Source organism: Anabrus simplex, chromosome 2, assembly GCF_040414725.1.
Source record: "Anabrus simplex isolate iqAnaSimp1 chromosome 2, ASM4041472v1, whole genome shotgun sequence".
Classification (NCBI taxonomy): Eukaryota; Metazoa; Arthropoda; class Insecta; order Orthoptera; family Tettigoniidae; genus Anabrus; species Anabrus simplex.
In genome coordinates, this window is record NC_090266.1 from 118,094,688 (window position 1) to 118,166,776 (window position 72,089).

Below are 72,089 nucleotides of genomic sequence, written 5' to 3' on the forward strand. Positions count from 1 at the left end.
TGCCATCCTTGAGGGCCCGGGTTAGGTTCCCAGTACTGTCAGAAATTTAAGATCGGCATGAGGATTATTATGTTGTTAGAGAGGTATATGCGGCACAACTCCATTTGTTATGCGTCTGGAAGGTGTCGCTTCACCATAGGACGAAAACATGAATTTAGATTTAGAGCGTCTTATTAACTTAAATCACTGAAAATAAATATTCGCCCAGGTACTTAGAACCAAACAGTAATTTATCTCCGTTTTGTTTAACATGTATTCAACTATGTCATCCTAAAACGTAACCTTCAGCGTGATCGCACATCTACCGACACGGGTCTCTCACATCTACATAATGCCAACCGACTGTTTCGAGATTCTATCCTGCTACCTTCCACCGTATAGTGTGATAGCTGCAGTCGCTTAGGTGTGACCAGTTGTAACCTTTTTGTTGATAATAATAAATAAAATCATGAATAAAAATATATAAATAAAATTACTCAAGAACTTAATAAAATTAATAAGCATAATTAACCGAAATGTCCGTAGTATGGGCGCCAGAGTTCACCAGAATGGATCCCTCGAATTTTGATAGAGCATGATAAACTTTATATCCCAGGGCGTGTACATAATGCTGCGTACTGGTACATCTGCTGCAGGCCTTGCCTAACCTCCTGAAAACGACTAATTAGGTAGGAACTGCACCTAGGTTCATCAATAACACTGGTTCTAAAATAGCTAACTATATTCTGAACAAATTCCGTGCATGAGCACCTCATCAGCATACAACATTATACATATAATACACACGTAAAATATTGCTGGAAGACTCCATATTTACAACAACAATAATGAAAATCGTGGGAAAACGAAAGCGAGAACTAAGCTACCATTTGTAGATAGTTCGATGGACAATGTACATGTATGAAGAAATCACACAGATACTGTACCTTGTACTACTGTGTTCACATATTTTAACACTTGTTGTAAAGATATATACACACGTCTGTCGATCCTCAACATAAATTATGGAAAGTCTGAGATAGCTTTCACCAACATATAATGCTATGCCGCCACAAGTGCTACAATACTTAATGCGCAAGCATACTCCACAATCAGTCACTTTCCACGAACATAACAAGACTACGCTCCACGAACGTTTCAAGTCCCGTCCATTGCAGTCGTGTCACTCCAGTACCGTGTATCAGCACTACTTCCTTCTCGTACAGTGCGTCAGTTGTAGTTCTCTTATACAGTGTCACTGGTTGTAGTTATCTTCCTTCTCGTTCCTTTACAATCACCTCGGTTGCCGCCGTATGATCAATCTTTATAGACATCAACATCCCCCTCCTCTCAGATGATACGTCTGGATTGGTGCTTGCCAGCCAATCATGAGTGAACCTCTTGTCAAGACCTTGCTCCCAAGAGATAAACAAACTCTGGGGTTTGCCTCGGATGAGTCAACGAACTTCCCTAATACAACAACAAGCTCATCTCATCAGGGTGGGATATATACATGACTCACGGAATATCCCGACACAAGTACATCACAACAAACACTGGGGTAGCCACATGACTCAACCAAATTACCAGAGTTATTAAAGCCATGTTTTCCCACTCGTGCAAAACAAATTACTCATACCTACATATGTGGATATCTTCCAGCTTACCAATATAAATGGCAAAATATACAAATGAAAAACTGATGATAATAATAATAATAATAATAATAATAATAATAATAATAATAATAATAATAATAATAATAATAATAATAAATCGAATACAGACAATAATATCTCTAACTTGTACATCTAATTCGGGGGTGTGATATATGTGCTATCACCAGGGCCCGGATATTTTAAAAATGCATATGCGCATATGCAAATGCATATTTTGAACGTTACCGCATATTTTGAGCGTTAGTGCATATACGGACATATTTTTCTCTTATGTGTGCTCGATTATCTAAGATTTCTGAACGAAATGAAAAAATTAATGAACTCTGTATGTTGTACATCCTTTGGCAACATGAAAAGCCTTCCTTGATCAAGGAAAAAGCTTTCAATGTCGCAATATAAGCAGTTAGACGGATAAAGACACTTTTTATAATAGCTATTTCCTTCTTTCTGACATTACTCTTTCCTTCTCCTTACAGTAGCCTCCCGAGACTTGCTTAAACAACTGCGTTCATCTGTTAACTTGCTCTTCGTCTGCTGCAGCGTTTCACCTGATAAAACTGTAAAAATGCCAAAATTTTGCCAGAAGAATGTTCCGAGCTGTCAGAGCCAGTGTTCAAGTATTGCCCATTTACGTCCGTCGACGTAGAACGATCATTTTCAGCGTATAAATTAATTCTGACCGACAACAGAAAGTTATTGACTCCTGAAAACATTGAAAAACTGTTCGAACTTACTGATATGCATCATTTTGCAAGGAATTAAATATGTTTATCAATTTGACACTGAGTTAAAATTAAATAACGCATCTGGTAATTGTATTTTATTTTATTTTTAGTGCATATTTTCGTGCATATTTAGAACATTTTTAGTGCATATGAGCATGCATATTTTCGGAGTTTTTATTGCATATGAATCCGGGCCCTAGCTATCACACAGTATCTAGTATTCGGGAGATAGAGGTTTCGAACCCCACTGTCGGCAGTCCAGAAGACGGTTTTGCGTTGTTTCCCATGTTCACATCAGCGAATGATGGGATTGTGCCTTTATTAAGGCCACGGCAGCTTCCTTCTCACTCCTAGCCCTTTCCTGTCTTATCGTCGGCATAAGACCTATCTGTGTCGATGCTACGTAAAGCAACGTATAAGAAAAGCTACATTCCACATTACTATTATTGGTATTGTTATTATTAATTCTAATGCGTGAGAAAAATGTTCGCAGGAAAATTCTAAGGATGCACGTGATGTAATAGATTCTGACAAGTATTAGCAGATTGTTCTGTCCAAGAGGAACGTCTGCCTTAATTTTTAGTTCATTTATATACTTGACCCGTTGACAGAAAAGACTACCAGTATATTTGACACGTTATGGACTAGAAAGTATAAACTTACACAAAAGACGTAGCTGATTTCAACATTTTCAAGTTTGTGAGCGAGACGTTTACAAGTGGGAACACAACGTTCTATTAAACTAGAGTTATGTTCTGGTTGGAATGAACTTTATTATGTCACTATGTCACGTAGTTTAAGTTCTAAGAAATGTTGTCAGATATTTCATTTTTAAATTCCAACATTAAACTCTAGGAGGGCACGTGAACTTTATTTCGCACGTTTATCGTCAGGCACCAGGCTCTTCATGTCACGCTGCACTGTATTACCAAATACCACACATTGAAAGGTGATTTGCACGTAGGTGTTCAACAGATAAGGCAATCAAGAATTTCACAGGGCAATTGTTCAGAGTTTTATTACAATTCCACACGAAATGAGAACAAACGTATTACTGCGCCCTCTCACAACTGAATATAATATCAGCTATACCATCAAAAGCCGAGCAAGTGCTGCACGGTTTGAGTCCCGTAGCTATCGGCTTGCATTCAGGAGACAGTGGGTTCGAACCCTACTGCCGGTAGCCCTGAAGACGCTTTTCTGTGGTTTCCCATTTTCACACAAAACTGTACAGTAATTAAGACCATGGTCGCTTCCTTCCCACTCCTAGCCCTTTCCTATCCCATAGTCACCAAAAGACCTATCTATTTCGGTGTGACGTAAAGCAAATTGTAAATTAAAAATAATAATATAACATCCAAACATCAGTTGTCTGACGGAAATATGGTCAGACGCTGAGATGCGTCATCGTTATATAATTACATTTTCCATTTCTCTACTTCTTCTTCTTCTTAATCTCTTTATCCTAAAGGGGCGGTTTTTTTCCCTCGAACTCAGCGAGGGATCCCACTTCTACCGCCTCAAGGGCAGTGTCCTGGAACTTCAGACTTTGGGTCGGGGGATACAACTGGGGAGAATGACCAGTACCTCGCCCAGGCGGTCTCACATGCTATGCTGAAAGGGGCTTTGTGGAGGGATGGGAAGATTGGATAGGACAGGCAAGGAAGAGGGAAGGAAGCGGCTGTGGCCTTAAGTTAGGTACCATCCCGGCATTTGCCTGGAGGAGAAGTGGGGAAACCACGGAAAACCACTTCAAGGATGGCTGAGGTGAGAATCTAACCCACCTCTACTCAGTTGACCTCCCGAGGCTGAGTGGACCCCGTTCCAACCCTCGTACCACTTTCCAAATTTCGTGGCTGACCCGGGAATCGAACCCGGATCTCCGGGGGTGGCAGCTAATCACGCTAACCACTACACCACAGAGGTGGAATCCTCTACCTGTAGACAGTTCAAAATGAAAAATATCGGAGAATTGTGGTTCTGACATGGTTATAACTGTGTTTCATTTTACATATTCGTAGTAATATTATGTAGTTTTACATATTAAATGATGAATGTAACATTTTTGTACATATCTAGGTAATTAACCAAAAAAAATTAAACTTGTGTCAACTGTCAACTCGTTATTATTATTATTATTATTATTATTATTATTATTATTATTATTATTATTATGTCCGACTCGTTGGCTGAATGGTCAGCGTACTGGCCTTCGGTTCAGAGGGTCCCGGGTTCGATTCCCGGCCGGGTCGGGGATTTTAACCTTCATTGGTTAATTCCAATGGCCCGGGGGCTGGGTGTTTGTGCTGTCCCCAACATCCCTGCAACTCACACACCACACATAACACTATCCTCCACCACAATAACACGCAGTTACCTACACATGGCAGATGCCGCCCACCCTCGTCGGAGGGTCTGCCTTACAAGGGCTGCACTCGGCTAGAAATAGCCACACGAAATTATTTATTATTATTATTATTATTATTATTATTATTATAGTGTTATTTCACAGTATTCGAAGACGCCGAGGTCTCGGAATTTTGTCCCGCAATAGTTATTTTACGTGCCAGTAAATCTACCGACACGAGGCTGGCGTATTTAAGCACCTTCTAATACCACCGGATTGAGCCAGGATCGAACCGGCCAAGTTGGGGTCAGCAGATCAGTGCCTCAATCTTCTGTGACACTCACCTGGGCAGGCGCTCCATGGCTAAATGATTAGCTTGCTGGCCTTTGGTCACAGGGGTCCCGGGTTCGATTCCCAACAGGGTCGTAAATTATAACCTTAATTGGTTAATTTCACTGGCACGGGGACTGGGTGTAGTATATATGTCGTCTTCTTCATCATTTCATCCTCCTCACGACGCGCAGGTTGCCGCAGGTCGCCTACGGGTATCAAATCAAAAAGACCTGCAACTGGCGAGCCGAACTTGTCCTCGGACACTCCCGGCACTAAAAGCCATACGCCATTTCATTTCATTACCTAGGCAGGCGAATTTCATCTCATACAGATTATACGAGGGCTACTTTTTCCAACCTCCGATCGATTGCCAAATTCAAACCACAGTGAGAATCCAATGAAGCATTTGCAGTGTCTCTAGTACGCCTGCCGACCGCGTCACGTCGGACTTGTCAGTTCTGAGAACGCAGTGAGCACGTAAACATGCCTATGACAATAGCGTCTCCCGCCAAATGTGAAGTGCGTCTGTCATTCCATTTCTTCACGCTGAGACGAAATGTTCGTATTCAAGACGACAAACTGGGACAAATATTCCTTTATAGGAAGAGGATCAAGGGATTGGAATAATTTACCAAGGGAAATGTTCAATAAACACATCCTTTGAAATTATTTAAGAAAGTACTACATTAACAACGGTTAGGGCAACTCCCACCTGAGCGACTACATTAAATGCAGATCAGTGGTGACTAACTGATTGATTGATTGATTGATTGATTGATTGATTGATTGATTGATTGATTGATTGATTGATTGATTGATTGATTGATTGATTGATTGATTGATTGATTGATTGATTGATTGATTGATTGATTGATTGATTGATTGATTGATTGATTGATTGATTGATTGATTGATTGATTTCTACCAAAAAAAATTACTGCATCATTTTGTCGGTATAAAAAGCAACTACCCAGAAGGCGACTTTATTATATTAGAAACCTGACTTTAATCTGTAATTGATTATTTTGATTGAGCGACAATTTCATCAAGATATAGGCCCACGACGTAGCTCACCGAGCGAGTTGACTATGCGGTGCAAGTGTGTAGCTGTTAACTTGCATTACGGAAATGGGACTTTGAACCAGTCAGCAGCCCTGAAGATGGTTTTCCGTGGTTTCCCATTTTCACACCAGGCAAATTTTGGGGATATAGGCCTAACTTATTTGGGGCCACGGTCGCTTCCTTCCCAGACCTATGCCTGTCCTATCACATCGTCGCTATAAGACTTCTCTGGATAGGTGTGATGTAAACCAAATAAGAGATAATAATAATAATAATAATAATAATAATAATAATAATAATAATAATAATAATAATAATAAATAATTAATATTAAATTTTTGGTATTATATTATATTATATTATATTATATTATATTATATTATATTATATTATATTATATTATATTATGTTTTTTATTATTATTATTATTATTATTATTATTATTATTATTATTATTAATCCTGGAATTCTGTGGAACGCAGAGGTGTAAGAATTTGCGGCGTGATTGGGTGGACTGAGAAAAGGTCAAACCTTAATTTAAAACTTTAAAATTTGAAAGGTGTTTCCCTTTTTTAATTTCAGATTTTAAATTTTGTTGAACAATAATACATAATCAGGTACAGTAAAGAGATGAGTTAGGTAGCTCAAACGTTACACTATTACCATGAGCACTACTGCTCCAATCAATTACAAGTAAGGATACTGGGCTTCAAAATTTACAACATTAGAAAGAGCGTCTTTGCTGCACACGATCACGTAGGAGACTACTCTCCAAAATTTACAAGATTCAAGCCTCTCAAAGGCACAGTTTAACTTTTACGTTAGGTAAAAATACAACCAGATTCCACTGTCTTACTCGCTCGACAGTCTACATTACGTTTAAATAGGAAATGTAATTTAATTTTTAATTTGATTTCGTGTGGCTATTTCTAGCCGGGTGCAGCCCTCGTAAGGCAGACCCTCCGATGAGGGTGGGCGGCACCTGCAATGTGCAGGTAACTGCGTGTTATTGTAGTGGAGGACAGTGTTATGTGTGCTGTGTGAGTTGCAGGGATGTTGGGGACAGCACAAACACCCAGCCCCCGAGCCACTGGAATTAACCAATGAAAGTTAAAATCCCCGATCCGACCAGGAATCGAATCCGGGACCCTCTGAACCGAAATTCAGTACGCTGACCATTCAGCCAACGATTCGGACAAACTCGCGTCCTCATCTCACTTAGCAAGATATGGCTGTGGCTAATAGGCAGATATTGTTACATGTGAGATGGATAGGTCAAAATAAAATTTGTGGAATAAATTAGAGGTGATTTCCTTGGCATTATCGGAGACTATACATTGACAAGGACCAAAAGATGCCCAAATAGTATTAAGGCAGGAAATGATAGACTGAGCGGTGGCCAGCTTAGTCAGAAATAGCTGTGGAAACCTGGTGAAAACATCTGCACACACAAGGAGCTATTTGTTCCCGTTCCCCTTCGATTGAGGGAAGGGTCCGACGTAACCTCTGTATAAGCGTTCCATAGGGCGAGATGCTTGGTGAGATGACAATAACCCTAGCTTAGTGGACAAGGTGGGCTTACTAAGCAAGCAAGGTTTACAAGCTTTAACCATTTCCCTCATTTCGCCGTCCATACTCTTCCAGATGAACATTTCTCTAATTTTTTCTCTAGTTTTGAAGATGCCTATATGTCCCCCTAATGGGGTTTCATGGTAGTAGTTGAAGATCATAGGCACAAGAACAGCTTGAACTACAACATTCATCTTTTGATCATGCCCCGAAGGGCAACACAGAACTCCATTCCTCAGAAAATGAGGGACAACATGTTCCCCAGAAGAAGGGGTTTCCATAATAGGAGCCAGCACTGGATCATCCAGTTGATATTTTTCAGTGTCACGGAATAACATAGGGGCATCAGTCAAAATAGCACTAACACAGGAAGATATGAAAATAGAAGGAGGAGAACTTTCTTCCGACTCAGTGGAATCTGCCTCACCAGAAAACACGCGGCATAACCCATCTGCGACCACATTCTCAGATCCTCGAATGTGTCACACATCAAGTTGAAATGTCGAGATACGGATGGCCCAACGGGGCGATACATCCTGTACGACGGGGCCTAGCCAAAATCCAACTTAGAGCCTGATTGTCGGTTTCCAATTCGAATTTAACATGTTCAAGATACAGGAGGAATTTTTCCAAGGCGAACATCACCGCCAGTCCTTCTAACACCTAAATGGAGTACATGGCTTCTTGAGCCGATAACGTCCTAGAAGCTTAGGCAAATGGCCGCCTTCCGAGTTCAGTTTCTTGGAGAAGGACAGCAGCGACTGCAGATGATGAGGCGTCTGTCTGAACGATGAACTTAGAGAAATCGGACTTAACTAAGAATGGGGCCTTACAGAGAGCTAACTTAAGTGCTCCGAATGCAGCTTGCTGCGATAGGTCCCATTCGAACTTGACACGTTTCCTGCGAGGTAGGTTTAGAGGCGCCCCTATTAGCAAAGTTGGGAATAAATTTCCTGAAAAATTCACCGTGCCAATGAATCTAGCAATTCATTTAACATCTTTAGGAGGCTTGAAGTCACTGATTACGTGCGTTCTGGAATGGTCGATTGAAACTCTGTCGGGTGACACAAGTCCTAAGAAGGACATAAAAGACTTAGCAAAAGCTACCTTAGATAACTTTACAGTTAACCCGGCCTTACGAAGGCGATTTAGGATTTCCTTAAGATGATTTAAGTGTTCTTCGAAGGTTTTAGGGAAAATCACGACATCGTCAAGGTAATGGTAAAGATATTCGATGTTGATGTCGTAGAAGACCCTATCTAGCAGTCTAGCAAGAAGAGCCGCGCCCGTGGGGAGCACGAATGGCACGCGGTTTTATTCGTACAAGTTTCAATCTGTATCGAAAGCAGTCAGATGTTTCGATTCTTCCGCCAGAGGTATCTGGTTATACGCTTGGGTACATTCTAGGATGGTAAAGAACTTAGCCTTACGATACCAACAGAAACATTAATGCAAATCAGGAAGGGGCACTGATTGCAAAACGACCTTACGGTTTAACGCCATGTAATCAATGACAGGCCTGAAACCACCTTGGGGTTTCGCTACATGAAAATGGGCGATGAATACTCCGACTTTTCAGGTCGAATAATGCCATTCTCTAATATTTGATCAATGATCTCCTTAAGAGCTTTCATTTTAGGTGGAGACAGCCTATATGGGGGAAATCTTACAGGGATCGAATCTGTTACCTCCATCTTATATTCAAATAGGTCAGTAACACCAAAGTTTTCCGACAATACATCGGGAAAGGACTGACATAACTTACGGATACTCTCAGCCTGATCCTCAGGAAGATGTTTATGGTCTAACGACATCTCACTCTCGGTAGGCGAAATTGACGAAGATGAAGCAGAATTACACTTTAAAAGAGGAGTACGTAAATTACTTTCAAACTTTTCAAACTTGAATGCACAAGACTTGCTCTGAAGATCGAGTTCGAGACCTGAGTGCGACATGAAATCTGCCCCTAATATCACAGGGCAGGACAAATGTTTGGCAACAACTTAAATTTCCAAGTAAATTTAGAAATGCTAACTTTAACATGAATAAATCCTAAAATTTCTTAGGGTGAAGAATTCACCGTAAAACATTTAACAGAAAATAAACAATAATCGGGAAATTTAAAACAAACGCAATTTAGAATACCACTCCTCAGAAAAAATGGAGCTAACACTTCTTGAGTCTAACAGAGTCGTGACTGGTTCGTTATTTATCTCAATTTTGAGGAAGGGCACAAATTCTGAGGTCTCAGAGGCGATTTTTTTTGCTAAGGGCTTTACGTCGCACCGACACAGATAGGTCTTATGGCGACGATGGGATAGGAAAGGCCTAGGAGTTGGAAGGAAGCGGCCGTGGCCTTAATTAAGGTACAGCCCCAGCATTTGCCTGTTGTGAAAATGGGAAACCACGGAAAACCATCTTCAGGGCTGCCGATAGTGGGATTCGAACCTACTATCTCCCGGATGCAAGCTCACAGCCGCGTGCCTCTACGCGCACGGCCAACTCGCCCGGTAGAGGCGATTTTAAGACATTCCCTTTGGCCTTCAAAAGATAAATTACAGGGTGTTTCCTCCTCAGAGAGTTCGGTGCCCGACTTGATCTCGGCTGAACCTCGAGAAGATGGAGTTGGTGACTCAGCCGTGCGCGCTAAGCTCTTCTTATCGTCTAAGTTAGTGGAGGCAGCACCAGAAATAGAGCAGGAAGGTGTGCTGTTAGGTGAAGTACAGTTTTCAGCAAGATGTGTTAATTATCCACACCTAAAACATCCCTGCTCCTTTCTTAGTTCCATTAGATTTCACAAAGGGGCACTTACTTCGAAGGTGGTCGGATGACCCACACGCATAACACTTGCGGGGAGAGAACGTTCGGCGAGGTGGTGGTCGAGAACTCTTAGCTGATGGAGGAGGCTCACTAGAGACTCTTAAAGTGCCTGCGTACCTAACTCCTTCCGCGGGCACTGCCATAGCCTCAAGTTCAGAAAATGTTTGAGGTCGCGAAGCGAAACACAAATAAGGCCTATAGGCTGGAGAAATCCCTTCGACAATTGTCTGTACAGTCTGACCTTCTGAGTAATGAAGGACGAACACTCTTGTATAAAACGTGATATCTTGAATGAAGTCTGCTAAATTCTCTTCGAGCCTTTGGACTAGGAAACAGTGATTTTGTATCAACGAGGACATAGCTCTTGCGCGGATGAATTGGCTAAGAGATGGGCATGGAAAACGTATAAAGAACTTTTATCAGCTATTGCCCTTTTGTCAGAGAGGACGTCAACAGAGTATGGGTAAATAATTTGAAAAGTCTGAGAATGAGAAAGAGAAAACACTAAAGCATGATCCTGAAATTCTACGAGAAACCTTAGGAAGGTAATTGCCTCATTAGTCGAGTTTAGTGAAAAATTAGAAATTGCCTTAAGCAACATGGCTAAGGGGTGAGGCAAGCTACTGAAACCTGGTGAAATAATCGGTGACGGTATTGGAGGGTGAGGGGGTTCAAAAGCAGCATTACTGATGATGAAGTGTGGAAGTAGTAGTGGATGATTTACTTGTTCAGGTGGGGCAGAAGTTTGTTGTTGTGGATTAACAGATTCCCTACTTTCAGAAGACTTAGTAGGGTCCTCATCAGTTTGAACGTTGTCTGGTGGAAGATAGTAACCCTTAGCACTAGCGGCTCCAGATAACAATTGATTAACCTTATTTGATAAATCCAAAATGTGTCCCACAACAGTGTTCGCTATATACCAACACCACCTAGACATAAGGCCTGAGCATAAAACCAAGATGGCTTACAACAGAGGCAATCATCATAATGTCACTTTGGCATCTTAACATATGTTTTAATTGATCTGGCTACTTACCAGCCAAAATAATAACTCCAAACCCTCACTCTTCCATATACAAGTAACTTACACCTTCAAAAACCTATTTCTGAAAAAAAACGGGGATAGTTGATACACAAGGTTTCTAAAAAATGCTGAAACTCAAGTGAGGTTCAGGAATTAAGGGAATGGCAGAATACCGAAATTCATAATAAATGTTTTATTTCGTCCCCCACCCACAAAAAAGAATTGAAAGCAACAACACCCTTATTTACATAAATGCAAATTTGCATGAAATTCAGTTCTGTTGACAAATCACAGGTTTCTTCCTCGTCAACACATTCTTTGACATGGAGCTTTTTTTTCTTACAATAATTATTCAAAAGAATGTTTGTTGAAGTCCATACCAGTTTTGTACAAACACATTCTGATGTATGTCTGTTATTACACATATCTGGCTCCCACAAAAGTTCTTTATTATTAATAACTTTCATTGTAGTCTTACATGCAACCTCCCTATGATCATTTACTAAAAGAAACTCTGTTTCAAAATCCGTACATAATTTGGTTACCACTAGATAATTATGTATTATTACATTGATAACAAACATTTCAGGGAACAAAAGCCTACCCCTACTCTTATTTCTAATTATATTATATGCTTCATCATCAGCATCAATGAAGTCCTCAGTAACAAGAATTCCTTTACAATATTCACATTTCAAATATTCTAAGACAATATATAAACAATATCCTGCTAAATAGACTAAAACTGGCATGTCATTGTTACAGTTTTCAATATCCTGTAAACTTACATGTACATCTATGCTCTTACACAATGAATTATCAAAACAAAAAAGGCAGAGGATTCAGGAGGCATCTCAGTGAACTCATCTACTTCAATCTCCCCAAATGCATTTGATCTTACCTTTAGAGTCAGAGATGACAGTAACCTTAACTTCTTTTCAACTTCAAACAACACCGGGCGAGTTGGCCGTGCGCGTAGAGGCGCGCGGCTGTGAGCTTGCATCCGGGAGAGTGTAGGTTCGAATCCCACTATCGGCAGCCCTGAAGATGGTTTCCCGTAGTTTCCCATTTTCACACCAGGCAAATGCTGGGGCTGTACCTTAATTAAGGCCACGGCCGCTTCCTTCCAACTCCTAGGCCTTTCCTATCCCATCGTCGCCATAAGACCTATCTGTGTCGGTGCGACGTAAAGCCCCTAGCAAAAAAAACTTCAAACAACTGCCTCACAGATATATTATACTATTATGATATATTATTATATCAAACACAAAGAAAAGTGGTCTGCTGTCATCAGCAGGATGCAGATAAGCACATTTCAGTTCATTTTGAGGTCAAAATAATTGCATGCATCCCTGTTTCCTCTAATCCTAAAATGACTTTTCTTAGTACACTATGCAAATATTCTCCAGTAAAATTTTGCAGGTAATATGTGAGCTACTTCCTTAAAATCAGACAACAAACTAGAAACCATAAAACAATAAGCGCCTGTTGCTAACTGCTCATCATTGAATGCTTTTCCAACAACATTACCACCTTTATAGTCCATGAATGGTTTAACATGAATTTCATCTATCATAAGCACATTGCCAGAAAATTTGTCCCTTATGTACTTCAGGAAATTGTTATCATGCTGTTCTATTCTAGGATCTACTTTTAAAGAAGAAGAAAGCCTCCTGATGGTACATGGATGAAGGAGATACAATAAATTGAGATGTCTGAGGTATGCATAGCAATGGGGTGAAATGGACTGAAATGTTGAAGATAAAATCAGAATGGAAAGGCTATGACTGCTCCTCTCGTGTGACCAAAGTGCAATCTGTTCAATTATGAATCCAAATGGTCCTTTTAGTCTCGGTTCTAACATGCTGACTTGTTTCAAAAGGTATGCTGCTAAACCTAAAATATCATTAGTGCTGTTTACACTGTGAACCTCAGAACTTAACGTGTCAACTTTCAAGAAGCACTGAAATTTAATCCAGGTCCTTTACAGACTGTGGGAAATGAAAGTTACCAATACTGTCTAATTTGATGTTCTTATAGTATACACTTAAATCCAAAGTTTCATTGATAACTATAGAACTAATTATTTTAGGTTCAGGGTTCAACACAATTTTAGCTATTACTATATTTACACCTTTGTGAAGTATGTCCCAAGATTCACCTACGTTAAAATTATTTAACTTGTCTTTCCGGTCAGCGAAATTAGAAAATGTTATTCTCTTCTTGTGTAAATTATATTCTACTTCACTCTCCTCGATTGCTGTCTGGATATTTTCATTTTCTCTTCTTCGTCACTTCTCTTCAGGACCTTCTCGACACGTTACTCAAATACGCTGGGCAATTTGGTAAAAGTGAAGGAACAGCACTGGGGATAAGTTGTGAACCCTTCAGTGGTAGAGTTATAAGCTGTCCATCCTCACAGTGAAACTCTGTATGTTTCCTTATTTCGGACGCATTAAAATGTAATTCACAAACCTGCAATTAGACAATCAATTAACCTAACCTGAACGCATTTCACCATGCATGTTGGAGGTTAGATCCCGTCTAACTTAACAGCCATTATTTTAGGTATCTTATACTACCATATCTTGATTATATGAACACAATATGAAAAAAAAACATTTGAGAATAAAAATGCATAACCTAGTGTCTAGTTACTTACCACTGAATACTTCGTTGGAACGAAATTCTCGCTTTTTACTGCACATATCCATTCCCTTTTTAGATCTTCACCTTTTGGAAATCTAAAAATCTGTACTTTGCTAATAGCACTGTAGTTTCCCCTACAATTAGGCACATAACATTTGTAGACCATTATTGTATTTTGTAAGAGAAAGTTAAGGATCACTTTCACAAGGCATTGCCTCAAAATTCCGTCATTTTCCTTTTAATCTCGACACCATGCACAGCCCTTATATCTAGGTGGTGTTGGCTATACTAGCATGATCGTAATTCAGTTTCAGAGAAATTACGTCCATAGCCCTATTATAGAAATGGAACAATCTATCTTGAACACGCTTAAGTTATTTTCCAGAAGGTTCACCTAATTCAAAAAAGCTTAAAACAGAGGCAAGCTCAGCAGTATTGGCTGTGATGGTGAACAGAGCCGCATCAATTTCCTAATCCCCATACACCGGAATACAGATGGGAAACTCTGAAGATTCTCTATGTTTAGCTTCGTCTATCGCAACCGTGCCACCAGATTGGACTTTTCCAATTAAAGGTTCATAATTAATTCTTCCTTGCGCAGATACCACGGTACAAGGACTTCCCTAGGACCAGACATAATGAAGGAAAAGTTCACAAAACTTGGAAAATTCCGTAAACAGAAAGATTTTTGAGTTCAGTTTCAAATTCTATGAAAAGCCATCAAAAGGGGCTTTATCCAGACCCATTCAACCATGCTCTGCTACCACTTGTTCCGGGAATTATGTGGAACGCAGAGGTGTAAGAAGGTGCCGACGTGAATGGGTAGATTGAGTAAAAATCAAACCTTAATTTAAAACTCTAAAATTTGAAATTTTGTTTTTTCCCATTTTAATTTCAGACTTTGTGAAACAATAACACATAATCAGGTACAATAAAGAGATGAGTTAGGTAGCTCAAACGTTACACTATTACCAAGAGCACTACTGCTCAAACGAAATACAAGTAAGGATACGAGGCTCCAAAATTTACAAGATTCAAGCCTCTCAAAGGCACAGTTTAACTTTTACCTTAGGTAAAAGTGCAACCAGATTCCACTGTCTTACTCCCTCGACAGTCTACATTACATTTAAATAGGAAATTAAATAAGAATAGTTAACAAAGTCAATAAGTGCCCATTCTACCTGGCCTCAGTGAAAAAGAAATGGTTAAAGTTATTGGCCGGAAATCAAAATGTTAGGAGGCGAACACTTACACTTTGAAATTCACTACAAAATTCTTAAAACCCTATGTGTGCTTACGGCCCGAAGTTACAGAGGCTAACCCTGTACTACGGAGGTGACTAGATGGAGAGACAATTTTAAATTACAAATGGAAGGGATAAATGTTAAAGTTTACAAAACCATAGTCACCTCAATACCAAGTTGAAGGGGAATAAAAGAGGGTTCACACTCTTTATTCCCTAAGTTAGACTAAGGTCTTTAGACATAGAAAGATAGAATTTTACATTACGAAAGAATTTGAGACCTTCCCCTGAATTCAGCATTCTGAGGCTATTACATGATTAAAAGGTGTCTGTTATTACCTTGAGCTGGTGGGCCTTCCGGAGATGGGCCAGGCTAGCCCCCTGCCTCCTCTACGAACGCACTCACTTATTGACTTGACTGGGACGATCGAAAAGACAACATGCCACGGAAGATCCCAGCTTTTATAGCGGAGAGGAAGGTTCCAGAATTCTCCTGACCGATGCCCTGTACACACCCACAATTTGATTGGTTGATTTAATAAATGTACAAAATTCATTTTTGGTCGAAAATTTAGAAGAAAAAGAAGAAGAAGACGGAAGGGATAGCAGTGCTAGTAACCCAGGAATACAAAAAAGTATGTACAACATTTCAGTTCTGGAAACCTCGAAATTACAAATTTCTTCGAAAATGAATTGTTCATCTTCCCGCCAGAGGGGCACACAAGTAGACAGTAGAAACATCTAACGATAAACGTTCGAACTTCTTGTGCTAGACAGTTCACTGTATGCATTGCAGATGGCCTTCTAAAAGGCGCACACTTTAAATGAACGGGGTTGGTGTACCTCCGGTACAATTATTATTATTATTATTATTATTATTATTATTATTATTATTATTATTATTATTATTATTATTATTATTATTATGAAGCGCTAACAGTGAAGCGTTCCATTTCACTACATTAGTTTGCCCGTAATTACTATTATTAACGCCGTCTGCTATGCTTATAACGCTTTCGCATTTCCCTTCACTTCCATGCTAAATAGCGCACAACTCGGAATTGCCATTTTTTCACAGGTTCGTTAATAGTTTTCCTGGCACCACTAGGCAATAATTTCCTTTGTAACTGCACTTGTTTTGGTGTTTAGTGAGCTATTCGTGATTGTGGATGACTTCCGTATTTAGTAGCTACGACTGACTAAGTACCCGCTTCAGGAACCTAATGTATGTATGCCTACTGGTTGAGTTTCATCTGTTAATTGTGTTTAATCCGTTTGGCTATTTTGATTATATTGCGGGTGCGTATATATGTATCCAGCAGAAGAAAAAAATATTTAATTGTCGCAGGTGATTGTTAGCTACAACGTGTGATCTATCGATACTGCAGGAGTGAGAGCGTATTGAATTGAGTGGATAATAAAAATAAGAATTGTAAATACTGAGAGCGGGGAAAGTAATTGGGATTTCATTCCAGGGATGTCCATGTCCGTGCCATTCAGAAGTCAAACAGAATCTTCTCAGTGCTTCTTCTGGAGATGCATTTGTACTCAGTTTTGAGTCAAGAATTTCTTTCTTATGTAGACATAATTTTGTTGAACCATTCTTTCGCTCTGGACTTAAAATAAATAAATTGAATAGCATACTGTATTTCCTCAATGTATGTGAATGCCCCGCATATAAAGCTCCTAAAGTAAACCCAGAAAGGGAAACAAATGTCAATCGTATAATGTGAACCGTGAGTTAGAGAGGCGATTACTATCCCCCGTTGGGATTCGATCATGTTTTTCGCCCCAGCATGGTTGCTTTCTATAATTTGCTTTACATCGCACCGACACAAATAGGTTTTATGGTGACGGTGGGATATGAAAGGGCTAGGAGTGGGAAGGAGACAGCTGTGGCCTTAATTGAGGTACAGCCCCAGCATTTGCCTGGTGTGAAAATGGGAAACCACGGAAAACCATCTTCAGGGCTGCCGACAATGGGGTTCGAACCCACTTTGACCCAGATGAAAGCTCACAGCTGCGTGCCCCTAACAGCACGGCCGACTCGCCCGGTGATTACTTTCTAACCACTAAATAAAGCATGGAAAAGCAATTGCCCTAACCCTAATTCCTCCATTACAGACATCATCCAATTCATAATACATCAACAAGTAAACCACGGGTCAAATTAATATTATTCACCTCATAAATAACATAACACAGAAAACTAGTCCAGTGAAGCGAAAATTGCCTCTATCTCCCGTTGAGATTTCATCGTGTTTTTCACCCCACCATGCACGAATAATTCTCCTATGGCCGCAGCTATCGTGTGCTGGCATTTCACGTAATTTGGCGCCTTTTAGGCCTCTTGCGCGTCAATTTTGATGTCACCTTTTAGTTTACCAGATGGCAGTACAAATAGTGTCCCTGCTGGGAGATCTATGGCTGTGGCTGGATTAATTTTATTGGGTAAACACCCAATGTATCATCAGAGATATTTTACATGTCGGCATTATACGGCGTGAGGTGTCGAATGGATTTTGTTTTTCATCCTTCAAAAATTCAACTACCTCTATCGAATTTGAACCCGTGACAATCGGCTCCGGAGACCGACTTTCTATCACTGATCCACAGCGTTAGATGGCGATTATAATGAGTATCGTACTAGGTCAAGACAATACTTACATATTCTATATGTTTACTATCAGAAGGTCGTGATGAACTCAGTGGCTTAGCTGCCGGTTTAAATGTTGATCGATCATGGGTGTGATTTTCATCTCAAAAATCTCGTGGCGACAGGAAGAGCTCCGATCTTAAATGCCCGGCAAAACCAAAATGAGCCTGCGTGGCTCCAGAGACCTCAGAAATGACGGGGTTAACCTGAAGAAAGTTTATATGTTTACTTTAGTCAATCATTTTATCAATCAATCGATCAATCAATCAATCAACATTGGCAGATTCCCTATTACTTATTTACCTAGTCTTTTCTTGAATGATGGGGACTGCCTGGCCGAAGCGGTAAAGGCGTGCTCGGTTCGCTCGGAATGACGTGGGTTCGAATCCGCGTCAGGAAGTCGTAAAATTTAAGAAACGAGATTTCCACTTCCGGAGGTGCATATGGCTCTGAGGTTCACTCAGCCTACATAAAAAATGAGTACCAGGTTAATTCCTGGGGGCGAAGGCGACCGGACGTAGAGCTAACTACTCTACCCCATCGCGTGCCGAGGTTAACAATGGTGGAAGCCTTTACCTTCCACTCCTTCAAGGGCCTTCATTGCCTGTACGGAGGTGACTTTGCTTTGCTTTTGCTTTCTTGAATGATATCAAAGAACTTGGAAATTTATCGATAAAGTAATCCATTCACTAATTCCTCTTCCTATAAATGAAAATTGCCCCAATTTTTCATCTTGAATTCCATCTTCACCTACACATGATCTTTTCTACCTTTAAAAGCTCCACTCAGTTTTCTTCGTCTACGAATGTCATTCCACGCGATCTCTCCATTCACAGCTCAGGACATACCGCTTAATCGAGCTGTTCGTCTCCTAACTCCAATGTCTTCCCCGCCCCAAGTTCGCAATATTTCGGTATCATTAATATTTTGTCAAAAATTACCCACAAAAAAGTGTGCTGCTTTGGATGTTTTCTGTTTCTCGTATCAAGGTATTCTGATGTGGGTTCCATATATTGTGGTTTTGCCAGAGACTTGTATGCCTTCTCCTTTATATTCTTACTATACTAAACGGAACTCTATAGTAGTACAGTCCCGAAGGGCCTTGGTCTGTCAATCGACCGCTGCTCAGCCCGAAGACCTGCAGATTACTGGGTGTCGTGTAGACGTCAGATAGCTCCTCAAGTGTCATTACGTAGGCTGAGTAAACCAGCCCTCAGATTCAGGTAAAAATTCTTGACCTGGCCGGGAATCAAACCCGGGACCTCTAGGTAAGGGGCAGGTTATCCCTACACCACAGGGCCGGCTTAAATCCATACTACAAACTCTAAATACTCGCATAACAACATTGAGGATGTCTGTAAGCTTTCCTTTCAACCTCTTTAATGTGATTACCCCAGTTAAGATTTCTCCTTATATTAACACCTATGTATTATAGTTACAGTAATACCCGTGAAGTAGTTTCACTCCCATCAACACAGTGACGTGAGAAGACGTTTCCTCTTAGTCAAACTTACAACAAATATTTTCATCCTCAATACCATCATACCACTGTCTGCAGTCCATTTCAGGACAATGTCGAGGCCTTTCAGCAGTCGCTCACTTGCATAACTTGCATGAAATGACTGTTTATCTAAATCGCAGTTTTTGGGTTCGTTACTATGGAACAAGGAGTTTCCGTGGCTCAGACGGCAGCGCGTCGGCCTCTCACCGCTGGATACCGTGGTTCAAATCCCGGTCACTCCATGTGAGGTTTGTGCAGGACAAAGCGGAGGCAGGACTGGTTTTCTCCGGGTACTCCGGTTTTCCCTGTCATCTTTCATTCCAGCAACACACTCCTTTCTCATTTCATAGCATCTATCAGTCATTAATAAATCACTTTGGGAGTGGCGACCCCATCGTACTAACAGCCTATATATGATTCATTCATTACATCCCTGACCCGGTCAATGACTAGAAAACAGGTTGTAGGTTTTCATTTTCACTGTGGAACAAACACTGATGACGTACACCGGAGGTCTTATAGCGCAGCAAGTGCAAGAATAAAATGCGTTTAAATTATACTATCGGCTGATCAACAAGATCAAAATTAGTCCCGCACTGATATACTTGATTTACGTGAGAGACTTCAGACAAAGTTCATTATTCAACTGAAGGATTAGCGTGGAAAATGACCATAATATTATAATTCGTGTGCGAGGCTGTAGAGATTGTGTACAGTCCAGTGGAGTGTGCTAAGACGTGACTAAAGTTATTCTGCCTGTACTGAAAGAAAATCACCTTTACTAATGTGCACCTCAACTTCTGACAGTAGTAATAACGTGGAGTTAGCAATTTGCTTTATGTCGCACCGAAACAGACAGGTTCTTTGGCGACGGTCGGATATGAATTTACTAGAAATGGGAAGTAATAATAATAATAATGAAAAAGGAACGCAAAATCATAAGAAAAATTCTAGACCCAAAACTCACCGACAGGCAATACCAACTTAGAGGCAGACAAGAACTCAAACAATACACAAATATTCTCAGTGACATTAGAAAACGCAGCCTAAGAATCTATGGACATATTAAAAGAATGCATCCAGACAGACTTACTAAGCAAATAGTCGATTTCTATGAAAACAGGAGTGAAGCTAAAACAGACACAATGAAATGGATTGGCGAAATCAAAACCCATTTGAAATTGAAACAGGTAGAAATTACACCAGCAGATGTCCAAAATAGGGTAATCTTCAGATCCAAAATTCACAAATGGCAAGTTGACCTAATGGAAAGACCAAAGAAAAAGACTGGAACAATCTGGTATAAAGACAGAAAGGAAGTCCATAGTAAATGAATGAAAGAAATATGGCACAAAGGAAGGCAAATACACGCCTCTAAGTACTCTGCGTAGTCTTCTTGGGCTTTTTCGTATATATAATATTGTAACTAGTTTTTAGCCCCACTAAATACTTTTACGGATTTTCGGAGACGTCCAATTCCCAAAATGTTGTTGCTAAGGGGTTTTCGTACGTAGCAGTAAATCTGCCTACACTAGGTGACGTATTTGAGCAACTTCAAGTACCACCGGACTGAGCCTGGATCGAATCCGCCAACTTAAGCTCATATGGCCAACGCTCTACCACCTGAGCTACTCAGCCTGGCTGGGAAGGAAGTGGCCGTGGCCTTAAATATAGGCCTATACAGCCCCAGCATATACCTGGTGTGAAAATGAGAAACCACGGAAACCTTTCTTCTGGGCTGCCGACAGTGGGGTTCGAACTCTCGGTCTCCCGAATGCAAGTTGACAGGTACGTGTCTCAAATCGTGTTGCCAAGTCGCTGGAGTAGGCCATATTTTTTAAAGCACACTAGTAGACCCACTATTGTAGTTACAATGACAGGTAGCATAATAATAATAATAATAATAATAATAATAATAATAATAATAATAATAATAATAATAATAATAATAATAAAAATAATAATAATAATAATAATAATTCAAAACAGAGCAACACGTGAAATGTTATAGTATTCAGTCACTATCTCACATAATTAATTTTAAAATGCAGTATATAGACAAATAATTACAGAAATAGACCTACATTACACAATACCAATAGCTCACAGAATTACCTTATTCTAGAAATGCGTATTCATGCGTGCAACTCTTTTTAGGAACAACCCTAGTGAAAATGAGCTGTATGTACCGTATCTACCACGTTAGCATCCCTAATGTCAATCAATCAATCAATCAATCAATCAATCAATCAATACTGATCTGCATTTAGGGCAGTCGCCCAGGTGGCAGATTCCCTATCTGTTGCTTCCCTAGCCTTTTCCTAAATGATTTCAAAGAAATTGGAAATTTATTGAACATCTCCCTTGGTAAGTTATTCCAATCCCTAACTCCCCTTCCTATAAATGAATATTTGCCCCAGTTTGTCCTCTTGAATTCCAACTTTATCTTCATATTTTGATCTTTCCTAGTTTTATAAACGCCATTCAAACCTATTCGTCTACTAATGTCATTCCACGCCATCTCTCCGCTGACAGCTCGGAACATACCACTTAGTCGAGCAGCTCTTCTTCTTTCTCTCAATTCTTCCCAACCCAAACATTGCAACATTTTTGTAACGCTACTCTTTTGTCGGAAATCACCCAGAACAATTCGAGCTGCTTTTCTTTGGATTTTTTCCAGTTCTTGAATCAGGTAATCCTGGTGAGGGTCCCATACACTGGAACCATACTCTAGTTGGGGTCTTACCAGAGACTTATATGCACTCTCCTTTACATCCTTACTACAACCCCTAAACACCCTCATAACCATGTGCAGAGATCTGTACCCTTTATTTACAATCTCATTTATGTGATTACCCCAATGAAGATCTTTCCTTATATTAACACCTAGATACTTACAATGATCCCCAAAAGGAACTTTTACCCCATCAACGCAGTAATTAAAACTGAGAGGACTTTTCCTATTTGTGAAACTCACAACCTGACTTTTAATCCCGTTTATCAACATACCATTGCCTGCTGTCCATCTCACAACATTTTCGAGGTCACGTTGCAGTTGCTCACAATCTTGTAACGTATTTATTACTCTATAGAGAATAACATCATCCGCAAAAAGCCTTACCTCCGATTCCACTCCTTTACTCATATCATTTATATATATAAGAAAACATAAAGGTCCAATAATACTGCCTTGAGGAATTCCCCTCTTAATTATTACAGGGTCAGATAAAGCTTTGCCTACTCTAATTCTCTGAGATCTATTTTCTAGAAATATAGCAACCCATTCAGTCACTCTTTTGTCTAGTCCAATTGCACTCATTTTTGCCAGTAGTCTCCCATGATCCACCCTATCAAATGCTTTAGACAGGTCAATCGCGATACAGTCCATTAGACCTCCAGAATCCAAGATATCTGCTATATCTTGCTGGAATCCTACAAGTTGAGCTTCAGTGAAATAACCCTTCCTAAAACCGAATTGCCTTCTATCAAACCAGTTATTAATTTCACAAACATGTCTAATATAATCAGAAAGAATGCCTTCCCAAAGCTTACATACAATGCATGTCAAACTTACTGGCCTGTAATTTTCAGCTTTATGTCTATCACCCTTTCCTTTATACACAGGGGCTACTATAGCAACTCTCCATTCATCCGGTATAGCTCCTCCGACCAAACAATAATCAAATAAGTACTTCAGATATGATACTATATCCCAACCCATTGTCTTTAGTATATCCCCAGAAATCTGATCAATTCCAGCCGCTTTTCTAGTTTTCAACTTTCGTATCTTATTGTAAAAGTCATTGTTATCATACGTAAATTTTATTACTTCTTTGGCCTTAGTCTCCTCCTCTATCTCGACATCATCCTTGTAACCAACAATCTTTACATACTGCTGACTGAATACTTCTGCCTTTTGAAGACCATCACATACACACTCCCCTTGTTCATTAATTATTCCTGGAATGTCCTTCTTGGAACCTGTTTCTGCCTTAAAATATCTATACATATCCTTCCATTTTTCACTAAAATTCGTATGACTGCCAATTATGCTTGCCATCATGTTATCCTTAGCTTCCTTCTTTGCTAGATTCAATTTTCTAGTAAGTTCCTTCAATTTCTTCTTACTTCCACAGCCATTTCTAACTTTATTTCTTTCCAGTCTGCACCTCCTTCTTAGTCTCTTTATTTCTCTATTATAATAAGGTGGGTCTTTACCATTCCTTACCACCCTTAATGGTACAAACCTGTTTTCACATTCCTCAACAATTTCTTTAAACCCATCCCAGAGTCTGTTTACATTTTTATTTACCGTTCTCCACCGATCATAGCTACTTTTTAGAAACTGCCTCATGCCTGCTTTATCAGCCATATGCTACTGCCTAACAGTCCTACTTTTAAGACCTTCCTTTCTATCACATTTATTTTTAACTACCACAAAAACAGCTTCATGATCACTAATACCATCTATTACTTCAGTTTTCCTATAGAGCTCATCTGGTTTTATCAGCACCACATCCAGGGTATTTTTCCCTCCGGTTGGTTCCATCACTTTCTGAATCAGCTGTCCTTCCCATAATAACTTATTTGCCATTTGTTGGTCATGTTTCCTGTCGTTCGCATTTCCTTCCCAATTGACATCTGGCAAATTCAGATCTCCCGCTACAATCACATTTCTTTCCATGTCGTTTCCCACATAGCTGACTATCCTATCAAATAATTCCGAAATCTTACATTTCTGGCAGTATCGCGAATCAAACTGAGAACCCAAGGACGGTGGCTAATAGCGGTAACCATTACACTAAGAACATTGTCAGATTCTATCAAGTCAAAATCTGATGGTATTTTGCTATTTTTTGCTAGTGGCTTTACGTCGCACCGACACAGATAGGTCTTATGGCGACGATAGAATAGGGAAGGCCTAGGAGTTGGAAGGAAGAGGCCGTGGCCTTAATTAACGTACAGCCCCACTATTTGCCGTGTGTGAAAATGGGAAACCACGGAAAACCATCTTCAAGGCTGGCTACAGTGGGATTCGAACCCACTATCTCCCGGATGCAACCTCACAGCCACGCGTCCCTAACCGCACGGCCAACTCGCCCTGTAGATATTCTTTTGAGAACGAAACATGTCATTCTTTGTTTAATAGTGACAAGTTGAACTTGTGTGTTCGACAGACTGAAAAGGTTTTAAGTTACATTTAACTTGAGTCGACAATGGAATTTATGGCTTCCTTCTTAACAAAACATTCACAGGGTTGATTAGTTCTGACTGAACTACACAAATAACAACTGAAATATGCTTACATTTCTCTCACGGAGAGCATTCACGGGAACAATTAATCACCACCCTTGCAGCATTTACTTTCACTAACATGATGCCGTATTAGAAATAGGCCCAAACTATTTTTTTCTAAATACTGCGTTGCTGAATGTGTACATGAGCATTAATCTCCTTATCGTCACTTCTATTCCCCCGGTGCGGGGGCGGTAGAATAACACCCACGGTATCCCCTGCCTGTCGTAGGAGGCGACTAATAGGGGCCCCAGGGGCTCTGAACTTTGGAGCGTGAGTTGGTGATTACGGGGCCCTTAGCTGAGTCCTGACATTGCTTCCACTAACTTGTGCCAGGCTCCTCACTTTCATCTATCCTATTCGACCTCCCTTGGTCAACTCTTGTTCTTTTCCGACCCCGACGGTATTAGGTATCGAGGTCTAGGGTGTCTTTCATTTTCACGCCCTTCGTGTCTTTCTTTGGCCGATACCTTCACATTTCGAAGTGTCGGATCCCTTCCATTTTTTCTCTGATTATTGTTATATATAGGATGCTTGCCTACTTGTCTTCTTCTTCTTCTTCTTGTTGTTGTTCTTTCCTTCATGGGGCCTGTAAATATTAGTTCCTAATTAGCGTCGACCTCTTAAGATCTTTTGCTACCATGTTTTCCCTTCACACCCACCTAGATATACCTGCTTCCTTCTGCACCCATAAGCGAATTTACGTAATTAATTTATGAATTAAAAGTTGAATATTTCGCATATGGGATACTACAGCAGACTGTGAGAGCTAGCAGTCACAAAGGAACATTCTGGCGCCAGTCAGTCGGCAAGGAAATCCTCGAAACTCTTCTTAGAGCACGAGCAACTTGTAAACCGCCCTGAGTACTGCATCCAATAAATTTTATGGTACCGCCTAGGAGTGGCAACTTTCTACTTGGTTCTCACGAGAAAATCACGCGTTGAGGCCTGACCTACTTAGCAGGACAAAGGAGACAACGATAGCACCCACCAACCCTTGGGAGAAAATGGAAGCGTCCATGCTGCGGAGAGCGCGAACGTCTCAGCCAATCACAAAATTCCAAATTTGAATGTCTTGTCATAGCGGGAATCTACAGTCAGTATTTCGCTATTTGGAGCCCGGAGGAGTTGTGTAAAACAGTGTCCTGACTTCCTAATAATATTTGAAAATTTATCGGTGCGAAGGTGTGGTTAATTATTGGCTAATTAATAAAATTTTAGCTCTACACGGAAGAGTAGTATCGCCCAGGAAATGAACTATCATGGCGGGAAGAAGCCATTCGCTGGAAGAAAATAACGCCGGTGACGCGCGCCGTCGTGTGGATTATCCTGTGATCGTTTCCCACGGCGCAATATAACAAGTAAGTCAGACCTAAATTAGGAAGAATTTGTACATAATTTTTGAAACTTTAACCTACGGATGTATGATAAAGCGCTCCCAAGTGCTAGATCACTACGCCACATCCCTTCCACAGAACTATTTTCAAGGTGGGGGGAGAACTCATTACAAAACCAGCGTGCAGAATGGTGATTCTTCAGTGTATCCTATGTTCGTGGGTTAGTTGAATCTTCAGTGTGTTTAGAGTGTGTCAGCTAATTCAGTTAGTCAGCTTTGAACTTTACTTTTGTCTGGTAAGAAAGCGATCAGAGACACTTGATGGCATCCGAGTGGGCCATGTATTTTACTTGGGAGAGTAACATTTCAGAAATGAACACTTTAACAAACTTTTACTTTACTTTGAATTTATGCAGAGATAACAGGCAATAGCTACACTTTCAACACTTGGCTTAAATGAACTCACATTACTAATCGAGAGGGACAAGTCCATGTTTCAGCGTAGCTGCATAAAACCTTTCTAATCCACGTGTAGTTTGACATTTGTTGGAGAGCTATTTTATTCTTCATTTTTGGAGGACGATCAGCATAAATTTCTCCACATCATTGGAAACTCTACTTTAGCTTGCTTTTACCACTTACAATAAACTGTTATGGCAAGCGAGATGTTTTCGGGGAGAAACTAGTTAAAGCAGACAGGGAGCAGAATGTCTTTTCATTAATGAAAGGCCGCGATGTTAAAGACCTTGAGCAAACTGTTATGTTCCGAAGAGGTGAACAACCGGTAAGCCACTAGGTAAACAAACTGAGAGAGCGGTGTGGAGACCAGCAGGTGTTTTTCAGCCAGGTAGCGGAGAGGAAACTTTCGACTTCACGTCAGGAGTCTATGCAGTGCGATTGTATAATCTTCACTGGAGTGCGAGAAAATGCGAGTGTTTATGTTAATGTAAACGTGTGTAACGCCATGATAAAAATGTATCAAGTTTGCGTGTGTGAAAATTTGGAATACCACATCAGCTTCAAGATGGAATTCTAATTCATCAAGACGGAGCCCGGAGGGTGATCCAACATGCCTCCAGCACCCAGGTATGAGCATCTACAATAATGTATAAATAAATATGTAGAACTGTGACTAATCGATGATCAAATGTAGCTTAGACTGTTAGGTAGGATTGTAAATAATTCACATTTTAATAATCATTATAATAATAATAGTAATAATAATAATAATAATTTTTGCGCTTTCAGCTAGGGTTATTTGCGCACTTCCTTTATGTAGATGTGTTTGCGTATTATTATGGATCATTTGTAGTAAGTCACTTTGACAGTTTAGGATGCTATATTACGAGATCTCAATGAGTGTAATGCCGATTTATAATAATAATAATAATAATAATAATCATCATGTTATTATAACTTTAGTTTTGAGCGATATTTCTGTTGGAGTTGTGATCTTGTAGACGCCGCCTTGTTGATTTTAATGCTTATTTTGCTATTTTGCGCATTCAGCTTGTTTTATATTGTGGAATCATCATTCAGATGACCTTTTTCCGGTAGTCCTTATACCGTGTATTTTACGATATTTTTTTTGGTGGACGCAAGTATTTATTTCTGTGTAGTTGCGGTTACACATTTTTCAATAGCTGTGTTTTTGAGAGGCAATCTCGTCATTTTTAGTAAACAGTTAGTGACAGGAAGCCATTGATGAGTCAGCTCTGATATTTTGTGATATGTGAAGCAGAGAATGATCTAGAGATCGAGCTAAGTGAATAATATCCCTGATGATCTGCGTTGATAATGGAAATGTGGTATTTGGACCATGTCATGAACTGTCGTAAGAAATAGAGATGTGCACGACAGATATTTCGCCCGCCGGATACGAGCGAGGCCGTATTATGAAGTACTACGTAGAGGATAATGATGAGTAAATAGAATTGAGAGATGAATAATTTAACCAAGAGTGTTCAATATGTTACGACATGGGTTATGATTGTAGGCAGAAGCCTGTATTTTGTTTCAAATAGTTCCAGGGAAAGTAGATGCTCGGCAAATAGGCCAGTTTATGCTAGCCGTAGTACATGTGAGCAGAGCGACGAATCAATGTGTATTTTGATAGTCATGTAGAGTCATGGATGACATGAGATGGCAGTAATTATTGTCCATAAAGGTTAAATAGTGTCATGGCCAGACATTTCTCGTCTGAGGTTAGAGATTGCCGTCAAATTCACAATATTTTGCTACTTGTAGCGGGGAAATTTTCTTTAGACTCCGATATTTTGCGCATTTTATTTATTTATTTTATTTCATTAATTTTCAGCAGGCAGCGATGTTGGGATCTAGTTTTGTTTATTTGTTATTCTTTCCGAGTGTACCTTTTATTACCGTTTATTTGTAGAATGTGATCGTATGTGAATTATTTATATTTGATTTGATGTAAACAGATAGATGTAGCTAGGCTAGTTTTGATTTCTGTATTTTCTTGTTGGAGCAGTGTTTCTCCATTAACAGATTTAATTATGTAAATATGATTTCATATGTTAGGATTAGAGATCATCGATTAGTTCAGAGTAGTAGTGGTATGCTCATACCAGGCATTCAGTAATTACCAAACCTTTAAAAATCCACTACATTTTAAATTAGGAAATGAAGCGATCTTTAATAAACCAGTTGTATAAAAACTGCCGCAATGAATGAGGTAAATAAGATGGGGTCTGCCTCCATCTAGTGGTGGTACCACAAAGTATGAGTTCGTAATGAAATGCAGTCAGCGGCAAATTAAGTAAAATTTTAATGTACAAGGATCGCTTTCATTTGAAATGTAAACATGAGGCACTTGGCCTAATCATTATTTATATTTTAATGAGATCCAGGCTATCACAGTCATGCAGGTGAAGTTTAAACAATTAAATGAGTGACTGTAACACTCAGGTACATGTTTCAATAATTTCTTTTTGTTTAATCACGAGGTGTTTGAATAAGACAGTGGTTATGTGGTAAACGAAGTACGATGTTCATGGCTGTTTCCTTGAATTTTGTCTTATGTTTTGTTACACTTGGTTAGTGCAGTCCATGATTATTTGAAAGCTGGGTGTTTCACAACTAAGCCACATGTTTTAAAGATTTGAAAAACACCTCTGAGTCAGTGTTGATTTGATGACGTAACTAATTAATTAATTAATTATTCAACTACACTAATTTATTTTGAGAGAGACATTCTTCTTGTAATACAATTCAGTATTTCAAATGAGGTGGTATTTCTGACCAGAGTTTTGTATTTATTCACGTCATCGTCCTGAAGACAGTGTCAACATAATCTGGAATATTATTAATTTTGATTGACCTTCAGTCAGTTTTATTAAGCAGATAATTGAGTTATTGTAAGGCAGATCTTCAATCTTTTTTTAAAATTTCTATTTCATTACACTTTGTTTACATTTTTCACCAGTTTAGTTAACTTTCAATTTTTGGCACTTTGCACTTTATTCAATAAATCAGTTTGTTATTTAAATTTTAATTCAGTCTTTGGGTACCGTCATTTATAGTTAGTTTACCCCATCTTTTCATTTCCTCACTCCCTGATCGACGGGTGGCCTATCTCCGGGGATATTCGAACGCACCGCGACTGAGGAAGAAGAGTCTACATGCAGCGGTGAGTATCATTTAAATGTCATTTATTACAGGAGCAGCCGGCGCACAGAAGAAGGAAGAAGTTCACCGCAGTTGTTGCCTTGAGAAGGGTACACTTCACAAAGCTGCAGGTTGTTCTTATTGGGTCTTCTTGGATTTTTTCTCACTCTTCACCTGGTAGTCCTAGAGTGGAGAGTCTGATTCTACCTAGCGCCTCACATTCGAAAAGTATGTGTTCAGCTGATTCCTCTGCTTCATTGCATTTCCTACATATGTTGTCTCTTATTACTCCAATTCTATGTAGGTGTTTTTTCAGATGGCAGTGTCCTGTCAACAGTCCTACTACACATTTTATATTTTCTCCGCTGAGTTTCGACAGTTCTTTAGTATGCTTCTTGTTTGGTCCTTTTATCACTTCCTTTGCAAGCCTGCATCCTAGAGTAATTTTCCAGTTTTTCATTTCTTTCTTTTTGTACCCCTTTTCTTGTGTAGTATCAGGCTTGTCCATAGGAAATCCCGCGTACAGGTTCTGGGCCTACAAAATGTGTTTCTGCCCCTTTCCTGGCCAGTTCATCTGCCTTTTCATTTCCTTCTATACCTGCATGCCCTGGTGCCCATATTATTTTGACAATGTTTTACTTTGAGAGCTTCAAGAGAAGTGAGTGGCAATACCAGACAATTCTGGATATTATCCGGACTGCCTCTAGTGCCTTAATGGCCGCTTGGCTGTCCTTAAAAATGGAAATGTTCTTATTCCTATAGTTCATTTTCAGATTTTCTTCAAGGCATGTTGTGATATTGCCTACTTGTACTTCCTCTTAAAACAAAAATCACCACCACCACCAACCACTACTGATACATAAATCACTACGTTGCCTCTATCGTGAAATGGTAGGGTAGTTAGTGAACGGATGTTTCTCCTATCATATTAGCAATTATTACCCTATCGCTATTTCCTGTGAACTGTTTACCGTATGAATATGACCACTTTCTGCAAGATTGGAAGACTTAGGCTGATAGTTGTCATATACTATCTGTGTCGGAGCGACGTAAAGCCCCTAGCAAAGAAAAAAAGTTGTCATATAAAACACTTTGAAGTCCCACTGTTATTATTTAGACGGCCATTACAACGCGCGGTGAGACTACAGATTGCACGACGACACACGATAACTTACAATGTTCGCCACACGCAGCGCAGCGGTGCATTTCTCCCATTAACGCACGGAGCCTATGTGGAGAACAGTAAGCCATTTACCCTTGCCGAAGGGAAATTTCAACCCACTCGATAACCTCCAAAGAAATGCATCTTTTGGTTGATTCTATAGTTTTATCTTTCCAAATGTTCGTAGTAGTGTACCCTGAATTCACCCACGTTTCATCACAGAAATAAATAGATCTACCCACTTCACGAAATTTCTTAATCTGTCGTAAATACTTTCTTCTTCACAACACTGATTTATCTTCTTCAATAAGTGACCGCTGGCGATTTCGAGACACATAAGTGAAGTTCATTATTTTTTTAATGTCTGTGAAGAGTTGCCGTATGAAAGCAAATATAACTATTTTCTTAACCACAATCAAAAGATTCGTTAGGATACCTCAAAATTATTTTATTATATTTAAGCGATTTTCGTCAACAAATGGGTTAGAGTGGTTGCCCTTGCCGCCCAGTAAATAACCAACTACCTCCTCATTTCTGATCTAGACTGAGTGACCTCCGGAAGTGAATGTCCACTTTCTGGATTTTTTTTTACTTCCTACAGGTAATTGAACCCGCGTGTTTTGGGGTGTTTGTATGCGTTCCTCAAAAAAGAAATGTGAAGAGTTCACTTTACTAGGTAGCGGATAAAACACTGTCTTTTATGAATTACTGAAATGGAATTAGTTTTGAATGACTTAGTGTTGTGCTGTATAACCTATGCTTTGTTGAATGATCCTGTACAGACACTCCTGCCAATCATTACTTTCGCCACACCCATCACGACATTGACAGGCGTGTAATACTTATTACCATCTGTTTGTCATAGTTTAACTCCCTTACAATAATATTGCGGGGGACATTTCCATCTTGGCGTCTGATGAAGGTATGCGAGTATGCTTCTGCTCTATCACCTTCTTTCCTCTAGATGTGTATAAGTTGTGTAAACAAATGGCGGTTGTTTTCCTCAGAAAGAACGATGCACCGTTTGAAAGGATTTATTTCGAAGTCGTAACTTCCAGTGTAACTTTAGTTAGAGTTGGAAATCCCGCTGAAATTTATATTTTCTCTAAATTTAGCCATATTTTCAAGAAATTTAGAAGTTGATTAATGTGATTCTGACTAAGAAAAACTGGAAACGTTTACCTAAATAGAGAAACTATCTCTGACACTATGGTCTTTTCTTTTTCGTTCTGGCCTATTTTCCAACTACCTGAGGTCCTCATAAATGAAGATTAAGCCTAGTTTTATACTCAGGTGCCCTTCCTCACGCCAGCCCAATGTGGAGGGATGTATTCACTATTGCGTCCTTGTGTAGTGGTTTGTAGTGTGATATATTGGATGTAAATGAAGATGTGTAATAAGATAATCAGGAACATCCAAATAACCTAAAATCCCTGACCCAAACGGTATTCGAACCTGGGGCACAGTGATCAGTCAGCCTATATTATGATATTTTCTATAAACAACCTGGACAATTTTCAAACTTTTCTAGACGCAGTTATTTCTGATATTTTGAAACTTATTTATGTAGGTTGGAGAAGTTTCAGAAGATACATCCCTCCACAAAGGGTTGGCGTCAGGAAGGGCAAACTAGGGTTGATCTAATTTAGTGTCGACCCCAGACAACTGGGATAAAGACCAGGAAACCTGAAGATTTGTTTACTTTAGTTGCGCAGAGATTTAGTCGATGTCATACTGTTCTCAAGTTGGTGAACACTATTTCGGCTGCGGTCGGTCGAATATGGGATTGCGGAATGTGACAGCTCAGCGTAGTTCGACTAGTTAAAGAAATCCTAAATCCCAGCTTATCTTTAAATCCACCCCCTTTCAACCTGAAAACTTCTTTGTTCATTTTTCTTTAAAAGTATTTTTTTAAATGAGTAGAATGTTTCTGAAAGAGAAAAAATTCTACAACAATTCTGCCTGCCATACGTGTTCTGAATAAGTATCAGCATGATGATCCGGATCAGATGGGAAAGGACGATGAACAATTATTATTATTATTATTATTATTATTATTATTATTATTATTATTATTATTATTATTATTATTATTATTATTATTATTATTATTATTATTATTATTAGCGTATTCTCCCAATAATGGAAGACGTTAAGCAAACAACTCAATCAAGCTTTCTTTGAGTTCTTCTTGTTCTTCCAATAGGCTTTCATTCTCTCTGAGAAGGCTTGTTTACGTTCTTCCGACCATTTCGGTCTGCACCATCCTTGCTTTGGTTGCTCTGATGTAACTTCCCACTTGTTGACTTTGTGTCTGAAGGTGTCTCTTTCTAAAATGTCTGTTGCACATATGCTTGCGCTTTTGAGGTCCTTTCGAAGTTCGTCCAGCCAAAGTGTTGAATTCTTAAGTGAGCTAACATAATTTAATATTCTTTTTGACAGTCGATCTTCTGGTAATCTTGTGAGGTGTCCAAAGAATTTCATTCGTCTTATCTTAATGTCAATTTCAATGTTTGAAACTTTTTCTGTTGTTTTGATTGATTGTAGCCTGTAACCATCTTGGGTATATCTTGCTCCTAGGATTTTCCTGATGATCTTCCTCTCTTGCTTTTTTATTTCTTCTAATTGTTGTTTACTGTTAAGTGACAATGTTTCACTTGCGTAAAGGACTGTTGGTTTTATGACTGTGTTGTAATGCCGAATTTTTGTCTGTCTTGACATGCATTTTTTGTTGTAGATGTCTTGAACTAACCCTAATGCCTTCTTGACTTTTTGGAGACGGTTTTGCTGTGAGATCTTCTCAAGGCCTGTCGGTTCGATGAATTCTCCGAGGTATTTAAAGTACGAGACCCGGTCGATTTTACCGTATTTTGTTCTCAGGCTCGTGATATCTGTCTTTGAACAGAAGAATTTAGTTTTCTCAAATGAAATCTGTAGTCCCACTTTTTCTGCAGATTCCTTAAGTATCTCAAGCTGCTTGATGGCAGTCTCCTCATCCTCTGTTAAAATCGCCAGATCGTCCGCAAATGCGAGGTATGGTACGTAGAGGTTGTTTTTGGGAAAGCCCAATCGGATCGGTTTCCAAGATTCACGTTTCTTGAGTTCCTTCTCCCATTCTTCCATAACCTTGTCTAGGACGACGTTGAACAGAATAGGAGAGAGTCCATCACCTTGTCTCACACCTGTTTGAATGTCGAAAGGTTTTGAAATTTCTCCCATAAATTATTATTATTATTATTATTATTATTATTATTATTATTATTATTATTATTATTATTATTAAAATATCATGAACATTATATTTTGATATACATACTGTTTACTTTACTGACCTCATTATTTACGAATGTTTCTAAAACTATATCAGTGAAAGAATTTTCATCAAGCCATCACGTTCGATTGTGTGTCCTTTAAACTGTTCTTCATTGCCTGTGGTAAGTTTTCCACGTTTCTTATCTTGTGGGAATTTCTTAACTGAAACATGATTATCTTGACTGTTCAAAATACAGTAAAATAATATAACGTGATAATTTTGAAACTAAAATTGTGGCTACTTCTCAGATTCCGGTGTACTACAGTATTTCGTATACAAAAAGTAATCGGCTGATTTTTAAAAGTCCGAGTGAGGCATAGGGTTTATGTGCTATTTCTCACTAAAATGATGCCCTGTGACGCTCTTAGAACAAGTTTTACCGAGCAAGTGACTACGCTGTTCGGGTCGCGTAGCTGTCTGCTTGCATTCGGAAGATAATGGGTTCGATCCCCACTGTCGGCAGCCCTGGAAATGATTTTTCGTGATTACCCATTTTAACACAAGGCAAATGCACCTTAATCAGGGTCAAGGTCGCTTCTTTCCCATCCCAAGCCCTTCCCTGTCCCATCATTATTGGTGCAACTTAAAGCAAATTGCAAATGAAAGGAGAAACGCTTAAATGATAACATTTCCTATCAACTGCGTTAAACGCTGTCCGCCATTTCCCTAACACAACAAGAGAATATCTTGTTGCTGGAAGTAAAACGAAGTGAGGAATTGAATGTTGAGTTCAACTGGGTGCGAAATTCATTTAATTTAGTTTAATTCAATTTAATTAAATTCATTGACATAGTTCTATACCAGAGGAAGACTCCAAATACTACAAAGACTACATAGAAAATTGTAAAATCACCAATCAATGCACAACAACAAATACTAACACGCGTACAAACAGGATGAATAAAATGCAAGATGTGCAATACTGTACAGGGACATTACACTAATAAAAATATGGATGTATTCACATACAGTAGAACCTCATTAATCCGGACCCCATTAGTCCGCACTTCGCTTAATCCGGACAGCCGTCTAATAATAATAATAATAATAATAATAATAATAATAATAATAATAATAATAATAATAATACATAAATGTAATTACAGTATAAAGCTGAGTTACGAACGCAATGGTGTAAACAACGCAGGAGATCATTGAAAGTGTGATCGCTTCAGAAAGCTCTGAAATGGATGAATATGACCAGGATGAAGCAGGTGATATTATTAAACCTAAGCCAAAACTTAGTCAATTAAATACTATCGAAACATTTTCATTAATTACATTGAAGATGACAACGATGAAGACATATCAGCATATTACGAACATTTGGGGCATCTGCAGGAGTTAATTATTAGAGAAATTAATGTCAAAGCGAGACAACAAAAGATCAGCAGTTTCTTCAAACCAATAAGCGTGTCAAGTGTGGTTAATGATGTGCCTTGATTACCATGTTCTAATTCTGTACTGCACTAGTTACTCTGTATTGTGTAGGGCAGGGCCGCTCAGAGTGCATGCATATGGTGCATGCACTGTGAACGGTGCAAAAGACGACTTCGCTTGGTTGACCAGAGTACAGACCCCCCACGCCTCGATTTGGAGCAATAGCGCTGTCTCTCTCTTTCCCCACGCCTGTGTCGCTGGCCCCGCCTGTCTCCCTCTTCCTAACTTGCTCCGTAGCGCTCCAAATCCGAGCCGAGTTGAGCGGAGCTTGGCCGAGTAGCCCAGAGACGAAGCGTTGGTCCGAGCCGAGCCGAGTGAGACCGATGCACTGTGCGCAGGAACTCTGCCCCTCGGTTAGCACACGTGAGATTTTGGGCGTTTGAGAGGCCCTGGTGTAGGGCCTAATACTATGTTGCATTATATCTTACATACTAAATAAGATTTGTATTTCTTAAATTATAATACTGTACTGTACACGTTCTTTTTAGCGAACAGAGTGTTTAAATATGTACCATAGTAATTTCATAAGTTATTTTGTTTAATCCGGACAACCTAGACTCTAGATCCTCAGTTAGTCCGGATTAATGAGGTTCTTCTCTACTTGCGTTCAGTAGTGTTCAGGACTGGCCAATACGATGTGGATGTATCCCAGAGGATAAGTCAAGCAAGGGTAGCTGTTAGATATTTAAATGGGAACTTTTGGATTCGGCAGTGCGGCACATATCCAGACGAAGAATGAAGTGGTGCTGCGTGTTGTAGTTGAAAATATTCCGACATTAGGGCTCGGAGTGTTGGACACTGAACAAGAAACAGGCTGTAAAAATGGATGTGTTACGGCGGAACATGAGAGCTACCCGCTAGGATCGGCTGAGGAATGAATATGTAAGAATAGAGCCGGATGCAGAAGAACCAGTTACGGGTAGGATCAGTGCTGATTACCCAATAGGTAGCGCCCTGCACGGATGCGAATATCCGCGAAGTTAGTGTCTTGGCGGATACATAGTGTATGGCAGTGCGGATAATTTTGCTGATTGTTCCGAGGTATATGTGGAACAGCAGAGGTGAAAGAAGGTGCTGGGTGGAATAGGTCTCAACTTACGAAATTAAAGTTAATTTAAAACTTTAACAAAGGTTATATTTTCTTTTCAAGGTAAATAAATAACAGAATATAACAGGTACCAAGTAGCAGATCAACAAATTAAGAAAGTACAATTTTAGTTCATTACAAAATTTGGGTTTCGAGCCCGACACTCACGAACCTTGAGCTATAAGCCGAACTTTACCTATATACCAAGTTCAAACAAGGGGCAGAAAACCCCAATCATGCCAAGGAGCACTGGCTCCCGATTACCATATTAAGCCTCCTCGAGGCACACAGAAAATCCACTTTTAAGGAAGAGCAAACCCGCTCTCAAAGATCAAGCCCATCAAAGGCCACAACAAACTATACATCAAACTGCCCTCAAGGCATACCAAGAACAGGGGTAATAAATACCCAACCTACTGGGCCTATTCAGTAAAGAAGCAGGTTAATTACATGGCCCAAAATACCAACTTGACTGGAGGCGTAACTTGCACTCCTAATACACTTTTAAAACCTACTTGGCAGGTAGGCCGCATACAAAAGCGCTAATCCCATACTAAAGAGATGACTTGTATAAGAAGACTTTATTACATTAAGAAAGGAAGAAACGGTTGTGAAAACAAAGTCACCTCAGAACAAAAGGAGTGGGAGCTCGAGAGGTTTTAGCACTCTCTATCCCAATTTATAGTTAAAGAGACGAAGTTTTACCAAGTGTATATTACATTTTAAAGATAGGTTACATGAGGAAAGTTTTCGAACCTGCCCCGAGGGTTAAACTGCTGAGCTAGCGAGAAATGAAGTTATTAAATGGCCATTACCTTATGGATGAACTGCTGCCCGAAGAAAGAGGCGCTTCCCGCCCCCTGATACATAATCACACTAGGAGAGATGTTACTGAAGTGGCCAGGAGATCAGAAAATCAGCAGTTTATATACCCTCGTGGAAAATTCGAGACGTTTCATGAATGATAAGACACACCCACAGCAGTTTATTGGTTACAGAACACAGTTACAGAGCAGGTTGGGGAAGAAAGCCCCGATTGGCCGAAAATTGATTTAAGAAATTCGGGATTGGCTAATTTCAAAACTGGCGGAAAGAAAGGATTAACATTGCCAACTCTCAAACCACAGAACAAAATTTAGCAAAAACAAAACTTATGAATGTTAAATTTCTTCAGGACAGTTCATTCCTTTACACCAGAGTGGGTTATTATAGTTTTTGTAGAGACATCTGTTAGATAACGTCCAAATTTCTTGATCCGGCGGAAACAAACACAAGTCGAAATAGACACAGTTCAGACACTGCAAAATTACCAAATTTACTGTGGTGACATCTTTCGAGAAACCATTGGATTAATATAGTTTGTTAAAGTTCAGGCGTTCTCCTGTAGAGGAGTTTAAACTGGCACAATATTTGAATTTGCATTGTGGAGGTGTACCGCCCGGTACACTGATAATTTCTAAATTTATTGATTTTCACTCAGGTATACTCTTATTTTTGCTTGTGATTAGGGGACTCTTGACAGTGGTATGGGAGAATGGTGATATATAAAGAGCCTTGAGATCATGAAGCCGTAAATCCGACCTGAGCCTATCTGACTGCTGCCCGCAATTAATGGAAGGAAGGGACAAAGGTCAGTACGTCGGTAGTTGTCGCAAGAGAGAATCTCTCGTTAACATGTGACTGTAGGGGTTCTGGTGCCATGTGTCAGACCTATTGTATTATGTTAACAGATCTATCAATTTCAGTACCTTGGGTGTAATATACTGTAGTTAAATATTTATAATATCCTCGGATAACAATTCTCGGATGCGGATGCGGGTGCGAATGAAGAAAGTGGGGAAACGGAGCGGATGCGGAGTGGATGTGGATATCATTTTGTATATCCGCGCAGGGCTCTCTATCTATGGGCCCCGCGTTGCTAGGAGCCCCAAGACAGCAGATCAAATTTAGACCCCATGTAGTAAATGATGTGGCTGAGTGAACTGCGGATAAGTTTAAGAACACATTTGAGAGTAGTTTCTGAATTACAATGGCGAGCTGAGTTTCTTTAAAATAATGTCTGTCGTGCGAATACCGCTTGTCTTGAACATGTAGCTCAACACCTGTCATCATAGTTGACACATAAGGATGTTACTAGCGACCAGTTTTAATAACCAGATTTTCTTCGGTGTCGTACAGCCCATTTTTTAAAGCAAAGTGCAATCAATATTTCCAAATTTCATGACAGCGTTGAGAATTTATAGGAGTTTTATGATAACAAATGCTTCTGTTGAACTGATACTTTTCAATTAAAACTACTTAAGGGTTGTCATCGAACTACAGTGGTACAATAACGACTAAATTCTCTTGGCATTATTTTTCCTGAACATGACATCTTGCAAGCAAAAATACAGACTACTTTCGAGATTATCTGAATGATTCCGTTGCAGAAAAGTGAGAAAAGAGAGTATTTGAAGTGATATTATTTTGCTTAGATTTAGCATGTCATTTTCTGTTTTGTAGAACTGTGTTTTATTGCTTAGCAATATTAATATTATGTAAATTGGTTTTCCGTGGTTTTCGCTATTTGCTTTACGTCGCACCGACACAGATAGGTCTTATGGCGACGATGGGAGAGGAAAGGCTTAGGAATGGGAAGGAAGCGACCGTGGCCTTAATTAAGGTTCAGCCTCAGCATTTGCCTGATGTGAAAATGGGAAACCACGCAAAACTATTTTCAGGACTGCCGACAGGGGTTCCAACCCACTATCCCCCGGATGCAAGCACACAGCTGCGCGGCCCAAACCGCACGGCCAACTCGCCCGGTCCGTGGTTTTCCATTTTCACACCAGACCATTGCTGTACCTCTAAAGCTGGGCCTCTCAGGGTGCATGCGCCTGGTGCATGCACTGTGCACGGTGCAAAAAAAAAGGCATTCGCTTGGTTGACCAGAGTGCAGACCCCCACTCCTCGATTTGGAGCAATAGCGCTGTCTCTCTCTTTCCCCACGCCTGTCTCGCTCGCCCCCCTATGTCTCCCTCTTCCTCACTTGCTCCGTAACGCTCCAAATCCAAGCTGAGTTGAGCCGAGTTGAACCGAGCTTAGCCGAGTAGCCCAGAGACGAAGCGTTGGTCCGAGCCGAGCCGAGAGGGGCCGATGCACAGTGCACGGAGCTCTTGCGCCTCGATTTGCACGCGTGAGGTTTAGGGCGTTTGAGAGGCCCTGCTCTAAAGTAACTGAAATTTTAATGAAAAAGTAGGCCTAATGATTTGATATTTTTTGGCTTTGTTAGCTGTTTTAACTTTGCGGGGTGGTATTAAATACTTGGTAGGATGTATTTGTCAATGGATGCCCGAAGAACTCAACTGCCTATGAGCCCATATAGAGTTTAATCTGGCAATGGATAGGATTAATGCTCAAGCACTGATCTAGTATGGACATGTCCGATGGATGGAGGAAGAGGGAAGGCAACAGTGTTCGCTCATATGGTCTTTTTTTTTTACAAGTTGCTTTACGTCACACCGACACAGATAGGTCTTATGGCGACGATGGGGCAAGAAATGGTTAGCGGTGGTGTGAAAATGGTAAACCACGAAAAACTATCTTCAGAGCTGCCGACAGTGGTGTTCGAACCCGCTATCTCCCAAATAGTGGATGCTGGGCGCACTTAAGCGACTACAGCAATCGAGCTCGGTCATATGGTCTTTACAAGGGAGAAGTTGTCGAGCGAGACCAAGGGCAACTTGGAGGGGAACAATAGCTAAAGCCATGGAAAGGAGACGTATAATCGAGGAATAGTGGCAGGATAGGAATACGTGGCGCCTGAGAATGGGCAACTGTTGAAAATTGGAATCTCCCGCAACAGTAGAAAGTTAGGAGTAGCTCGGACCGTAGAAAACTGGCCTTCTGAGTTCAAGTAGACGGGTTCGATCCCAGTTCAGTCCGGTGGTATATGAAGAAGCTCATATAAATCAGCTTCGTGTCGGCAGATTTATCGCAAGTAAAGGAAATCCTGCAGGGAAATATTCCGGCTATTTGGTGTCCCCGAATATGGTAGAGTTAGTAGTAGGACGTAAAACTATTATATATATATATATATATGCGAATAAGCCTATAAGTACTACGCAAAGTACTTAGAGGTGTGCATTTGCCTTCCTTTGTGCCATATTTCTTTCATTCTTTTACTGTGGGCTTCATTTCTGTCTTCAGACCAGGTTGTTCCACTCTTAATAATGTTATTGGCTTAACGTCCCATTAACTACTTTTACGGTTTTCGTAGACGCCGAGATACCAAGGTTTCGTCCCTCAGGAGTTCTTCTACGTGCCAGTTAATCTACCGACACGAGGCTGACGTATTTGAGCACCTTCAAATACCACCGGAATGAGCCAGGATCGAACCACCCAATTTGGGATCAGAAGGTCAGCGCCTCAACCGTCTGAGCAACTCAGCCGGGCTATTCCAGTCTACTTCTTTGGTTTTTCCTCTTGCTCAACTTACCATTTGTGAATTTTGGATCTGTATGCATTATGTATTAAAGGGCAGAACACGTCTGATGCCATTGTTGATGCGTGCGGTATTTTTCATCTGTCTCTTGGCACAGGCCAGTATAAAATGCAGCTTCCACTTAAGGCTCAGGCTCATTTATGACTGTGACAATATGGAAACAGCTGAGGTCTTGGTAGTGTTAAGTAATGAAAGTTCAGATCACGACTGGTGCATCTTGACTGTTAAGAAAGTTGTTACTCATAGGATGAGCGGTGCTGCAATATCACTTTCTGAAACAGTAAAGAAGGCAATAGCGCACTAACTCTCCTCTCATCCAGCCTAGTACGCTTCAGTTTCGCGCTGCCATCCCTTTCTGTGGTATTAAAACTGCATAATCTTCCGTAGTGTTTTTGAGGTTGCAACCAGTCTCCTGGCTGGTGACTTAACAAAGGACAATAAATAGTTTATTTTTAAGGACTATGGTACGGGACGGGGTTTAAACTTGGATGCTGATTCTCAATTTTTGGCATCGCACTGAATAGCACCAAACTCCACCAGATCATTAATCGGAGTATATAGGTCAGGATTTAATGATTGCAGCGAGAAACGACTCAGGCAGCAATGTGAGGGAGCGTGGGACGTGTCTTATCACGAGTAGGAATAGTTCATTCTGGAAACAACGTTATGTCATGCATGTAATGTACTTCGCTCCGGGTGTTACGAAGTATGAGAAACACTTCCTCATAACCACTTTAGAGGTGTTCTGGCAGAGAACAGAGAGTCTTACTTTCTTTCTGTCCATGTCCCCAGTTATTTCAGGGTGGCTCTACAAGTGGATTTGGGCTTTGGCCTGTTACTACTAAGGAGCCAGTCAACGGAGGTGCTTACCTGCTCCTAACAAATTTGATTTCTGTTTTGACAGGTCGTACAGGAAATTGATAACATAGTATACTGTACAAAAGCTTAGCGATACAGTCCGGAATACCAGTCCAATAATGAGAAGCGGAGGTTTCTGATCACCTGGTTAAAAAATTGACACCATTCTGTGCGAGCGTTCATAACCCACCTTCTCTCTCACACACTCACTGCCCTAGCTTCATTCCAAACAGCTGTTTTGCTACATTGTTGCCATTTAACCCGATCAAGAATATCTCTTGGTTTGAGGTCCACAACACGCATGTCTTCGATAATGTTGCCCCCCCATCGCTTCGGTAGGATTCCTCGTGGACGATGTCCTCCTGGTTGGAGACTTGTATTTATCTCGGAATTTAAATGCTGGCCGCATGGTCTTCCGAGGCCTAACGCCATTACATAAAAAAATCTCGGAATTATCGTTGCTTAGCATAGCATGGCCATACCATCGAGGTCGAGCCTGCCTCGTTTTCTCTACGATTGGAGTAACACTAAGTCTACGTCGCACATCACCTCAGTCCCAATGACCATTACACCATTCTCATCTCCGCAGAATGGAGAATCTATCCGTTCCATAGTCAAATGGTGACATTCTAATCCACAGATGGCAACCGGTCTTATTACTTTCTTGTTAATTTCGGCCAACAGGTACTCCTGTACTGGTATCTCTTTATCGCAGAGGACACCAGATAACTGTCCCCATTTGGAACATGCTGCGCAGACCTTCATTCGATTGACAAAGGTAGCACCATTATCTGATATGTCCAGAGATCAACGATATTTAAAATGGGTTGCTTTGTATAAGGTCTGGCCTTCAATAGCAGTGCGTCATTTGGTTTCGGGACCTCATTTAGGATATTCCGACTTTTGGATGTTGAGTCGCATACCATTCTCATCCAGCCCCTTTTCCAGTTTTCCAGGTGTTAATGAAATGCAAGGCTGCACTCCTGTGAAAGTAGCAAATCATCCATCTAAAGGAGTGTCCGAATGCAGAGACTGGAGACTGAATGTTAGTCGTTGGTGTATCTGTACTGAAGTTGAAGAGTAGAAGCGAGAGGGATTGATTTTGATGAACACCTACGGTTGTGTTAAAAGGCGGTGAGAGCACTGCCGGACATCGAATCACGCTTGTGACGTTACGTTGTGCAAGTTTGATCCATCTAACATATACTTCTGCTACTCTGTGGCTGCGAAGTGCTCGTCATATGAGATCATGTGGGACCCGATCTAAAACTTTGTCCAGGTCTTCTACTTTTCTGGCAGTCTCTCCATCATCGTGTGGCATGGATCGCATCTGTGGTACTACATCCCATGATAAATCCGCACTGATTTGGTGGTATGGTAGCTTGCTGACAGGGAATATGTGCTGAGAGGTAGGCCTAAAACTTCTTAGGATAAACAATAGTACGAAGGTGTGTTCGCAGAATGAAGGTAAGCCGATGAATGAACTGGACGGTGCGCCTTTCCTTCAAACATCTGCCGAATGAACATTTATCCGCTGGTCCGCCTGCTAGTAGTTGGGCAGTTCTAGTACTAGGTGCTTTCGGAGGCAATCTCTCGAAAAGTAATTATTCGAAATACTTCCATAAGCCTCTATTAAAAAAAAGGTTGCGAGTACATTATCCTACATTTCCAACCAGCAGTGTGGTCTCTTGAGCTTCTACGCCCCTTATCTTAAGGTCATTAAAAATCTGAGTCTACAGTAGTCTCCTAGTTCTCCCCATGCTTCTCTTACCATTCATGTTCGGGCCCAACAATCTCCTAGGTTAGATACCCATACTCTTCACTCGACTCCATCAGTTGAGTAGACTCTTCTGCAGTTTCGTACGGTGTGTTCATTCCTAACTTAGTCCGGCTCCATGGCTAAATGGTTAGCGTGCTGGCTTTTGATCACAGGGTCCCGGGTTCGATTCCCGGCAGGGTTGGGAATTTGAACCATCATTGGTTAATTTCGCTGGCACGGGGGGCTGGGTGTATGTGTCGTCACCATCATCATTTCATCCTCATCACGAAGCGCAGGTCGCCTACGGGAGTCAAATCAAAAGACCTGCACCAGGCGAGCCGAACTTGTCCTCGGACACTCTCGGCACTAAAAGCCACACGACATTTCATTTCATTTCATTTCATTTCATTCCTAACTTAGAATTTATCACTCTTAATAAGCTCCTAATAATAAAGATAATAATTCAATTTTATGTGAGGTCTCCGAAAACCGTAAAAATAACTAGTGGGGCGTAAAATGACTAATGTTATCATAAATCATTTTCAAGCATTATTATTATTATTATTATTATTATTATTATTATTATTATTATTATTATTATTATTATTATTATTATTAAAATATTCGTAAGACTATCATGGGCTGTTTGTAGCCCTAATTAGACAGACTCCCGTCGAGGGGGGAGGGGGCGTCTGCAGTATAATTATCTACATGAATAATTTATGGAGCGTCTAGCTTCATGGCTAAATGGTTAGCTTGCAGACCTTTACCCCAGGGGATTCCGGGTTCTATTACCAACCAGGTCGGGGACTTTAACCTTCATTGGTTAATTCCAATGGTTCTTGGGCTGAGGGTCTGTGTTGTCTTCAGCATTAGATTTCATATTACTTTGGGCCGCATACTCACAGACGCGAAGGTCGCCTGTTCGGCGTCAACTCGAAAGACCTACACCAGGCATCTTCGGAGGCCACATAGCGTTATTATTGAAAATGAAAACCTACAACCTGTTTTCCAGTCATTGACCGGGTCAGGGATGGAATGAATGAAACATATATATAGGCTGTTATTACAATGGGGTCGCCACTCCCAAGGTGATTTATTAATGAGTGATAAATGCTATGAAATGATAATGGAGAGTGTTGCTGGAATGAAGGATGACAGGGAAAACCGGAGTACCCGGAGAAAAACCTGTCCCGCCTCCGCTTTGTCCAGCACAAATCTCACATGGAGTCAGCGGGATTTGAACCACGGTATCCAGCGGTGAGAGGCCGACGCGCTGCCGTCTGAGCCACGGAGGCTCCAGCGTTATTATTATTAATAATAATAATAATAATAATAATAATAATAATAATAATAATAATAATAATGTTATTTGCTTTACGTCCCACTAACTACTTTTACGATTTTCGAGGACGCCAAGGTGCCGGAATTTAGTCCCGCAGGAGTTCTTTTACGTGCCAATAAATCTACCTACTCGAGGCTGATGAGTATTATTATTATTATTATTATTATTATTATTATTATTATTATTATTATTATTATTATTATTATTGTTATTATTATTATTGTTGTTGTTGTTGTTGTGGAGCAACCTGATATATATGAACTGCAGACAACACAAGCTCCCAGTCCCTGAAATATATAAATTAATCGACAACGGCTAAAATTTCCCTGCCCTGTCGCAAATCGAACCCAGTATTTTGGAACCAAAGGTTTGTGGACTACCAGTAAAGTGCATAGACGAACATTTAAAAAAACTATAATAATGAAAGTGAAAGTTGCACTCGTTAACCTTTAACGAATAACGGCACCTATAAGGGTAAATGAACGTCCTTCCCAGATCTGTGCATGAATTTCCTTTGGACGTTACGACGTGTATCAGTTCTCCAACACATCTCTTATTTACTCAAACGTTTAGTCTTCTAATTTTTTCTCTCGTAACAGGGAGAATTTTTAATATATTGACATAATATTCTGCATGCCTCTGTTTCCGTTGGGAAGAACAAATTGCATTTAAATGTTGATTCTTCGACTTAGCCTTCTTTATTTAGTGAAATATTTTTTATGAAATTTCGGACATTGAGTAGCTGGGTGCTGTTATTGCGCAAATGCACGCATTGCATTCTTCAAACATTCAACTATCGTCTGTAAAAAGATTAGTTCGAAATGACGTCGCTAGATGGCAGGTGCTGCTTGGAAAGAAGACCGCGTGCAACGCTGTTGTTGCACCCATGACCATGCTGTTCAGTGGCCACATGGCTCTATTAGGGGTCACTCCTACAGTGTGACAGCAATTTTTGAAAATATGCTACGCTGATAAATAGGGTTGAAAAGAAAGTTCCTACTGAATATGTGAAAATGTTGGAAGATTGTAGAGTGTCCCCAAACCATTCAGTGTCATGAATGCTGCTTCCTTAATAAAAGACTGGTCAAAGGCTCTTGCTCCAATGTTTTTAAAGACACCACGTAGCATTCAGAAATATTGTCTTCTACACTACACTCCAAAGGGTGTGGTGTCAGGATCAGGATATACTGCAGTATATCAACCATTTACTTTTTTCAATCATAGTTCCCCTTTTCTAAGTTTCACAGCCCTTAATTTGAGTAATGAGCCAAACAAACATGCATACTTAATCATTATAGAATGTTATGCCTTTCAGCTTTCAGTCTGTAAGCCTCTGTGAATTTACTAAACGTCGCCACAATCCTCTATTTGGAACTAGTGCTGTGGCCTCATTTAGTTCTATACCTCTTATCTTTAAATCGTTAAAAACTGAGTCTAACCATCGTCGTCTTGGTCTCCCTCTACTTCTCTTAACCTCCATAACAGAGTCCATTATCGTCCTAGGTAACCTTTCCTCCTCAATTCGCCTCACATGACCCCACCACCGAAGCCGGTTTATGCGTACAGCTTCATCCATAGAGTTAATTCCTAAATTAGCCCTTTATCTCCTCATTCCGAGTACCCTCCTGCCATTGTTCCCACCTGTTTGTACCAGCAATCATTCTCGCTATTTTCATATCTGTTATTTCTAACTTATGAATAAGATATCCTGAGTCCACCCAGCTTTCGCTCCCGTAAAGCAAAGTTGGTCTGAGAACAGACTGATGTAAAGATAGTTTCGTCTGGGAGCTGACTTCCTTCTTACAGAATCACAACTGCGAGCTCACTGCATTAGCTTTACTACACCTTGATTCAATCTCACTTACTATATTACTATCCTGGGAGAACACACAACCTAAATACTTGAAATTATCTGCTTGTTTGTATCACCAACACTTCTTTATGCAATGAGCCAAAACCAGGAGAAAATCTTATTAAAAACATATGTATTATCATTATGTAAAATGTTGAAACCACAAAAGTGCTGAGTGGCTTACTTGTGTAATAAACACGGAATGTGTGAATAATGATGCCCCACATAACATGTCAGATGTTGTATCAGAATCTGAGGACAAAGGATTGTGCACTAACCCTAAAAGTATTAGAGCTAGAACATTTATAAAACAAAAGTTGAACGGTAAATATTCTATGCAATAACAGCGTTAATCGAGTTTCTACAAATGTCAATATTTATATATAAATCATTAAATATGACTGGATGTTTTGCCAAAACATTAGACATTTGCATATTCTTGAAAATAAATCTGTCGCTCAATGCATTCGTGTTTTATTAAATCATTCCTACACTTTCAAAACTTTGAAGCCATTTATCTCAACATGGAATTTTTCCACTAACGCTTTTGTCGCACCCAGGTACTCAGTTTTATAGTTACCGGAAAAGTGATAAAATTATTACTGTAATTTCTGTATTTCAAGAATTCTAACACAACTTGTAGTAAGTATAGTGAAAAGTAACTGAGTGGCCTGGCAGCTGAGTTACATTATCAATGTCACCGAATTCGTAGTAAAGGTGGCGAGGTTCGAATGTGTGTGGTATTTCTGAAGTGAAAAATTAATCTCGTTCATTTGGTTTGGACATAAATAGAAGTGGAGGCCCCGTGGCAGTTACTTGCAGCCATCTCTAGTGTCACGGTACGTGTTGAAACTGCTGTCTTCAAGGTCCTGTATACATTTCCCTGTTCTGCAAAGCAAAGCCATCTGCTTACAGGCCATGAAAGGAGTGGAAGTTCAAGGCTTCCACTATTTGCAACCTCGGTACTCTGTGGGATAGAGTGGTTAGCTCTATGCCCGGCCGCCTTTGCCCCCAGCAATTAAAATGGTACACATTTTGGTAGAGGCTGAGTGAACCGCAGGGTCATTTGCCACTCTAGAATTTGAAATTCCATTTCGTATTGTTTTTTCCAGGTCGGGAATCGAACCCTCATCCTTCAGAGTAAACGAAGCCCTCTACCACAGATCTAAGATTTGTTGAAATCCCAGTCGCCGACCAGCCTCACATCATCATAAACAAAAGCATCCGCAGGTGCAACCATATCGGATGGGTATCTGTTGAGAGACCAGACTAACGAATGGTTCATCGAAAGGGGGGTAGCAGCCTTTCGGTAGTTGCAAGGGCGGCAGTCTAGATGATTGACTGATACGGCCTTGTAATAATATTCAACATGGCTTAGCTGTGTTGATACTGCTACACGGCTGAAAGCAACGGGAAACTACAGCCGTAACTACCTCCCGAGGACATGCAGCTCTCTCTGTATGAAGGATGTACTGATGATGGCTTCCTCCCGGGTAAAATATTCCGGAGGTAAACTAGTCCCCCATTCGGATCTCCGGGTGGGGACTACACGAAAGGGGGCGATCATCAGGAAGATGGATACTGACATTCTGCGAGTCGGAGCGTGGAATGTTAGAAGTTTGAATCGTTGTGGTAGGTTAGAGAATCTGAAAAGGGAGATGGATAGGCTAAAGTTAGATGTACTTGGTATAAGTGAAGTACGTTGGCAGGAAGAACAGGATTTTTGGTTAGGCGACTACCGAATTATCAACACGAAATCAAACAGGGGAAATGCAGGAGTTGGTTTAATAATGAATAAGAAAATAGGGCAGCGGATAAGCTACTACGACCAGCATAGTGAAAGAATTATTGTCGCCAAGATAGACACCAAACCAATGCCCACCACAATAGTGCAGGTCTATATGCCTACTAGTTCAGCGGATGACGAAGAAATTGAAAGAATATATGAGGAGATAGAAGAGTTAATACAATATGTCAAAGGTGACGAGAATCTAATTGTGATGGGAGACTGGAATGCAGTGGTAGGCCAAGGAAGAGAAGGTAGCATAGTAGGAGAATTTGGATTGGGACAAAGGAACGAAAGAGGAAGTCGGCTGGTTGAATTCTGCACTGATCATAATTTAGTCCTCGCCAATACTTGGTTCAAACACCACAAACGACGGCTGCATACGTGGACGAGACCTGGAGACACTGGAAGGTATCAAATAGACTTCATTATGATTAGGCAGACATTCAGAAACCAGGTGTTGGATTGCAAAACTTTCCCAGGAGCAGACGTGGACTCTGACCACAACTTGTTGGTCATGAAATGCCATCTGAAGTTGAAGAAATTGAAGAAAGGAAAGAATGCAAGGAGATGGGATCTAGACAAGTTAAAAGAGAAGAGTGTGAGGGATTGTTTCAAGGAACATGTTGCACAAGGACTAAATGAAAAGGCCGAAGGAAACACAGTAGAGGAAGAGTGGAGAGTCATGAAAAATGAAGTCAGTAGGGATGCTGAAGAAATGTTAGGAAGGAAGAAAAGATCAACTAAGAATCAGTGGATAACTCAGGAGATACTAGAGCTGATTGATGAACGACGAAAATACAAGAATGCTAGAAATGAAGAGGGCAGAAAAGAATACAGGCGATTAAAGAATCAAGTGGATAGAAAGTGCAAGGTAGCTAAGGAAGAATTGCTGAAGGAGAAGGGCAAGGATGTCGAAGGCTGTATGGTCCTGGGAAAGATAGATGCTGCGTACAGGAAAATCAAGGAAACCTTTGGAGAAAGGAAATCTAGGTGCATGAATATTAAGAGCTCAGATGGAAAGCCACTTCTAGGGAAAGAAGGCAAAGCAGAAAGATGGCAGGAGCATATCCAACAGTTGTACCAAGGTAACGATGTAGATAATTTGGTTTTGGAACATGAAGAGGCTGTTGATGCTGATGAAATGGGAGACCCAATTTTGAGGTCAGAGTTTGACAGAGCTGTGAGTGACCTAAATAGGAACAAGGCACCTGGAATTGATGATATTCCCTCTGAATTACTGACTGCCTTAGGAGAAACCAGCATGGTAAGGTTATTTCATTTCGTGTGCAAGATGTATGAGACAGGAGAAGTCCCATCCGATTTTCGGCAGAATGTTGTTATACCTATTCCCAAGAAAGCCGGTGCTGACAGGTGTGAAAACTACCGCACCATTAGTTTAGTATCTCATGCCTGCAACATTTTAATACGTATTATTTACAGAAGAATGGAGAAACAAGTTGAAGCTGAGTTGGGGGAAGATCAATTTGGCTTCAGAAGAAATGTAGGAACACGTGAAGCAATCCTGACTTTACGTCTGATCTTAGAGGATCGAATCAAGAAGGACTAGCCCACGTACATGGCATTCGTAGATCTAGAAAAGGCATTCGATAATGTTGATTGGACCAGGCTATTTATGATTCTGAAGATGATAGGGATCAGACACCGAGAACGAAGAATTATCTACAACCTGTATAAAAATCAGTCTGCAGTGATAAGAATCGAGGGCTTTGAAAAAGAAGCAGCAGTCCAGAAAGGAGTGAGGCAAGGCTGCAGTTTGTCCCCTCTCCTTTTCAATGTTTATATAGAACAGGCAGTAAAGGAAATCAAAGAGAAATTTGGAAAGGGAATCACAGTCCAGGGAGAGGAAATCAAAACCTTGAGATTTGCCGATGATATTGTTATTTTATCTGAGACTGCAGAAGATCTCGAGAAGTTGCTGAATGGTATGGATGAAGTCTTAGGTAAGGAGTACAAGATGAAAATAAATAAGTCCAAAACAAAAGTAATGGAGTGCAGTCGAACGAAGGCAGGTGATGTAGGAAATATTAGATTAGGAAACGAAGTCTTAAAGGAAGTAGATGAATATTGTTACTTGGGTAGTAAAATAACTAACGATGGCAGAAGTAAGGAGGACATAAAATGCAGACTAGCACAAGCAAGGAAGAGCTTTCTTAAGAAAATAAATTTGCTCACTTCAAACATTGATATCGGAATTAGAAAGATGTTTTTGAAGACTTTTGTGTGGAGCGTGGCATTGTATGGAAGTGAAACATGGACGATAACTAGCTCAGAAAGAAAGAGAATAGAAGCTTTTGAAATGTGGTGTTACAGAAGAATGCTGAAGGTGAGATGGATAGATCGAATCACGAATGAAGAGATACTGAATCGAATTGGTGAGAGGAGACCGATTTGGCTAAATTTGACGAGAAGAAGAGATAGAATGATAGGACACATCTTAAGACACCCAGGACTTGTTCAGTTGGTTTTTGAAGGAAGTGTAGGTGGCAAGAATGGTAGGGGTAGACCAAGGTATGAATATGACAAACAGATTAGAGCAGATGTAGGATGCAATAGTTACGTAGAAATGAAAAGGTTAGCACAGGATAGGGTGGCATGTAGAGCTGCATCAAACCAGTTTATGGACTGATGACTCAAACACAACAACACATGGCAGCTAAGGTAAGGCCACGGTTACCTCCTTTCAAATCCTAGACTGTTTCCTTCTGATAATACTGAATACCCCTGTTCGAGTCAGTGGGCATGGTAAGCAGGGTTTTAGGTCAATTCCTCTCCCCAGTAATAGCCTTATTAAGTGTTAGGGATGTGGTCCGTTTCTTTCACTTTATCTGTCTTAACCTAATACACTCATACAAACAGTAACTATTTTTAAATGATGCAAATAATAATGGTAACAATAACATGAAGAAAATAAATATGTAAACAGTATTGAAAGTAATATATTGAATAAAATTATCAGTCCAAGCGATATGGAGATAGAATCATGTTATATACACACAACACACAGTGCACGTGCATAACAAGCAAAATTATGAACATTAAATTTGAGTTGATATAAATGTGTAAAAGTAGTGGATTTACTATTTGAAAGAACGCGTCAAAATTATAAAATTCCCAAATATGAAGAGGGGAAATAGTAAGAAGAAGAGGAAAATAATTGTGGAAAGGAAGTAGGATGAAGTGAAGGAGGAGTTTTGAGGTCACAACTAGATGATTCATTCATGTCTTCCAAGTACTTCGACACAGGCATATTTAAAAGCTGAGTTGCTAGACATGCTTCGGACGTCCTCTGGTAGGAGATTCCATTGTCACGTTGCGGTAATGGCGAATGGTTTAGCGTAGAACGTCGTTCTTTGTACAGGAGGGAATAACGCATGGTGATGGAGGATCGGGTATTTTTGTTATGGTTTGTCGAGAGGACTTTGATGCTATCACTGAGATGTTTTGAGGTGAGATTCCCCGATCGATGAGTCCGAACCTGGAAGGTAGATGAATTTGAAATGAAACGAAACAAAACACAAAGGAGCAATTCAACAGTATTTGTGTTGGTTGTTGAGGTCGTCGTTTACGGGTTTTATTTTTGTACAGTCACTGTAGAGATACTGTTGAATATAGCTTTAAAGGGTTAGGTACTGCGGTTTAGTCAGTGGAACGTAGAAAAACATGATTATGATAATATGGCCATCGCTCTCATGTGGTTGAGTGTGTCTAAAGGTGTTTGATAACCAGTGTCAATGTAGTGGATGGGAGAGTGTGTGTTCTGTGACTGTAATTATTATTAGCCGGAGAAGGACGGATATTGTATTTTGCTCATTTAATTTCATCTGACGATTATCGTTGATGGGATGCGATTAAATTATATTTTCATGAAAATTGGCTCTATAGGTTGTCAATAGTATTCTGGTACCTTACGGTACCGCATGTTTCTTATGAGAGCAATTCTTTTGCGAAGTTTGGTAATAAATTTAACTTACATAGTTACTGAATGTGACGCTGTGATGTCTTTTATCTAGTTGAAAAATAACTTTTAAATGTACTTAAAGGAAAATATAGGCACATAAATATTTTAAAAAGTATATTCGTACACTATTATTTACAACTGTTCATAAAATCGAGCTGCATTCATTTTGCTGTTACGAGGAAACACGTGGAAATGTGTTCCTCTACAATACACAAGTCTGTTCTGTGAAGACGACTTCAACAACTGACCGTTTCTTTTCGTTCTTGGAATTTTATTCCTCGTTAAAGAAGCACTGAAATCTTTCAGTGATGACGTACAGGGGTGAGGAATTGTCCGATTTGAGAAACGGAGAAATTCAGTCTGGATATCATCCTGGATGTACGTTGAGCGGATTCGAAGTTTATTAATTAATTTTATTTATTTATTTATTCACTTATTTATTTATTTATTTATTTATTTATTTATTTATTTATTTATTTATTTATTTATTTATTTATTTATTTATTTATTTATTTATCTATGTTTACTTGTTGGAAATCCTCTGTACTGCTTATCACGTTCATGGCAGAAAACTATTTCGGTTAGTGCGCCCAGCTGCTGCCGTGTAAGATTGTCTATTAAAACCCTTCTTTACCGAGCTGGATAGCTGCAGTCGCTTAATTGCGGCCACTATCCAGTATTCGGGAGATTGTGGGTTCGAACCCCACTGTCGGCAGCCCTGAAGATGGTTTTCCGTGATTTCCCATTTTCACACCAGGCAAATGCTTAATTATGGCCACGGCCGCTTCCTTCCCACTCCTAGCTCGTTCCTGTTCCATCGTCGCCATAAAACCTGTCTGGGTCGATGCGACGTAAAGCAACTTGCAAAAAGTAATTAAACCACTTCATTCTCCCATGCAGAGTCCTTATTACAACCTACAAACGCATCCATTGGGTCAGTGTATAAATTCCTTATGTCTCTGTCGCCCTTTTCCGTACATGTAATAAGGAAACAAATTATCAAGCTCTTATATTCGAATTTCTGACCACAGCGTACCCTAGGTCTTAAAGTATGTATTAAAATCTATACAGGCATTACTCATGCATTTATTAAACCTAAATTTTGTAATAGTTTACTTTTTAGAACAAAAATAAAGAAAACCGGGCGAGTTGGCCGTGCGCGTAGAGGCGTGCGGCTGTGAGCTTGCATCCGGGAGATAGTAGGTTCGAATCCCACTATCGGCAGCCCTGAAGATGGTTTTCCGTGGTTTCCCATTTTCACACCAGGCAAATGCTGGGGCTGTACCTTAATTAAGGCCACGGCCGCTTCCTTCCAACTCCTAGGCCTTTCCTATCCCATCGTCGCCATAAGACCTATCTGTGTCGGTGCGACGTAAAGCCCCTAGCAAAAAAAAATAATAAAGAAATAACAGAACAACATGAAATGCTACTCTAAGGGACATGCGGTACCGTACGGTGCATGTCTCTTCTGCTCCCAGATCAAGCTAATTGAAGCTTATAGCATTTATTTGTATTTCTGATATTCCTTTCATCTATTACGAACACTTTCAATGCGTTGAAATGTTAGTGTATACTTTCTTGTATAGTAGAGTACCTGAGACAAGCAGCCATAATCATTTCATGTCAAGAACGCGCCAATTCAGAGAGAGCGCTGTGACACGCTAACTGTACTGAATGATTCTTAAAAGCCTGTCTTTTACTCGATATGCAATATTGCCATAATATTGGCACCCATTTCGATAATTAGGAGAAAATCATTAGTATAACGCGCTGATACCATACGGTACGGCAAGTCCTTCCCGGTTTAATGCTAGGATTTGGGCATGGGCCCTATGACTTGAAATAAGGTTTTCCTGGTGACTGTAAAATATTCTTGACCGGGCGAGTTGGCCGTCAGGTTAGAGGCGCGCGGCTGTGAGCTTGGATCCGGGAGATAGTGGATTCGAATCCCACTGTCGGCAGTCCTGATTATGGTTTTCTTGGTTTCCCATTTTCACACCAGCCAACTCCTAGGCCTTTCTTGTCCCATCGTCGCCATTAGACCTATCTGTGTCGGTGCGACGTAAGGCTACTAGCAAAAAAAGATAGTCTTGGAATGAACCAAACTCATTAAGCCTCATCTTTAGAAATTATTGCTATTTGTACTTTTCGATGTGAAAATACCGGGTGAATCAGTCGCCCCTATTTCTTCCGATTTATGCAAAAACAAGTTTATAACGCAACGTGAAAACACATTGCGTGCTGGTGTGTTTAGTGTGTGCTGGTCAGTAACTGGGTTGACACTGAAATATCGCCCTGTAAAAATGACCGAATCAGACTTCTCCGTGGCTGCGATGGTTAACGGGCATTTATTTCAATCCCGCGTGCCAAAGGCCGTAGCCTTGTTGAAACACCGGATCCCGTGAGATCTCCGAATTAAGCAACAATGGGAGTGATCAAGATTTGGATGGGTTGCCACGCGCTGTTGGTGGGGGTAAGGGAATAGAGGAGCGGAAAGGAACTGGCCACCCTACCGCACGTAAACTCCGTCTCAGTCTCACCTCTGCGGCGGTTCAGACCTGCCTCCGGGTAGAATACACCCTTACCCTTACCTTACAATCCCGCGTGAGCCACATTAATGAAGACCAGTAGTACCATATATTACATTCCGCGTTCGTGAGTTAGGTAGTCCTTAAATGGGCTGCATAGGCCTATATTGAAACCATGGAACCAGTTTCTAGAGCCCGAGGTGCGATGGGAATATATATGAACATCCCATTCCTTGGTCCATTATAGTGAGCGAATTAATGAAGAAAGTGCTCAGAATGCCTAGTATGTTCTTTTTGGAACTGTATTATGCGCAGCTTTACTGTTCGGTTCTCTTCCAAACGACATCGTTTCACTCAGGTGTCTTTCAACCCTTCTGAACATATCCGCAGTTGGTAGCCATCATCCAAGAAATCATTCTTGGTATAAGTGTTGTGGTTCCCACCCATGAACTTCTCCATACAGTATTATCAATACACGAACTAATCAACCGAATGAGTTGTGATTGCCTATAAGAGAACTATGGCTCAAAGGTGAAGGTTTTCCTTGCCCCAAACACCACAGTATTTTCAAGCATCATGTTTCTTCTAAATCCAGAATAGTTGCAACAATTCGTAACAAGTGGAGTATATACCTGTTACTTGATTGAATGAGTCCGGTATAATGTCGACAGTGGTATAAACAATGCGTTACGAAATCTGTTACTTCAGAAAAGTCATATCTTCATCAAGGATGTCTTGTGAGCTGTGTCCCGGACGATAAATAGATAGGCCTATACTCGAGTAGAAAATGGCATGAGTGAAATAGGGTTTGAACCCTCCCTGTTCCGTATTTAAAGTATGCAGCTCTGCGTATTCTTTTCTTTAGAACTGACTTTACGTCGCACCGACACAGATAGGTCTTATGGCGAAGATGGGAGAGAAAAGGGCTAGGACTGGAAAGGAAGAGGCCGTGGCGTTAATTAAGGTACAGCCCCAGCATTTGCCTGGAGTGAAAATGGAAAACCACGGAAAACCACCTTCAGGGCTGCCGACAGTGGGGTGCGAACCCACTATCTTCTGGATGCAAGCTGAAAGCTGCGCGCCCCTAACCGCACGGCCAACTCGCCCGGTATCTGCGTATTTAGCTCCGTATTCACTATAAGATCGAAGTTCTCACTTCGAAAATTTGCTTGTGTGTTTATCCTTAAGGCTCGGTTTTGTATGGTCCTAAGAGTAGTAATTACACGGGGTAAGCTATCACGTCTGGTACCATGTAGGCCTAGGTGCCAAAGTTATACAATCATTTAGAACATCAAAACTGATACAATGATGTAACGAGGCTGTACAAAATGATGGCGAATTGACTTGTCTTTTTTTACTAGTTATTTAACGACGCACTTACACATCTTGTTTTCGATGACGTAAGGGTGGGAAAGGGCTTGGATTGGGAAGGTAGCAACCATGGCCTTAATTAAGGGACAGCCCCAGCATTTGCCTGTTGTGAAAATTGGAAATCACGAAATACCATCTTCGCTGCCGATGGTGGGATTCGAACCCACGAGGAATGCAAGCTCACAGCTACGCCACCCTAACCGCGTGACCAACTGGTTGACTTGTTTGTAATTCGTCCTAACCTAATGCGTCTTCAATGATTCCATGACCGCTCTTTTCTATATAAATTAAATAATTCCTTGGACCAATCAGATATGCAATTCTCCAGTGACAGTTACTAGGGTGGATATGGGATTTTAAGATGGGCCTCACTTATTGCCTCATGTGCGGTTTTCGCATAGCACAGATAATTCTATATTGGGCTGTGTGTACGTAAAAGTGCTGTAAGATGTGGTGTAAGATAGGACTAAGAGGCAATTAATTCCTAGCATGTTGCATAACGTTCTAGAAGAAATGGGCGCAGCTCATTCGGTACATCGGGAGCTGTTTTCCACAGAAATGTCAGTAATGGTTCGTCCTACTGGGTGTTCATATTAATGACATAGATAAGACAGTTTGCAGATCTCTTCACATGTTTTTTTTTTTTTTTTTTTTTTTGCTAGTTGTTTTGCGTCGCACCGACACAGATAGGTCTTACGGCGACGATGGGACAGGAAAGGGCTAGGAGTGGGAAGGAAGCGGCCGTGGCCTTAATTAAGGTACAGCCCCAGCATTTGCCTGGTGTGAAAATGGGAAACCACGGAAAACCATTTTCAGGGCTGCCGACAGTGGGGTTCGAACCTACTATCTCCCGAATACTGGATACTGGCCGCACTTAAGCGACTGCAGCTATCGAGCTCGGTCACATGGTTATGAGAGTATTTAGGGGTTGTAGTAAGGATGTAGAGGAGAGGGCGTATAAGTCTCTGATAAGACCGCAATTAGAGTATGGTTCCAGTGTACAGGACCCTCTCCAGGACTACTTGATACGAGAACTGGAAAAAATTTCCGACAAAGGAATCATCATCATCATCTAAAGGCTTCGCCTTGTCGCTGCAACCATTGATCTCTTCTCTCTGCGATCCTTTTCATCTCTCCATAACCTTGGCATCCCATCATCTTAACTACCTCTTCAATGATCTTCTTCCGTGGTTTCCCTCTGCCTTTCTTTCCCATCACCTTGCCTTCGAACAAGTTCTTTATGAAGATATTATGCCGGAGAATGTGACCGAAAACTGATGCTTTTCTCCTTTTTATCGTTGTTATTAAATGCCTCTAGGTGTTTATTTCTCTAAGCACTGCTTCATTAGTTTTCTTCTCAATCCAGCTAGTTCTTGTCATCTTCCTCCATAGCCACATTTCCACTGCCTCTAGTCGTTTCACGTCCTCCTTCAAGAGAGTCCATCCTTCACAGCCGTATAGCAGCACACTCCAAATGAACGTTTTGATAAATAATTTCTTTTGTTCAGTACTTAAGGATTTGTTAGTTAAGAGCTGCTTCTTCTCCTCAAAGGCTTTCTTACACAGGGAAATTCTTCTTTTTATTTCCACAGTGCATCTGTTGTCATCGGTAATAACTGATCCTAAGTAGCAGAACTTGTGCACCTGTTTTATTAAAATATTTCCAATTCTGAGCTGTGCCTCTGGCTTCATTTTAGATTTGCTTACAACCATAACATTAGTTTTATTTACATTAATGTTAAGTTGGAAATCTTTTAAGATGGATGTTAATTTGTTGAGCATGATCTGCATGTTCTTCTCATTGTCAGCCAGAAGTGCAATATCGTCGGCAAATCTAATACAGTGTACAGTTGTTCCATTTATTTTAATGCCAGGTGTTTTGGATTTAAAAATTTTCATGTTCCTTATCACCATTTCTATTTAATCTGTACATTGAAGAGGCCATGATGAAGATAAAGGAATAGTGTTACTAAAATGTTCCAAACTTTGGGTTGGGAAGAACTGGGAGTAAGGGGACGAGATGCTCGAATCTGTGATATGTATTCAGCTATCAGTGGTGAGATGGCGTGAAATGACATAAGTAGAAGTATTAGCTTGAGTGGAGCTTTTAAAAGTAGGAAAGATCATAATATGATGATAAAATTGGAATTCAAGAGGACAGATTGGGGCAAATGTTCATTTATATGACGAGGAGTAAGGAAATGGAATAAATTTAAAGCAGAGCAAAGCGAAGTCACCTCCGCACAGGCCAAAAAAGGCCCTTGGAGGAGTGAAAGGTAAAGGCTTCCATTCCACCACTGTTAACCTCGGCACGTGATGGGGTAGAGTGGTTAGCTCTAGGCCTGGCCGCCTTTACCCCCAGGAATTAACCTGGTACTCATTTTTTATGTAGGCTGAGTGAACCTCAGGGCCGTATGCACCTCCGGAAGTGGAAATCTCGTTTCTTGAATTTTACGACTTCCTGACGAGGATTCGAACCCACGTCCTTCCGGGCGAACCGAGCACGCCTTTACCGCCTCGGCCAGGCAGCCCCTATTGGAATAAATTATCAAGGGAAATATACGATAAATTTCCAAGTTCTTCGAAAATGTTTGAGAAAATGCTAGGAAAACAATTGACAGTCGACAGCCCTAAATGCAGATCATTGATTGATTAATTGATTGATTGAAAATGAACTGAACAAGAAATGCTCAAAATATATTTTTACCGACAACCTCCGTTACATGGAGAAACTGACAAATGTGGAAAAACGTGCAAAAACCCCGTAGCCCTCACCAGACTCATCTCTACTTAGGAATATTGAAAACGTCCCTATGCCTTTCTACTCAAACACTTGCTTTCATTCCAGTCATTTTAATTGATTTACCGTGATAAGTCCACAAACAGACATATTAAACTGAACCTGGAATCTTTGTACAGCTCGTCCGAGGTTAAAATGAAGGATTAGCCGGAAATTCGAAATGTTCAGACGGAGATACACTTTTCTTTAAGTAGATTAGTTATTCCGGAAATGAAAACTCTGTACACTATATTCACCTGCCAAATTGAATGTCTATTTTTTGTAATGCTGTGGGTCACGTGACGTGATAATGTATGGGAATTTGGAGGAAGGCTTTTGTGTTTGCTAATCCAAACTGAATGTTGGTGGGGAACACTGTTGCTGGGACAAGAATATGCAGTACCTACTACATTTTGATATTTAAACGTATGTCTCTCTTGGTGTAGAATCTGAAGCAACGTAACACAAACAAACTCCATGGTGCCATAACCTCCCTGAACATTGACCTATCAAGCGACCGCTGCTCAGGCTGATGTCCTGAAGATTACTAAGTTACGCGTGGTTAGCGCGAAGAAGCCTTCGCCCTTGAATTCTTTGCTTTCTAGGCCGGGGCTTCTATCTCATCGTCTGATAGCTCGTCTATTGTAATAATAATAATAATAATAATAATAATAATAATAATAATAATAATAATAATAATAATAATAATAATAATAATAATATTTTTTGTACGTCCCACTAACTGCGTTTATGGTTTGCAGAGACGCCGAGGTGCCAGAATTTTGTCCCAGGGGAGTTCTTTCACGTGGCGGTAAATCTACCGACACAGAGCTGACATATTCGAGCACCTTCAAATACCACGGGACTGAGCCAGGATCGAACCTGCCAACTAGGGCTCAGAAAGCATCATCTGAGCCTCCCAACCCGGCTCAATTGTTCTCACGTACCGAGCAAGTTGGCTGTGGGGTTAGAGGCGCGCAGCTGTGAGCTTGCATTCGGGAGATAGTGGGTTCGAACCCTGCTATCGACAGCCCTGAAGAATTTTTCCGTGGTTTCCCATTTCCACACCAGTCAAATGCTGGGCCTGTGCCTTAATTAAGGCCACGGCCGCTTCCTTCCCGCTCGTAGCTCTTTCCTATCCCATCGTCGCCATAAAGCCGGCTTTACATTTACGAGTAACTCGTATACGAGCGCTCGTATACGAGTAGGAAACGCGTTTACATTTATGGTGCTTACTCGTATAAGAGTACAGTTTCCAATATGGCTCCAAGCAGACGAAAACGTCTTGCTATGGCTGGTATCTTGCTGTTGTGTTTTGAAACAAGACAACAGAATGAAGCGAAAAAAGTCAGGAGCTTTTGGGTTAAAGAATCCTTGAAGAAAAGGCCCGTGTTTGGAATACAGGAACATTTACTAGTTGATTTATTAAACGAGGGAGGAGTTGGTTATAGAGACTTCTTAAGGATGGATTTTAGTGCATTTGAAATGTTGTACCTTTTGGTAAGTGGACGAAATGACTTTTATAATACCGGTACCGATATGCTAAATACTGGCATATTATTAGTAATTAATTTTTTTTTTTGGTTGCCCCTCATATCCCCAAAGAAAACACTCAGATGAGAAGTTGTATCAATTCTCAGCTGCAACTGGCAGTGACTCAGATTTTTAGCTACTGGAGATAGCGTCAAATCATTAGAATTCTTGACGCGTATATCAGCCTCAACTATTTCCTTGTTCATTCCAAAAGTGGTTGATTTTCTTTTTAACTAGATCCGTAGTTATGTTTAACTTCATAGGCCTTATTTCTCGCACTGATGTCCCGATATTGAGAACACTTAACATTCCACAGGCACTCCGCTCTGTAGTATAAATTAATGAACTCCTCCAGATTTTCACGAGACATCCTGCAGTATTTAGTCTCCGCCCTTTTTAAAACAGTCTAACTCGGATGCAAGTCGGAAGCCTCTCTACTTTGATTGCTATTCGTATACGAGCTACGAGTACGTACGAGTCATCGTTTACATTTACGATTTCTTATCCGAGTCAGTCCGAGTAGCCTACCCGTATAAGAGTTACTCATAAATGTAAAGCCGCCTTAAGACCTCTCTGTGGCGGTGCGATGTTAAGCCAATGGTAAACAAAAATGTTCTCACGTAGGCTGAATGCACATCAAACCAGCCCTCAGATCCAGTTAAAAATCCCTGATCTGTCCGGCAATCGAACCTGCGTTCTGCTTGTAAACGGCAGGCTTGGTACCACTTGAATAACATAAGACAGATCCCTGAGAAACACGGCTTGAAGGATGCTCCAGCATCATTAGCGATCCTGTCACCGGCTCGCTGGACACAATGACCGAGATTATGTCAAGTAGGTTGCAAGTGGAGGATGTGTGCTGCGAGGGCAGAGAGACAAAAGGAAACGGAAATGTTGCAGGCTTGTTATCTGACTAAATGTGTAAGCTAGTTTATGAAATATATTTCATAACACAAGGTTTGTATCTACACTACGTCCGTGGGAAGAACGGTTAGTGAAAGTGTGACAGAGTACCTTTCTGAATTAATGCAGGTGGGAAAAATTCTTGCCGCCACTCTCTGACAGATGACTGAAACAAGAAAACTAATTTGGTCCGGGATGGACACATCTGAAAACCGTGAAAAGATTAAGCTGAGAAGATCTGAAATTGGTGGGTAGATTTTAGTGAAGTGCCTATGCAGCTTCTGATTGGTCAGAAAGCATGCTTTTCAGTGTCGACTTGCTAACGGTGAGAATGTGAGAAAGTCTTTCATGCTATCTGACACAATTTATTATTTGTCGTGTTTTGCAGTTCCTGCTGCATATCCTGAACTTTTTTAGCTAACGAGCGAATGGCTGGAGATATCAGGGGATAGTAGGTTTTACAAGTAGGTTCGAACCCCACTGTCGACAGCCCTGAAAATTGTTTTCCTTGGTTTCCCATTTTCACACCTTAATTAAGGCCACGGTCGGGTCGCCGAAAACCTTCAGTGCGACGTTAAACCACTGCCAAAAAAACTACTGAGACTGATGATTAACCCAACTTGGACCGGAGACGAGTCACGAGTTAATCACTGGAAGCGAACATTTATGCTCACAAAGCTGTATGACTAGCTTGCAGCAAACACTTCATCAGATGGAGAGAAATTCCGTCTTGTGCTTATGAGTGTAAGTGCGAGAGGCATTATGGCTGTGTTTTTTTCTCTCACAATTTGCTTTACGTCGCATCGACACAGAGAGGTCTTATGGCTACGATGGGATAGGAAAGGCCTAGGAGTTGGAAGGAAGTGGGTGTGGCCTTAATTATGGTGCCGGGTGTGAAAATGGGAAAACACGGAAAACCATCTTCAGGGCTTCCGACAGTGGGGTTCGAACCCACTGTCTCCCGAATGCAAACTCACAGCTGCGCGCTCCTTACCGCACGGCCAACTCGCCCAATAGTTGCCGGCTTACCATTGAATAACTTAACGTTGAATAATCCCAAGTCAGTCCTCGCCAGTCTTTAAAATTATTTCCCGTCACAGCGTACGCTAGGTAGCCTCAATACCATGCTTTTATTCTAGAATGAATATAGTTGGATTCAGTGCTATTGCTGACTCATCTGATCAATCCAGCGAGTGGTAATTTTTCCCGTTTCAAATTACATATAGCGCACAGATTTTACAATAACGTTATATTTTATAACATGGCTTCTCGAACGCCCAAAATCTCACTCGTGCAAGGCGTAGGGGTTCTGTGCACCGTGCATTGGCCCGACTCGGCTCGGTTCGGACCAGCGTTTTGTCTCGGGCCAACTCGGCTAAGCTCGGCTCAACTCTCCTTGGATGTTGAAGGGCTGCAGAGGAAGTGAGATGAGGGGATAGGGGGGTGGGCGACAGACGGAACGAGCGAGACAGGCGTAGGGAAGAGATTGCTTTTGGCTTTAATAACTTGAATAATTATCCTTTTATAACAACTTTATTTACTTTTAATCTGGGAATTTTGTTTTTCTTAGTATGCACAAGCTTAGGGGGTGTATACTGTTATGATTGCGGGGTGGTCTTCTAATTGTGCGTTACTAGGGAAAAAAATGTTAAGTTTACTCCTACAAATATAGTTGTAAATTGATTTTTTTTATCATTTAGGATTTAGTGTTAATCCTGCAAATAAAGGATATCATTGAATATATCCAGCTATTGCTCAAAATCCAGGAGTGGGGAGTCTGCACGCTGGTCAACCTAGCGACGTCGTCTTTTGCACCAAGCACCGCGCAATGCGTCGGTGCATGCACTCTGAAAGACCCTGTTTTGCAATATATTTACAATAAACTATCTATCCCACTTTAATTGCTAGCATACATACACACATCATTACACATGATGTAACAATAAGGTACGATGATACTTTCAGGACACATTCGTCACACGTCCTCGAAGTAGTTTTCAACTCCAGGCCACGATCACCGCATTCACGTCCTCATCTTCTCTGTTACTGATCCCTATCCTCGGAAAAGGTCCCCGTTTTTCCATTAAGCTCAGCCGCTTAGATGTAAGTGCGAAGTTGTAGCCAGCATCAAGTGCGTGCTGTCCTGCTGAGTCCGAGAGTAGTGACCATAAACAGTTGAAATCCTCGGCTCGGCCAGGAATCGAACCCGGGGTCTTCTGAACCGACGGCCAGTACGCTAACCATTCAGCCAAGCAGCCGGACTTAAAGAAGATTTTAGAATGAATGTTCCAGAATGTCTTATTGGAGGAACATACTGTATATTTGAGACTGAAATTATGTCCGAGAATAGTATTCGTCTGTAGTACTGTAACCATGCGATCCAAGTTTCAACTTCATCAAATGAAAATATTAATGCAAGGAATGCCAATGGCCTTAGCTGTGTTGAAACACCGGATCCCGTGAGATCTCCGAAGTTAAGCGACATTGGGCGTGGTCAGGAGTTGGATGGGTTGCCACGCGCTGTTGATGGGGGTAAGGGAATGGAGGAGCGGAAAGGAGCTGGCCACCCTACCGCACGTAAACTCCGGCTCAGGAACACCTCTGCGGAGGTTCGGACCTGCCTTCGGGCAGTATAACCCTTACCTACCTAATGCAAGGAACGTCTTAAACGACTATTTAACGAAACAGGAAACATTCTGTGCTAAATCTACACGGGTACGATTCGAACATGAATTTCTAATGAATGATTTCCTTTCGTATGAGGTATTGTAATGAACAGAGGTTGCATCCCTGCCGTGAGATGCATAATAATGTTTTACCATTGTTGGAAGTTATGACACGGACATTAACGGTCCGGGGTATCTAATTCGTCTAAGCACGGTGTCATGGATGCGAAATGTGTAGCACACATTGAATTGACCCTTTTATATGACAGGATGCCCTTCCTGATGCCAACCCTATGACAAGGCAGGAATGTATTCACGATTGCGTGCTTCTGTGGTAGTTGGTAGCGTAGTGTGTATTGCTCTGTGTATATGAAAAGGAGTGTTTGAAACAACCACAAAAAGGAGGTCCCCGAATCATAACAATTAACTAGACGGGGCTAAATAATAATAATAATAATAATAATAATAATAATAATAATAATAATAATAATAATAATAATAATAATAATAATAATAATAATAATAATAACCGTCGCCATAAGACCAATCTGTGTCGGTGCGACGTAAAGCCACTACAAATAATAATAATAATAATAATAATAATAATAATAATAATAATAATAATAATAATAATAATAATGAAAAGACGAATGAAATTCTTTGGACACCTCACAAGATTACCAGAAAATCGACTGTCAAAAAGAATATTAAATTATGTTAGCTCACTTAAGAATTCAACACCTTGGCTGGACGAACTTCGAAAGGACCTCAAAAACGCAAACATACGTGCAATAGACATTTTAGAAAGAGACACCTTCAGACACAAAGTCAACAAGAAGTTACATCAGAGCAACCAAAGCAAAAACAGTGCAGACCGAAATGGTCGGAAGAACGTAAACAAGCCTTCTCAGAGAGAATGAAAGCCTATTGGAAGAACAAGAAGAACCCAAAGAAAGCTTGATTGAGTTGTTTGCTTAACGTCTTCCATTATTGGGAGAATACGCTAATAATAATAATAATAATAATAGTATTTGCTTTTCGTTTCAGTAAGTAATTTTTCAGTTTTTGGAGACGCCCAGATGCTAAAATGTTGCCTGCTGGAGTTCTTTTACACGCCGGTAAATTTACCTACTGAAAGCTGGCGAATTTATTCACTTTCAAATGCCACTGAACTGAGCCCGAATCAAACCCACCAACTTCAGTTCCGAAGTCCAGCACCCTACCACCTCGTACACTCAGCCCTGCCAATAATAATAATAATAAAATAATAATAATAATAATAATAATAATAATAATAATAATAATAATAATAATAATAATAATAATAACATGCTATCCTCTGGCCTAATTCCTCTAAGACAATGTGCAGCTAATTTCCGCGGTAGATTTCAACCAGGAAAGAAACGTGGAGTCATATAAATGATAAAATCTCTCCCAACTATAACTGCCTTTAGTTATGAATGGTGACGTTGAATAATGAGTGTGGAAAACATCATTTATTACTAGTTTGTGCTAAAAATACACAGATACGAAATGAACTTAAATGAATTATATTATTATTCGTGTCAGAAGCACTTACAATGGTTGAAGTTAATTGGTAATAATAATGCATAATAGGCACATGATACATTAAAACAATGAATTGACAGCTCGTTTACACTTTCGCCCCCAGAAGTTAGCAACATCGATTGCATTTGGTGTAGCACTAATCAGGTCCTCCAGAGTACACGATGCCGGACACCGACTACACTGGAGCAGGTGGGAGGATGTCTGCACCTAGCCACACTCAGCGGCGACTCCGTACGGAAACCCCACTTCACGAAGTCATTCCTGCATTTAGTAACACCTAAACGTAATCTATCGAGCGATCTCCATGTGGTCCAATTCTCTGTGTATCCAGCGGGAAATTTTTCACAGGGTGTGAGCCATCCCTCAGGGCTGTTAAGCCTTGCACGCCAGAGATCAGTTCGGGAATGTTGTGTCCCGATAAGAGCCTCTGTTTTTTTTGTAGAAGCTGTTCCTTGATTTTAGTCGTGGGGTTTCTGGTTGATATCCATGTAAAGGATGTGCTTGAGAAGTTTGCACCTTGTACATCTCACCTTTTGCGGCTACCTCTCTACGGATGTCAGGAGGTGCAATACCAGCAAGGCAATAAAGCTTGTCAAGCGGAGTGGGCTTTAAGCCTCCGGTGATGATACGACAAGTATCGTTAAGAGCAACATCTACTAATTAGGCACGGTTGCCATGCCGTGTAGCAGCCGTGTCTTGCTACTGGAATGGACGGCTGCCGTTGACGCAGTGGCGCACACAGCTAAATGCGTGCTTTCACACGGTTACGTGCCAGATGCGCCCGTGCCGGATGCGACCCGGCCATTATCGTGCCAATAGCGACCGAGTGGATAAGCATCGTGCCGCATGCGACCCATCAATCACTTACAATTGATCTGAATTAAGGGCTGTCACCAAGTGGCAGATTGCTTATAAGTATCTAACTTGGTCTTTTCTAAAATAAAGGTCTGACACCGTGGTTAGCAGGTTCGAGTGCCGTTGGTCGAAAGAAAAATATAATAATGTTGCTGGCTTTACGCCCCAGTAACTACTTTTATAGTTTAAGGAGACGCCGAGGTGCTGGAATTTAATCCCGCAGGACTTATTTTACGTGCCAGTAAATCCACCGACACAAAGCTGACGTATTTGAGCACGTTCAAATACCACCGGACTGAGCCAGGATCGAACCTGCCAAGTTGGAGTCGGAAGACCAGCATCTCAATTGTCTGAGCCGTCTGAGCCACTTAGACTGGATGAAAAAAAATCACGATCAGAATGTTGGCCGGCAGGGTAGGAAAGTTGGTGGCAGACAGTTTTTAATCCCTAGATTGCATGCCAAAAGCCTGGATTCAAATCCAAAACTTTTCGCAGTGTTCAAATGAAGTGAGGGGATATGATGCTGTTAATGGCGATTCGGCCGTCGGATGGCGACGTAGCATTGAGCAGACCCCTTGGTATTATTCGAGAGGAGTAGGCTACGTGCCGAAACCGGGTTTCATCTCTCCCTACTTCATTATCATAATCCCACATGCAGACGCGCAGCCCCCCCCCCCCCCAAGGGCGTCAGGTAGAAAGACCTGCACCAGGCAAGCCGAACACGTCCTCGGACACTCCTGGTATTGATAGGACACGATAAATAAGTAGGCCTAAGTCGTAAATAGGCCTAATTTCGGAGCATTAGGGTATTTTTTATTCCTAGTGGCATTACGTTACACCGACACAGACAGGTCTTAAGGCGACGATGGGGTAGGAAAGGGTTAGGAATGGGACGGAAGTGGCTCTGGTCTTAATTAAAGTACAGTCCCAGCATTTGCCTGGTGTGAAAATGGGAAACCACGGAAAGCCATCTTCAGGGCTGCCGACAGTGAGATTCGAACCCACCATCTCCCGGATGCAAGCTCAGGGCCGCGCGCCTCTAACCGCATGGCCAACTCGCCCGGTGGGAAAAGACGTAAACGCATCACCATGTTTCGTATTGTAAAACGAGTTTCCCCCAGAAGTGTTATATAAAGTAGGGGCAGTAGCTGCTTATAGGACTTATTGAAATGGCGTTGCACTACGTTTAGCTTACCTTATCTTGGGTGATGACACAACTTACCAAATGACAATTTGCTTGTCAACGCCGGTCGCATCCGGCACGGTTACAGATTATGTGGTGGTGGTACGATTCTGTGAGAAATAAAATCTTTTGCCTTCTATGTCAAGTGGAAAAGGGTCGGATTCTCTATAGTGGGTTGGCATTTAAGAGGGGCAGATCTGTTAAAGACAGAAAAGATCGAACATTAACAGACTCGGCCAGATCTTTCATACTCGGTTGTAGTATACAATACTGCGTCACAGAAGCGTTTGGTGGGTTGCCGATAAAGCCGGGCGTCAGATTATTTCACTTCACCTACTGTATGGTCTTCATACCCGGTCATGCAGGGCTCCAGTTTGATCCCCAACGTCGTTAGATCAGAAGATGGTTTTCTATAGTTCCCTTCACCTAACCAGGCAAATGCCAGGGTTGTGGGTACAACCTACTGTTTACAGATACATGATGCGTACAGCTATTTTCTTCTTCTTCTTCCCATCACAAGGTAAGTAATAATGCATGTGACCTCCAAATGGAGTCATTGGTTATGAAAACATTTTGACGTTTGAGTAGTAAACATCTGGCGGCACTATGAGTTTAGACAAGTGAAATAGACCTTGATGATGAAAGAATGCCGGCATTCCAGTGTCTTTGCCTTCAGTAGATGTTCTCGTATTCTGGCACTCTTAATGCCAACATACTGTAATAAGATCCGACTCTTTTCCATTGGACACAGAAAGCCAACACTAGGCCAGCCATTCCACTAAAATTCCAATTGTAGCAAGCATTTAATAACCTTGCTACTGTATGTAAGCCCAGCTCCACATCTGGTGAGGTATAGTGTACTATATCTTCCAATATGGGCTGGAACACGTACCTCTCTCAGAACAATACGAAAGTGACTAAGGTATGTGCGATGCTAGTGACACCATTTGCTATGCACCAGTCCCCGCGGTGAATGGTGTGAAAGTGTCACTAATGGTAGCGGTTGGTGTATTCATTTGGGTGGGCTTGTCAGTCTGATATAAATAGAACCTTTCGTCTCGACGAGGATAGCAGCGGAAAAGGACCTCATTCCTCATTTCTCTAGCGTATACCCAGCGTACATTCAGTTACACCTACAATGTAGCATTTGTTGAATAATTGTACTTGCATCTTGGAAATTTCGAAATTTACTTTTGAACTAGACCAGGCTGACAATAGTTTGCGAATTATTTTGCTTTAAATACTGTATGAACATGCCTTTGCTGGCAGGACGTAGTGTTTACAGTGCACTATGTCTTCTGGTGTGGGCTTTCATTGATCTGTCTCAGCATTATCATTGGCTTTAACAAAATGAAAGTGACTGAGGTATGAGTGATGCTAGTAATGCCATTCCTTATGCAGCCAATCCCTACTATGAATGGTGTGAAAATGTTGCTCATAGGGTCAGTTGGTGCATGCATTTCAGTGGGCTTGGCAAACTGATATGTAATAGCAACTTCTGGCTCGGTGAGAAAAGCAAAGGGAAACTACATCAGTCCTCATTTCGCTAGTACGCCTCTTCAGTGATGCCTAGACCATCTATGACAGCTGATGGCGGAGCTGTTGAAGATCCAACCAGCCTTCGGGCTGAGGACTAAACATACACACTGTATAAACATTTTATTTGCTGAATTCTTCAGGAAAATGCATGGCAAAATTATTTTAGCAATTATATAGTGCAATCCATGTATATGATTTAGCTAATTAAATAGAAAAAAGGTCATGCAATTCAGCGCATTCTGGTGATTTAATTCAGCATATTTAAATTGAAAAATGGATTAGCCTCAGTTTCCTGTTTGCTGTCTATCGGAATTTAGGTAGTAGGCCGACTATTTACGAGGGGGTTGACAAAGGTACAATGACAGAAATCCAGTTGTAAATATCGTGTGCCCCCGTATTTCTTCACAGCATCCCCCGATTGACCTTTCATAAAAACCTACTACATTCGTCAGCTTATCTCAGGTATTTTAGGGGTCATTGAAGTCACCCAGCCTCACTCTGATTTTGGTCAGGAGTTCAAAACCAGATGCTCTTCCTGACATCACATGAATTTTCAGGTGTAAATTCCAACCTAGGATCGAGCTTCGCCGTCAGCAGCTAAGACACTAAATTAATCATGCTCATTACCTTTCACAGGACGAATATGAAAATAATCTCAATAAGTTTTAGGTTTCACGCTTGTCCTTACGACAAAAATTTTAGATATATTTCAGTTAAGGCCTACCGAGCTCGATAGCTGCAGTCGCTTAAGTGCGGCCAGTATCCAGTAAACGGGAGATAGTGGGTTAGAGCCCCACTGTCGGTAGCCCTGAAGATGGTATTCCGTGGTTTCCCATTTTCACACCTGGCAAATGCCGGGGCTGCACCTTAATTAAGGCCACGGCCGCTTCCTTCCACTTCCTAGGCCTTTCCTATCCCGTCGCCGCCATAAGACATATCTCTGTCGGTACGACGTAAAGCAAAAAGCAAAAAAAAAAAAGCAATTAAGGCCTACCTAAAAGCAAGCATGTGGTCTTACATGACCGTTCAATGTCCCTTCGAAACTCTTGGTTTCTTCCTACCCCTTCCTGGTGTAGATGGCCTGACTCTAGTATCCACTGAGATACAACTTGACTGCACGAAGACTGATTTAAAACACCTAGTCGTTCAGGACATGAAGATAACAACTGAGAGTGGAAATATTAGCGGGTGGAGGATGCAATAGCATAAAGTAATCGAAGAATATCAATTGTTTGAATATAAATTCTGATTTCTATACGCCCAAAAAGAACCGTCGGCGTATGCTCCTTACTGACAGGTATAAAGGAAGTTTCAAAGTGGAGATTCCATTAAAGTGTTCAACTCATTATCAGAGAAAAGCAGAAATGTCGGGGTTTGAATACGCCTCAGTTATTCTTCAAACTCCTTTTTACTTTTAATATGTCTTGCTCGGAGAACGGATGTTGGATAGCTTGTTTAGTAAGTTAAAGCCATGTTTGAATAGGTTATGAAGTCCTTTGGAGGAGAGTTTTGCAGAAAGTGTTTTACTGAAGTCCCAGAGGCCACAAAAGAAAACGACTTGAGACAAGTATAGATTTCAATCTACACTTAAGGAACTTGAGTTCACCATGACTCATGATTTGTCACAGTTCCTCCTTCACCTACTCACGTATCCATAGTAATCAACAGCGTTAGGAGAACAATACATACAAGCTGAACTGGTTGAGACATCGATTATGACGGGGCAGAGGGAGATGTACAGGTCATACAACTTGTTCTGAGAAAGTTATTATAGATCAAATCCTTTTAAAACTTCTCAGTAAAATAGCAAAATATAATCCCATGGCGTATGTAGGTCGTTTCGTCCGCCAAGAAGACCGCTGCCTAGCTAAATGGCCTGCAGACATTGGAGTGGCATGCATTCAGTATGACAACACCATCAGATGTATTGCTTGGCTTCCTTGGCCAGATTCACTGCTTACTGTATCAGACATCTCCTCAGTTGGTCTCATGAGGTTGAGTGGATCCTGTTTCAGGCATAATTCCAGAATTAAACCACTTGACTGGCCTGGAATTGAACTCAGAACCTCCGGATAAGAGACACGCACACCACTCCCGCAGCACAGAGCTGGCTATGAAACAGCATCTTGCTTAAATGAGGACATTTTTGAATGAGAGTACAGTTATTGCCTCCGTGGCTCAGGTGGCAGCGCACCGGCCTCTCACCGCTGGGTTCCGTGGTTCAAATCCCGGTCACTCCATGTGAGACTTG